General features: G+C 37.0%; 1 long non-coding RNA gene across 6 annotated transcripts; it reads right to left on the bottom strand.

Moving 5' to 3' along the window:
* Positions 1-16413: 16413 nt before the first annotated feature.
* LOC103350108 (uncharacterized) lies at positions 16414-47093 on the bottom strand. Of its 6 annotated transcripts, XR_011390137.1 has the most exons (6): positions 28378-47093; positions 27076-27144; positions 24729-24858; positions 24213-24420; positions 22324-22436; positions 16414-21230 (listed from the first exon to the last, which is right to left on the bottom strand). It is a non-coding gene; the product is annotated as an uncharacterized lncRNA (long non-coding RNA). The 6 variants fall into 6 exon arrangements; XR_011390134.1 differs by having other exon boundaries at positions 16414-20387; positions 21101-21230; positions 24729-47093; XR_011390136.1 differs by having other exon boundaries at positions 26207-47093.
* Between the last annotated feature and the right edge of the window lie 24996 nt (positions 47094-72089).

The raw sequence follows: 72089 nt of genomic DNA, 5'->3' as shown, positions 1-72089 counted from the left end.
CTTCCATTTGATGGCTCACTCCGTAAATGTCTCCAATAGCTGGAACTGAGCCAGGCCAAATCCAGGAGTAAATCTTACAGTAAAAAATAGTAAATAAACAGTATCAATATAAATATTAAGTATGATATTACATGAGTTGCACCAAGTATGTGGCCTGACATATAGTAAATGATAGATATTTTTTAAAGTAAGCATTTTTTATTATCCTTTTTAATATTACTATGACTACTTGATGTTGTCCTAATAAGTATATTTTATAAAAGTAATAAAACATTGCACTGTTTGAGTTTACTAATTGCACCATTGTGAAGTAATTAACATCCTATCAAGTCATTAATAAAAGCATATTGTGAAACTAGAATATAAACTGGCATACTTCTTTCTTAACTATTTGAAAGAATATATCAGGCTCTGGTGTTTTCTGTTTTGAAAGGTTACTATTTATTGACATAATTTGGTAGATACAAAGCTATTCATATTATGTATTTTTTCTTCATGAATTTCAGTAGATTGCAATTTTATCTGGGTTATCAAATTTATGTGCATAGATTGCTCAGGATTGTCCTTTATTATTATTTCAATTTCTTTTTGTCCTTTGAAATACTGTTGCACATGTGTGTATCAATGTCTATGGGATCCATAAATATATCAAATGTTTCACTTCTGATATAACTTGTCCCTCTGTTTTGCTTTCAACTTATTTTTTTAATTATACTAATATTTTTATTTTACAATTCTTAATACCTTGCTACATGCACTGTTACCGTAAACATTTTACACACACACACATACAGACATATACAATTTTTTCTTGAAAACAAAGCTATTGATATCACAGAATGACAGATTTATGACAATGACAATAACATGGAGAGAGAAGTATGTGCTATCATTTATACAGTTTGATTCAGTCAAGAAAATTTATAACTAAATACCCAATGTTATTATAGCTGCATAGTTTTTGTACTTTTTCTATATAGTAACTAAAAGAATTGGGTAAAAACGTGATATTTGTCTTTCTGGGTCTGGCTTATTTTACATGTGTGGGGAGCAACCCGGACTAGACTAAGTTACTGGAATTAAGACTTATTCTATGCATCTGCTCTCCCACAATATGGCGCTGGGAGAGGAGAAAACAGCTTCTACACAGCTGCCTCCAGTTCAGCCAATAAACTGTAGGACTTGCTCCTGATTGGAGGAGAGCAGCGTACTCGGCGTGTGGGCAGCTGAGTTGGGATTGGCAGAGGAGGACTATAAAGGAGGAGAGAGACGGCATGCACCAGGAACATCTAAGGGGAACATCTAAGGGGAACACCTGTGCAGCCCCCGAGAGAGCCGGCCAGCGGTGTGCCGCTCCCCTGCGGAAGTGGGGAATGTGGCCAGGGGGAACTGCCCTTCCACGGAGGTGGAAGGGACAGTAGCCAACCCGGGAAGAACCAGCAGCAAACCCGGGGAGGGCCGAGCAGACGAAAGAACAGCGCAGGGTCCTGTGTCGTTCCTCCACGAAGAGGGGGAGCGACAACATGCATACCATAAAGATCTGCAGCTTCATACAATTTTTTGCAGTGTCAACAATTCTTTCTTGTTTATGGCTGAGTAGCAGTCCACCACTCATGTGCATATACCATATTTTCATTATCCAGTTATCAGCAGATGAACATCTAGATTGAGTCCATATTTGAAAGTGTTGTGAATTTAGGTGCTATACCCATGAAGTGTCAACATTTCTTTCATATGCAAATTTCATTTTTATTTGGAATATTTCCAGGATTGGGATACCTGGGTTTTATGATAGATATCTTTTTAAGCTTTCTAAGGAAACTCTATATTGTTGTCCATAATAGTTGTTCCAATTTGCATTGCTTCCAACAGTATACTAAGGTACCTTTTTTCTTCTTTTTTAAAAGTTTTATTTAAGGTAAACAACTATCATGTATTTCATATATACAGATTTAGGAACATAGTGAACTTCCCACCCATGTCCCCACCTATCCTATTCCTTCGTCTCTTTCTCCCCTAATTTTTACAAGGATCTTCTTTCAGTTTACTTTATACTCATATGATTAACCCTACACTAAATACAGAATTCAACAAATAGTGAGAAGAAAAAACACTCTCCCTCAACAGAAGAGACAAGGGCTATAAGCAATCATCGAATCGCCAAATGTCAATTTCAATCCTAACCATTACCTTTTTGGTACTCTATTAGTTATCACAAATCAAGAAAAACATATGTTATTTATGTTCTTGGGACTGGCTTTTTTATTAAGTATATTGGTTTCCAGTTGCATCCATTTTGTTGCCATTGGGGGTGAACCAATGGAAAAAGGAAAACCTTTCTCTGTCTCTCTCTCACTGTCCACTCTGCCTGTCAAAAAAAAAAAAAAAAAAAGGAAATTGTTTTGCAGCCCTGGCATTGTCTGTGTATGCAATGACTACTGATTTTCTTGTGTCAATTTTATATCTTGCCAATTTACAAAACTCTCTCATGAATTTCAATCGTCTCTCAGTGGAGTTTTTTGGTTCCCCTATATATAGAATCATGTCATCTGCAAATTGGGATAGTTTGTCTTCCCTTTGCAATTTGGATCCATTTGATTTATTTTCTTGCCTCATGTCTTCCTGCTAAAACTTCTAAGACTGGATTGAACAGCAATTATGAAAGTGTGCATCCTTTCATGAAAGAATGTTGTATTTTATCAAATCTATTATCTATTGAGATAATCATTTGGTTTTTATTCTATAATTTGCTAATGTTATGTATCTTATTGATTGATTTGCAAATGTTGAGCCATCCTCACATACCAGAGATAGATTTTACTTGGTCAAGGTGAATGTTCATTCTGATATATTAGATACAAATGAACTGAAAATGAAGATATTCTATGTGAATGGAAAGCAAAAAGGAGCAGGTGTAGCCATCGTATTATCAAACAAAATAGACATTAACACAAAAACTGTTAAAAGATACATAGAAGGGCATTATGTAATGATTAAGGGATCAATTCAACAGGAAAAAATGGCTATAATAAATATGTATGCACCCCAATGCCAGGGCACGTGACTATTTGAAACAGAACTTAATGGACTTAAAGGGAGACATAAACTCTAACACTGTAATAGTGGGGAAACTCAACATCCCAATTTTATCAATATAGGGATCAACTAGACACAAAAACAACAAAGAAACAACAGAGCTAATGGACACGAGGAACCTAATGGACCTGATATCTACAGAACGTTTCGTCCCACAGATGAAAAACACACATTCTTTTCATCAGTGCATGATACACTCTCTAGGATAGAACACATATTTGCAGGCATCAGCAAATTAAAAAAAATATTGAAATCATATAATGCATTTTTTCCTGACAACCAATGGAATGAAGCTGGAAATTCACAATTTAAGAACTGCTAGAAAATTTGAAACACACAAAGACAAAAATATTCTGCTGAATGAACAGTAGGTCATGGCAGAAGACAAAAGGAAAATTGTAAAGAATTCTGAAAATTAGTAAGACCACCATGCAACATATAAAATCTTATGGAATACAGCAAAAGCAGTGTTAAGAGAAAAGTTTATAACAGTTAGCGCCTACATCAAGAAATTGAAAAGACATAAAATAAATGAGCTATTAATGCACCTAAAGGACCTAGAAAAACAAGAAACTAAACCCAAAATTGGTAGAAGGAAGATAGAATTAAATTAGAGAAGAAATAAACAAAATTAAAACAAAAAATACAAAGAACAGTGAAATGAAGAGTTGATTTTTGAAAAAATAAAAAAGAATCGGGCCTGGCACTGTGGCACAGCAGGTTAACACTATGGTCTGAAGTGCTGGCATCCCATATGGGCGCTGGTTCGAGATCCGGCTCCTCCACTTCCGATCCAGCCCTCTGCTATGGCCTGGGAAAGCAGTAGAAGATGGCCCAAGTCCTTGGGTCTCTGCACCCATGTGGGAGACCTGGAAGAAGCTCCTGGCTCCTGGCTTTGGGTCATTGCAGCTCCGGCCATTGCAGCCAATTGGGGAGTGAACCATCAGATGGAAGACCTCTCTCTCTTTCTCTCTCTCTCTCTCTCTCTCTGCTTCTCCTCTCTATGTAACTCTGACTTCAAATAAATAAATCAATATTTAGGAAAAAATAAACAAAATTGATATACCTTCAGCCCAACTAACCAACAAAAGAGGGAGCAAACCCAAATTAATAAAATCAGAGGTGAAAAATGAGATGTAACAGCAGATGCCACAGAAATAAAAATGAATCATCAGGAATTACTGCAAACAGCCATATGCCAACAAATTGGAAAGTCTAGAAGAAATGAAAAGATTACTAGACACATATAAGCTACCGAAGCTGAGTCATGAAGATATAGGAAAACTAAACAAACCAATAACCAAATAGAGATGGAAAAAGTAATAATGATCCTCCCTACAAAGAAAAGCCCAGGAATGCATGGTTTCACTGCTGAATTCTTCCAAACTTTTAAAGAGCTAATTCCAATTCTCAAGCTCTTCAAAACATTTGAAAGGGAAGGAATCCTCCATACCTCCTTCTATGAATCAGCATCATCTTAATTCCTAAATCAGAAAAAGATACAACAAAAAGTGAGCTGTAGATGCAAAAGTCCTCAACAAAATATTAGATCAAAGTGTTGTTGGCCAATTTATTAATAAATTTTTAATATTATTATTTGAAGGGTTCTTGCTGTCTACTCAGATAAGAATTTTTTTTTTTTTTTTTTGACAGGCAGAGTGGACAGTGAGAGAGAGAGACAGAGAGAAAGAGAGAAAGTTCTTCCTTTGCCGTTGGTTCACCCTCCAATGGCCGCCGCGGCCGGCGCGCTGCGGCCAGCGCACCGCGCTGATCCGATGGCAGGAGCCAGGAGCCAGGTGCTTTTCCTGGTCTCCCATGGGGTGCAGGGCCCAAGCACCTGGGCCATCCTCCACTGCACTCCCTGGCCACAGCAGAGAGCTGGCCTGGAAGAGGGGCAACCGGGACAGAATCCGGTGCCCCAACCGGGACTAGAACCCGGTGTGCCGGCGCCGCTAGGCGGAGGATTAGCCTAGTGAGCCGTGGCGCCGGCCTCAGATAAGAATTCTAAATATCAACTCGAATAAACCAGGCAACATGGTAAGTTTTAGCATTTATTCAGTGAAAGAGATACACAGGAAAGTGAAGACTTTATTTAGCAGAGAAAGAAGTCTGGAAGCATAAGCTGGGTCCATACCAGGCACAGAGCAGGCCGGGAACCATGAGGAGCAAAGCCACAGGTACCATAGTGCAGGCAGGAAAGCAGAGGAAGAGACATAGCCAAAGGCTGCCCACCTGAAGGTGCAGAACAATAAGGGAGGGGTCTACCATGCTCCAGGTCTGTTACTCACTTCTAAAGGAGAGTGGTTATGTAGTCTGATTGGCTGCTGGGTGTACAGGTGAGTCAGGTAGGGGCATGACATCAAGAAAGGGGTCAGGGCAAAGGCATGGTCTCCAGCTCACAAATCTAATCTATTTAATCCTATCTGCCTGCATATATCAAAAAGGTACCTTTTCCTTTACAATCTCACAAACATTTGTTATTTTTTGATTTTGGATAAAAGTCATTCTAGGCCGGCGCCGTGGCTCAATAGGCTAATCCTCCACCTTGCGGCACCGGCACACCGGGTTCTAGTCCCGGTTGGGGCGCCGGATTCTGTCCCAGTTGCCCCTCTTCCAGGCCAGCTCTCTGCTATGGCCAGGGAGTGCAGTGGAGGATGGCCCAGGTGCTTGGGCCCTGCACCCCATGGGAGACCAGGAAAAGCACCTGGCTCCTGGCTCCTGCCATCGGATCAGCGCGGTGCGCCGGCTGCAGCGGCGGCCATTGGAGGGTGAACCAACGGCAAAGGAAGACCTTTCTCTCTCTGTCTCTCTCTCACTGTCCACTCTGCCTGTCAAAAAAAAAAAAAAAAAAAAAAAAAAAAAAAAAAAGTCATTCTAACAGAAATGAGGTGGTACTATGGTTTTTATTTGCATTTCCCTGCTGGGTAGTGAAACTGAGCAGTTTTTCATGTGCCTGCTGGCCATTTGTAGCTCATCCTTTGAAAAATGCATGCTGGTATGTTATGCCCATTTCTTAAGTAAATTGTTTATTTTGTTGTGGTGGTGTTTCTTAAGCTCCTTATATATTCTGGATATTAGTGCTTTTTGATGTTTATAATTAGCAAACATTTTCTCTCATTCTTTCAGTTGCCTCGCCACTTTGTTAGTTACATCCTTTGTTGTGGAGAAGCTTCAGCATGATACAATCCCATTGGCTTGTGTTTGTTTTGATTCCTATGCTTCTGGGATCTTATCCAAAAGTTTTTGTTTACGGCAATATCTTGCAGTGTTTCCCCTACATTTTCCTTTGATAATTTGATGGCTTTAGGTCTTGGGTTAAATCCTCGATCCATTGTGACTTGATTTTTGTATAAGGTGTAAAGCAGGGGTCTTGTTACAAAAGTTGCTTTTTTTTTTTTTTTAAATTTTAACCTGGCTTGAGACTTAGAAGCTTTATTGATCTTTTCAAGGAATCAGCTATCTGCCTTTGATTTTACTGATTATTGATTCCTTATTTTCAATGTTCTTGATCTCTACCCTAATTGCATTTATTTATTCTTTTGTATATACTTTGGAATTAATTTTCTCCTACTTTTCTGATTTTCAGAGATGGATGGTTTGATAATTGACTTTGGGTCTTCGTAGCTTATAATGCTATAAATTTCTTTCTCCACATTGCTTTCACTGAGTTGCAAAACTATTGACAAGTTTTGTTTTGTTTTCATTTAGTTAAAAGTGTTTTATATTTTTTGAGACTTCATAGATTCATGTGTTAATTATAATTGTGCTTTTTAATTCCTAGCATTTCTGTGGTTTTCTAGTTATTTTCCTGTTAGTAATTTCAGATGCATTTTCATTCTGGTCTGGGAATAGGTACTGTATTATTTTTACTGTTTTGTTTTTGTTAAGATATGTTTAATGATCCAAAATGTAGTTTAACTTGGTGAATGTTCCATATATGTATGATTTTAATGGCTGCTCTTCTGTTTCCATAGGAAGTAGGTTATAGATGTCAGTTATATCCAGCTGACCTAAGAAGTTAAGTTCAGACATCTCCTTCCTGACTTTCTTTCTGCTGTTTCCATATCTTATAGGGAAGTATTGACATCTCCAATGCTCATTAGCATATTCATCTACGTTTCCTTACAATTCTGTCAGTTTTTGCTTCACATACTATTTTGTTAAGTATATACTTATTACAGATTGCTATTTCTAGGAGACTTGATCTTTTATTACTATAATGTATCTCTTTATGCCTGATAATTTTGTTCTAAAGTCTACTCTATATCTTTTTTTTAACCTATTTGCTTTTTTTTTTTATTTATTTTTTGACAGGCAGAGTGGACAGTGAGAGAGAGAGACCGAGAGAAAGGTCTTCCTTTGCTGTTGGTTCACCCTCCAATGGCCACCGCAGCCAGCGCGCTGAGGCCGGCGCACCACACTGATCCGAAGGCAGGAGCCAGGTGCTTTTCCTGGTCTCCCATGGGGTGCAGGGCCCAAGCACCTGGGCCATCCTCCACTGCACTCCCTGGCCACAGCAGAGAGCTGGCCTGGAAGAGGGGCAACCGGGACAGAATCCGGCGCCCCGACCGGGACTAGAACCAGGTGTGCCGGTGCCGCAAGGCGGAGGATTAGCCTAGTGAGCCGCGGCACCGGCTTTAAACTGCTTATTTCTTTAATTTTAATTTTTATTTAGTTTTAACAGATTCAAAGTGATTTGTAGATATAAATTCTAAGAACGTAACGATAACTACTTATTGATATGTTGGTTTAATAGCCTTCACATTTGTTAATAATTTTCACTTGATTCTCTTGTTCTTTGTATCTCTTTTTTCTTAAGCTTTTTCTGCCTTTTGTGGCATTAAGTGTTTTATATAATCCAATATCTGATCTTTTTAATCTATTAGATTTCCTTTTTTTAAACCTTTATTAGCCATGCCTCAAAGTTTGCAATATGCCTTTAAGATTAATTCATGTCAGCTTCAAATAGAAATGTAGTGTGAGTTGCTTTGGGTATCATTGATATAATTCTCTTTACATGTAAAGTTTCACAGTCATATATATGTATATAAGCATACATAATTGGATACATTAGTTTTGGTGAATGGTACATTTAGAGACTGGCGCTAAAACCACAATCAATTTAAAATTAGATATATACAACCTGATCAACAGAAAAAAGTTCTGTTTTGGGGAGGATCCTAATGAGAAGAAAAAATTACAAACTAGGCACTGGAAGATATGTTTTTTTTTCCTAACTTCAGATTCCAAAAAGTATTCACATCTGTAATATATAAAGAACAATCAAACCCCATCAGTAAAAAATAGAAGCAAAAAATCCAAATTGAAAATGTAAGCCAAGGATATGAAGAGGACTTTCAAGAAAGCAATATGGGTAGGAAATATGCAGTTGGAAAGCTGTTCAATATCATTAGTTATTAGGCAGTTGCAAGTGAAAAACATGAAGAAATTCTACTATACATTCATCAAAACAGTTACAATTAATAATGAGTTATATTGTCAAGCATTAACAAAGATGCCAAATAACTGAATCTCATAATTAATTGTTGAGATGTAAAATTAAACACTCTTGAGAATGGTTTGTCATAGTCACTTAAAAGACTAAGCACATACTTGCCTTACAACTCAGGGGTTGCATTCATGTGCATACATCACAAAAAACTGAAAAATTATGGTCACACAAAATCCTGCACAAAATTGTTTATAGCACTTTCATTTGTGATAGTGAAAAGTTGTGAATAATCAGAATATCCCTTAATAGGTGATTATTTTTTTTTGTGAAAAGCAGCTTTATTTTATTATTATTACTAAGTAATAGGTGATTATTTAATAAAATAGCAGTAATTTTCACTATGGGATATGCATATTCAACAGTGAAAAGTAGTGAAGAATTGCTACATGCAACTACTAGAATAAATCCCAAAACCAGATGGTTACTGAAAAAAGGTCCGTCTCAAAATGTCACAAACTAGTATCTCATTGATATGATATTCATAAAGTGATGATATTATAGGGATGGGAAACAGATTAGTGGCCCCCATAAGTCAAGAATTGTTAGTGTGTGGTTGCTACTAGTAAAATGGCAGCCCAGAGAATTCTTTATGATGATGAAATGGTTCTGCATCTTAATTTAAGTGGTGGTTATATGAATCTACAAAGATTTTATAAATTGGCCTAGAATAATACCTAGACATTGTGCCAATGCCTATCCTGTGGTTTTGATATTACACTATAATTATGAGATATATCCATTGTAGAAATTAGGTACAATATATTTAAGCCTTTCTGTACTTCCTCTGTAAATTTCTATGACTGTACATTTATTTCAAACTATTTTTCAGTAGCTAAAAATTATAAACATCTATCATTCATCAGCTCCTCAAAAAATCTCATCAAAATTCTCCTGAAGAAGCCTTTTATAAACAAATCAACAGGGCCAATATTCTGGCTCAGTGCATAACTGCACCTGATTGTCCAACACCAGCATCACATACCAGATCGCTGGTTTGAGACCTGGATTCTCTGCTTCCAATCCAGATTCCTGGTAATGTGTGCCGGCCTGCAGCACAAAGAACCGGGTTTCCTGAAACAGAGAGTGGGAATGCGGGGACACGGATGCAAAAAATGGAGCCAAGACAAATCCTGATCAAGGCTCCTTTGTTCAACAAATCCAGTAGCATTTAAACATGACCAGTTGTACACAAGAAGGCACACAAAATATTTACATATCCAAAAAGACTTTTGGGGTAACAAAGAGTGTCTGATAACGTTCTTCCACTTAACAGATAACAAAATGTTATCAATCATTGATTACAAGGGTATAATAAAACACATAGGTGATAAATGCAGGTTTCAGGTGTGACTGATTATCTACATCATCTCTTGTGAGAAGTCTAGCAGTGAGATAGGGTTATTCCTGCCTCTTCCTGGAATCTCCTTAGCCTATTGTCTGTGTCAGGATGTCTCCATCCATATGTTTAAGTGTAAACAAAAGGGGTGACTATCTATGGCTGCCCACAGTAATGTGTCTGGGAAATATTATATGTAGATAAGTATATATATATATATGTGTGTGTGTGTGTGTGTGTGTGTATGTGTGTAGGTATGTAGGATAGATAGATTCATTTATTTATTTGAAAGGCAGTCTGCCATAGAGAGGGAGAGACAAAGAGAGAAGTCTTCTATCCCCAAATGACGTAACTCACATGGGTTCAGGGGCTCAATCACTTGCACCGTCTTCTGCTGTGCTCCCAGACCCATCAGCATGGAGCTGGATTGGAAATAGAGCAGCCAGGACTAGAACCAGTACTCATATGGGATGCCAGCAACACATGCCAGCAACACACTGCTCCACAAACACTGGCCTTCATCTATCTCCAAGTTGGAAAACTTAACCAACTCCTCTCTCATCAGTTTTGTGCAAAATGTAGTTTGACTCCTGCTAGCTTTTCCATAATTTTAAGCAACGTAAGAACAGGGTTCTAGGTCCAGTTTTTTTCACTCTACTAGAGTCTATTGGTGTTCAGAATGCTATAATTAGACCTCAATAACAGCAGAATGCAACTTTGATGTAGCCAACTCCCTACAGAGAGGCAAAGAGTACACAGATGTCCTGGACCACAAGTTATTTCTTGTTCAGGTTAATGTCCAAGCAAATAACCTTGTCCAAATGGCCCAACATTTTCCTTAGAATGATAGTATTGTTTCTAAAGATTTATGCATTCCGTATTCAAAAAGATCTCCTTACTAAGTGGAGAAATCCGGGTGGGTCACTGATTAGATTCTTGCCCCACTCCCACGGCTCCATCAGCATTTCCCTGATATTTTAATGCCTCCTGCACTATCATTTTCTTCACTAGTCTAGACTGTGGCATGTTCTTACCTGACTGTAGATTTCAGTGGCATATTTAATTTCTTCCTTCTCTATTAAAGATCAATACATCTACACTTATTTTGGTTTCCATTTGTTCTCTTCTGAGAGTTTGATCCATCTGTTTCTTTAACTTCTCTCTCATACTCTGCACGATATATTTGCAAATCCATTTTACCTACCTTTCATTATATCTATATTAAAATTTTAAACTAATTTTGCAAATTCTTCTGACTAATTTACTGTAGTGCTTCTTGCCCATCAATCTTCAATCTCACCATGCTTCAACGGGGGGGGGAGTTTAAATTTTCTAAAAATTCTTCTCCATTTTCAACTCTGGATTTTCTTCATTCGTTTCTCCATATCTGCATTGAAATTCTCATTGCAAATGCCATTAATGATATTTGGATTACTGTATTTAATGAAAGCTTTAATTTACTTGCCTTTAGCCATAGGCAGTTGACTTCTAGAGTTCCACTTCTTTTTCCCTCTGAAACACCTTAGTATTGAGCTGCTTATTCTCTATCTTTACAGGTTTCCCATACTCTCAATTTTTAAACATTATTTTTTGTATGAGTCTCCTCTTCTGATTTTTTTTTAGTTTTTATGCAATAATCCCCTGAATGATCTCATATCTTTTCCATGGTTTGAACTACCACCTACATCCTGATGACTCAAGTATGAATTTTTTCCACTTAAAATTTTCTCTGAAATACGTTTAGTAAATTTACCAGAAATTGGACCTCCAGGAAGCATATTGCAGTGGATGAGACAATATAGTTCAGGAGCCAAATTGCCTGGGTTTAATTCCAGGCTTTGCCATTCACCATTGTGTGTGGTTGGGAAAGTCATTTATCTGTGTTTGTATTTCCTCACTGCTCAAATGTAAGTAAAAGCAATACCAAATTATTTTTTGAAAGAATATATGTATAGTAGTTCAAACCATGGAAAAGGTATGAGATCATCCAGGGGATTATTGCATAAAAACTAAAAATACATATTTATATATATATATATTTAAAATATCACCTTACATAATAGGTCTTACTAATACCTAACTGAGAAAGTAAAATAACTCTTCCATTTATAAGGCTATTTAATATCCATTTTTGATGCATGCATTAACAAAGGAATCAATGCATATAACCCTGAGAAAGGACTGATGGGAGAGTCTAGCAGGAGCCCACTTGCATTGACTCCCAGGACAACAACATCCTAATACATCACGAAATAACTGATCTGAGGCTGTCTCTGTGGCTATGAAAGAATTGAAGACATATAGAAGTCATGACTGCAGCCACCTCTTGATATCCAGAAAACCCGAAAAAGAGCACTCACAGCTTCAATCACATACTTGCAAAGGAATTAAACAGCATGCTGCTGCTGCACGTTGGTAATGGTAGGAAATTGGCTCTAAAAAACGATTTCAGAGAAACCTCACTCTTTCACGACTGACAGTCTGTAGAAACAGAGAAAGAAAAGTTTTTTTGATCTTATTCATGCCCTTTAAATCTCATATAAGTGCCTCTAATTGGTGAAGTCGAATTCCTGCCCCAATCCTTAACCCCAAAGAAGTGTTAAGAATGTACCATAAAGCTTTTTTAAAAAAAATTCTTTATTTTGTTCGACAGGCAGAGAGAGACACAGAGAGACAGAGAGAGTGACAGAGAGAGAGAAGGATATCCCATTCACTGTACAGTCCCCAAATGACAGCAAAGGCCAGCGTTAGGCCTGGTGGAACCTAGCAGCCAGGAACTCCATCCTGGTCTCCCACATGGGAGTAGCATGGCCCCAAGCATTTAGGTGCCATCAGCAGGTAGCTGGATCAGAGGTGGAACATCAGGACTCAAACCTGTGATCATGTGGGATGCTGGCATTACAGCCGGCAGATTAGCCTGCCGCACCAAAATGCCAGCCCCACCATATAGCTTTCCAGCTTATTCAATAAAAGAATGACAGAAACGAATGGACCAAGTAAAGAAAAGTATAACATCTCCAAAGTGTCTTAGTAAGCTCAGGTTGTCATACCAGAATGCTCTAGACCAGGAGGCTAAACAGCAGAAACATGTATCTCTTGTTTGGAAGCTGATAAGTCCAAGATGAATGTGGTGGCCAATTTAGTTCCCTGGTGTTCAATTCCTGGCTTGTAGATAGCTGTCTTCTCATCATGTGTTCAGATGGCAGCTCTTGGGTGTGTGTAGGTGGAAAAAGAATGAGGAGGTCAGATCTCTGGTGTATCTTCTTTTAAGGGCATTGATCTCATTTATGAGGAAACTACTCTCTTGATCTCCTTTAAACCCAATTGCCTTCCACAGGTTTCATCTCCAAATATCATCCACCAGAGAGTCAGGGCTCCAACATATGATTTGGGGGTGGGGATGAGGACCCAATTCAGCCATCACACAAGCACATGGTGCTGTGTTCACCCGGATGCTCTGAATATATCCCCAAAGTCAATTAGCCCACAACCAAACTCTTCCTCCTGCATGCAACAAATATTCTCTTTTTATTGAATTCATTGAGTTTTCATTGCCTAATTTCGTACAAGTCTTCCCCAACTGCTGATAAAGTTCAGTTGTGATTATAGTTTTAACTCTTTAGTCATGGAGTATAGACTCCATGTCATGGAGTATTTGAAATATTCTTGCCTCCCTTGCTCATCTCTCTTCTCAGATTTTTCCTGCCTTTAGGAAGTATCCTTGCTGATGGATAATTTATGCTGTCAAGATCAGATACCACCCCTGTGTCTGACTTCCATTTGCCATTTATTATATTGTACAAAATCATTTACCTTTCTTTTTCTCTCTACTAAACTGTGTGCTTGTTCACTTCCCTCTCATCTGCATTTCTAGTGCCTAACACAGAGCTCAGAATATAGGAAGTACTTAATGAATGCGTGTATAATAAAAGTTGCTGAAGTAAGTTTATATGTTTTCATACAAATTCATCCTCTACTTCTAAGTTTTCCTGTCTTTAAACCTAACCACAACACCAGAAAAATTCATCTGTGTAGAAGACTATTCCTTTGTATACTCTGTAAAACTGACAACTGTTTTTGACTCCTGGATAAAAGTTCATATTCTTTCTAAATGTTTCCTTATTCTCTGAACTGATCTTAACTTTTTAGAGTTTAATTCTTTAAAAGAAGACCAACAGTATTATTTATGTGTGTGCAAATGCATGATTCCACTGACTGGAGATAGAAAGCAGGCAAAAGTATTCTGAGCTATCAGACATCAAAACAGTGATTATTTAGGATCATATGATACAAAGTGAGCTCAAGGAGAACTTCCAGAGCCAGGAAAGGTTCATGATCAGGTCTTCAATTGCATGGATATATTCTCTTCGCAAAATTCAGGGTAGTTTAAAACTGCCTCAGCTTTATGAGAAAATGATTATTACTATTGCTGTGTGCAGATTGGGACTCAGGTCCTGAAAGGCTGGTGGCATGGTGGAGCACCTATGATCCTTAAGTCTCAGAGCTGGGGTTGTGTTCAAGGTTCTGCCTCCAGGGCCCAAGAGTGCAACCTGAAGACTAGGAAGCTTAGAGCCTCAGATTTGACACAGGAGGTTTATATCAGGCTTTTCAAATAACCTAAAACATTGTGTGCTGGGTTTCCTTGTGGCTGTTACATTTGTTTTATTCGAAATGCTTTATTTGAATCATTGTCGTGGAGCTTAATATATAAAAGTGATAAATCCGTCACACTAAAGACTATATGCTAAATAGCCAGTTTCACACAACACAGAAATTATATGTTTAAGACAGTATGACATTAATCTAAAATACATTAAAATGTAAAATGCGATTCAAATTATTAAAACAACTTAATTTGAATATTTTTCCCAACTACTTGCAAAATCTTGAAGTACATCAGTGATAAAAATTTTCAAAATATCAATACAATGTACATTTTTTTCCGAATACATTAAAAATATATCTTATGGAGCTAGTACTGTGGCATAGTGTGGCATGGTTAGAACTGCCAATTACACTTCCAGCATCTCATATAGGTGCTGCTTTGAGTCCCAGCTACCCTACTTTTGATCCAGCTCTCTGCTGTGGCCTGGGAAAACAGTAGATGATGGCCCAAGTCCTTGGGCCGCTGAATCCACGTGGTAGACCCAAAAGAAGTCCCTGGCTCCTGGCTTCAGATCAGCTCAGCTCCAACCATTGTGACCATTTGGGGAGTAGACCAGTGGATAGAAGACCTCTCTCTCTCTCTCTCCCCCTGCCTCTGCCTCTCTGTAACTCTGCCTTTCAAAAATAAATAAATTTTTAAAATATATATTTTTATGACTAGAGATGAATAGAGAAAGAATAGCTCTGATTTCTTTTGAAATCACAGTTTGCCATAAAGACCCAGTCAGATTATGCATTAATAACTTCAACTAGAAATGTCATTAAATGAGTTCAGCTTCTCATATGTATATATAGCATGTATCTATGAAGTCAGTTCCTTTGATTTCTTGAAAAGAAACCTTTGATGAAGTTTTACCTGACAGCATGATGAATAAGCTGAAAGCTTAAAAAAATCTGGGTATTGTATCCAAATCACAGAAACCAGCTAAAAGAGATAATGGAGATTACTTTCAAAGAGGTTTATGACCATAATCTTTGGTGGGTGTTAAGTGGGGTATTATAAAGTCACCATCCTGAACTCTATTACTTTAAAGACATAGAGACATATTCTTAAACAAAATTAACGAATCTGTTATTCATCACTATGGCATATTTATTAAGTCGTATATTTGTAATTGTGATATAATTTTGAATATTTTTTATGAAAATGTTTAATTATAAATTTTCTGTTTATTAAACTTCAGATCTGCATATGGACTTGATATCTCCACATATATGTGCATATTTAACTTATATATAAGATATTCAATGATTATTTATTGAATATTTATAACTTAGAAGACTGTACAAGTATCCTTGATTTGTAAGGTTTTAACATCCAGTAGGAAAATGTGTAAGTAAACTAAGAGTAGCTTGAATTAGCTAAAGTTTTATTTCTCTTGAATTTCATAAGAAGTATTAAAACACAAGACAACTAAAGAAAATATATTTGTTAAGTTATGGAAAAATTTCTAATAGACTGAAAGAGAATGTAGAAATATAAGGCTCACCTTTCCAAAAAAGGTAACACTGGTCCTAAATGACTGTAACTGTTGATAAAAATCATCCCAACAATGATCAAACAAATCTAGACTAAACTAAAACATATGTGAGTCTTTAAACAGTTTATGGAAAAATGAAATTAAAGGATGAATTTATTTCGGTAGAACATTTTTTAAACTTGTGGTTAGTATTTTCTTTTTTTTTAAACTTTTATTTAATGAATATAAATTTCCAAAGTACAGCTTATGGATTACAATGGCTTCCCCCCATAACGTCCCTCCCACCCTCAACCCTCCCCTTTCCCAATCACTCTCCCCTTCCATTCACATCAAGATTCATTTTTGATTCTCTTTATATACAGAAGATCAGTTTAGCATACATTAAGTAAAGATTTCAACAGTTTGCTCCCACACAGAAACATAAAGTGAACAATACTGTTTGAGTACTAGTTATAGCATTAAATCTCAATGTACAACACACTAAGGACAAAGATCCTACATGAGGAGTAAGTGCACAGTGACTCCTGTTGTTGACTTAACAAATGGACACTCTTGTTTATGGCCTCAGTAATCACCCTAGGCTCTTGTCATGAGCTGCCAAGGCTATGGAAGCCCCATAAGTTCACTGACTCTGATAATTTTTAGACAAGGCCATGGTCAAAGTGGAAGTTCTCTCCTCCTTTCAGAGAAAGGTACCTCCTTCTTTGATCCACGGGGATCTCACTCACAGAGATCTTTCATTTAGGTTTTTTTTTTTTTTTCTTTTTCTTTTTTCCCCAGAGTGTCTTGGCTTTCCATGCCTGAAATACTCTCATGGGCATTTCAGCCAGATCCCCATGCCTTAAGGGCTGATTCTGAGGCCAGAGTGCTATTTAGGACATCTGCCATTCTATGGGTCTGCTGTGTATATCACTTCCCATGTTGGATCATTCTCTCCCTTTTTGATTCTATCAGCTAGTATTTGCAGCCACTATTCTTGTTTATGTGATCCCTTTGGTTCTTAGTCCTATCCTTATGATCAATTGTGAACAGAAGTTGATCACTGGGACTAATGAGATGGCATTGGTACATGCCACCTTGATGGGATTGAATTCGAGTCCCCTGGTATGTTTCTAACTCTACCATTTGAGGTAAGTCAGCTTGAGCATGTCCCGAATTGCACATCTCTTCCCTCTCTTATTCCCACTCTTACATTTGACAGCGATCACTTTTCAGTTAAGTTTCAGCACTTAAGAAGAATTATGTATTTATTACAGTATTCAACCAAAAGTATTAAGTAGAACAAACAAAAAAAAATACTAAGAGAGATAACATATCAAGTTGCTCATCAACAGTTAGGGTGAGGGCTGATCAAGTCACCGTTTCTCATAGTGTTCATTTCACTTTAACAGGTTTCCTTTTTGGTGCTCAGTTAGTTGTCACCTATCAAGGAGAACAAGTGGTATTTGTCCCTTTGGGATTGGCTTATTTCACTCAGCATAATGTTTTCCAAATTCCTAACAGGGATCACTTTTCAGTTAAAATTTAAACACCTAAGAATAATTGTATATTAATTACAGAGTTCAACCAATGGGACTAGAACATAAAAAAAAATACTAAAATGGATAAAGTATTACATTGTACATCAACCATCAGGACAAGAGCTGATCAAGTCACTGTTTCTCATAGTGTCCACATTATCCATGAACTTTTTGAAGATACTCATACAATCTTGAAACATAAGGGACTACACTTGAACCTTGCAAACATTCTGCTCACATGGAACTGGTTTGGGAGTTGTGGGATAGTACAAAAATATGTCCCCAGGTGATTAAGCAGGAGGGGAATGTCGCTCCCCCTCTTCGTGGAGGAACGACACAGGACCCTGCGCTGTTCTTTCGTCTGCTCGGCCTTCCCCGGGTTTGCTGCTGGTTCTTCCCGGGTTGGCTACTATCCCTTCCACCTCCGTGGAAGGGCAGTTCCCCCTGGCCACATCCCCACTTCCGCAGGGGAGCGGCACACCGCCGGCCGGCTCTTCTTGGGGGCTGCACAGGTGTTCCTTCAGCTAGATGTTCCCCATAGATGTTCCTGGTGCATGCCGTCTCTCTCCTCCTTTATAGTCCTCCTCCGCCAATCCCAACTCGGCTGCCCACACGCCGAGCACGCTGCTCTCCTCCAATCAGTAGCAAGTCCTACAGTTTATTGGTTGAACTGGAGGCAGCTGTGCGGAAGCTGTTTACTTCTCTCCCAGCGCCATATTGTGGGAGAGCAGATGCATAGAATAAGTCTTAATTCCAGTAACTCAGTCCAGTCCGGGCTGCTCCCCACAGGGGAATGGAATGTTATGAGCACACATTCTGAAAGTGACTTGCTCACACCCTATTTTCTACATTCTCTGTCTACTCTGTCCTTGAGCAAGTAGATAATCAATATAGAACTTCTGCTTAAAGGTATAATTTAAGCAAAAAAAAAAAAAGAAATGAAAACATCATGGTAACCATGATTATATTTTAAAAATTGACTAAAGCTAAATGATAAAAGGTGGGAAAATATACATAAGATGAGTGATTATCTAACTATAACAAAAGATGAGATCTCAGATCTCCATAGCACCAACCAATTTTGAATATGCCATACTCAATAACACCAATAAATAATTTGAACACCTCTTATATATCAAGGAGTGTGATAGGCACCAATCACAGAACACAAAAAAGCATGTATATTTCCCTTGTGGAACCTATAGAAAAGTAGAAAATATAAAAAAAAGAAGGAATGAACATAATATTGATTGCTAGTAGTTATATACAGGCAATGCACTGCTTCCTTTACTCTGTATTTATCTAAGTTAACAATGTTTCCCATTTTATAGAATGAAGAAATTGAGGAACAGCTAACTACCATGACTATGATCACATGAGTAGTATGTGATGCACCTGAGGTTTAAGCAAAGCATTTGACTTCCCAGTCGTTGAGCCTACTTGTGTTTCAGTTCTAGCTTTTATAAATATTTTCAACATGTCAATGTGTCATTTCAAGGCAAATAATAGGCTACTATAAAATATTCTTAAGTAAAAATCACATATAAGTTTAGTAAAATTGAGCCATTATGGAAGCACTTGTTTGAGGAACTGACATTTAAACTGAGAATTAAAATAGAAATTGGCTGGTGAAAAATGACAGGCTTGTGGGGTATAAGAGATCCTGGTGGAGAGTGTGATTGAACCATGAATTCCATGGCAGATTCTAACAAAAGTATACCTGTTTTCCAAGGAGGCTGAAAGTGCATCCTAGGAAACTATTTGTGTTATTATATTGATATTGATATAATATATTGATATTTGGCTGTAAGATCCTCTGGCAGTGTTCTGGCTGATAGGGCTTTCTTGGGCTTTCCAATTTGAAAGTGTAAATGTGTGATCAAACCATTCTATTTCAAAGGCAGCTGAATTCTGTGGAGCTGACATTCTAAATTATTGACTTCCCCAAAGCCACTTCATGCTTGAGATGCCCATACCATTTTGCAGTGTTCCATGGAAATAGACACTTCAGGTAAGGAGCATCTATCTTGAAGAGGTGGATATTATGCCTCCCTGGCATTTTCCTATTAAGCTATCAAATGCTTTGATGCATCTCATGAAATTTTAGGAGAGAAATAGGGTTTAAATTAATTTAATTCAATATCATTTTGATAGGTCATACATTTTCCTAATCGATTTTAAGATTTTGCAACCCAAGAACAAGACAACTGGAAAATCACCTTCAAAGACTGAATTTGGACTTCTACATGATATCATCTGCAAAATTAATCCAAATAGATCATAGGCATAAAAGTAAAAACTACAACTATAAAACTCTTAGAAGAAAAAGATTGAGTATATCTTAGTGACATTTACTTAGACAATGGTTTCTTCAATAAGACTTTAAAAGCACAAATTTAAAAAGAAAAGGAATGTGAATTTGGCATCACAAAAATAAAACCTCTTATATTTCAATGCACATTGTGAATAATGGAAAAAACTAACTCACATGCTGAGACAAAATTCACATATCACATATCTGAGAAGGAACTATCATGCAGAATATGAAGCAGAATATGAAGACTCGCATAACTCAACAACTAATAACAAAGAAATCACCTTTGAAATGGAGGGGAGAGGCAAAATCATTTGAATAGATTTTTCTCTAAATTGGAGTTTTTTTTTTTTATTTTAAGGATTTATGTATTTATTTGAAAGTCAGAGATACAGAGAGAGGTGAGATATCTTCCATTTGCTGGTTCACTCCCCAAATGGTTGCCATGGCCAGATCTTAATCTCTGGGGAAAAAATTATAACATGATATGCCACAGAGAGATCCTTATCCATCTACAGTCACTACTCTCTATCTCACCTTCATCTATCCACACAGAATATTTACAACAGAAATCAGTGGGTATATATATAGTTCACCTGGTCAGACTGTGAGTGACCTGTGATAAAGGTCATATGAATTACCATTTAAACAAGACTGCTGTGTTAAAAACAGATATTCAAAGTAGGCTGTAGTTTTTCACACCTTTTCTCCCAAATGTTATGAAGTAAGGAGTTGCCACAAAACTGACTTATTTCAATGGATGTGATAAAGGCCATTTTAAAGTAGACAATATGCTGTAATAAAAATTATTCAGTTACAAGTAACATTGGAATGACCGAGAAAATCATTTAAAAGAAAAACATGTGATTAAATCACAGTCTCAGTTTTTGTGGTCTGTAGATTATATTCACATTTTCTGGTTATTATGAGAATTAAGTGAAGAATATGTTGTACATCACACTTTTAAATTATTGTTAAAGTGTAACATTGCTCCATGTGTCTTTTACATTGCTTACCTTTCAACTGAAAGTAATACATTACTTGCCTTACACATTCAAAATTCAAGAAGGAAGAAAGTTGAGCTCCAACAATATTCTAAATATGCAGAATAGTTACTCTACCAAGATATTATTTTAGGAGTATTTAAAATAGCATATGGGAGACCAGGAGAAGTACCTGGCTCCTGCCATCGGATCAGTGCGGTACGCCGGCCGCAGCGCGCTGGCCGCGGCGGCCATTGGAGGGTGAACCAACGGCAAAGGAAGACCTTTCTCTCTGTCTCTCTCTCTCTCACTGTCCACTCTGCCTGTCAAAAAAAAATAGCATATAAGTTAAAATGAAACTTGTTAATGGATACCATACATTTAACCAACAAATCAACTCTTTTTGGTGCTTATTAGGTACATACATTATCATGCATATATTAATGAGCTGAGAATAACTGTACAAAAGGGATAATGTTCCTTTACTTGTGCCCTGTTTTAGTTATTGTGTCTATAAACAAATAAACAGTATTGAAAACATGAGGTCTTGATAAATATGACAGAATAGTAAAAAATCTCTTCAATCCAGAATTATGGAAATTTTTCCTGATGTGGTGAAGAAATTTAATGTTTTACAGCAGTAACTTGTCTAAGTAAGTGAAATGAACAAATTTTCCAGGCAAAAGGGGCAGCCACCTCAAAGACTTGTGACAGAAGTGAGTATACATATTTAAAACAAATAGACAAGCAAACAAGAAAAGAAAATATATCAAGGATGTCAGTAAGTAAGCAATAATGCTAGAATAGGGGACAGATCCTGAAATCCCTTTTGCATACAATAATTATTTAAGATTTATTGTGAATATGACCACAAACTCAGTGTTTGGATTTAAATGTGGAGGTTGCATAATCCAATACACACTTTTCAAAAGATTTTCCTGGCTGCTTCCCATAGCCACTTTAATTGTCATTCAGAGAGGATTGGCTAGCATAACTCAGGTGTGAATACTCCCTTTGACTAACTGCAAGCTGGGAAAGTAATGACTGCAGTTGTACATGGAATATATTTTAATTTTATAGTCAATAGAATTTGAACATTCATTAGATATGTGATTTTGTTCTCAAGAAAATGAGTGAATATTAATATCATTTATCCTGGGAATAAGAGCAGATATTAGGTGGTAAAAATACAAAGTTAAAGTTTTGGTACTTTGAAATCAAAATAGTTAATTTCCAAGTGATTTTGTTATAATAAGTATTGTACATAGCAATCTTCAATTCAATGTAGAGATCTGGATACATAAATTTGGGATTCATTAGTTCTGATAGTATATTTATAAATCTGGCTTTTTGTTACTATAATAAAATATCTGAGGCATATTAATTTTATAAAGAAAATAGATATACTTAGCTTACAATTCTAGAGTTTCAAAGTCCAGAATCTTGTGGCCCCACAAGTTAGGTGAACATGGTGGACTTGTGCTTTCTTCTGCATACAGGAATAGGATGTTCAGAAGAGAGGTCACCACCTTGGCAGGAATGAATTATCTATCAGCAAAAGAACTGTGATGTGGCTACTTTTAAAAAAATAGAAGCAGGGTACCATATATTTGGAATTCAAGTGAACCTCTTGGACTTGCTCGGTACTCCTCTGTCCCATTGTAACTCAATGGACACATGCAGCAGACTCATAGTAAGAGAGATAATGTTATCACAGCTCAGAGAGCTTGAGAGTCAGTTTGGAGTCATGCTACCAGGAGAAAGATATGATGGTGAGGAGAACTGAGAATAGATATTAGAAGAGGAGAAGCAATGAACTCCAGTTACTGCCTCTGACCAACTGCAGCACCAAGGGCAGTGGGTGATCCTATTCATCAAATCCTTTTCCATTTCTATCAAGCAGAGAGCCTCATGGAAACCAGAGAGCAGGTCTTCACCAAATAAGCATGAGAAGTAGATTTGTGCAATAGGAGAGTTGGACTGTATTATCCATGATTGTGCACGACTCAGATCTTCCTGATGTGAGAAATCTAATTATTGGACACATTCCAGCTGCTTCACTTCAGAATCTATTGCACTGTCCCTGACAAGGGCACACTCTGGCTAGGCTGTCCCCCCAGTGCTGAGCACAAGAGGTTTATTTCTGCCTGACTTACAATTTGTCTGCTGGGCAATCTTTGTTTGACTTTTTGTGGGTCTAAAGTCTAAAGATTTTCCTACATAACTTTCCTTCTATTGATCACACCTTTCTCAGTTTTTGCATTTGAATTTTGGTCTGAAACCTCTACCTGCCTATCCTTGTTCTTCTCTTTTTTTGCATAAATTTTACTACAAAAATCTCTTTTACTTTGAAATTCAGAGTAATATATTAAAAGTCTCATTCAGTCAGTTTTATGCTTCTATTGGACTGTCACATAAAAGAACTAAATCATCTTTTTATTAAACAGTAGAATCAGTCTCCAAAAGACAGTACTTTTTGTGTTTCTTGACCATTTTCCAATATTTTCCTGAAGATGTTTATATCTCACATTGTTTACATACTGCTTAGCAATTTTTTTTTTATTTTTCTCTCAGCAATGATGGAAATAAACTGTACAGCTAGAAGTATTACAGTTGGTAGAGAGATAATTATATGTCCATAGGTGGGAAAAAAACAATGGAGAATGAAATGCTTTAAAACCACATTATCAGGGCTGGCGCTGTGGCTCGCTTGGTTAATCCTCTGCCTGCGGTGCCAGCATCCCGTGTGGGCGCCGGGTTCTAGTCCTGGTTGCTTCTCTTCCAGTCCAGCTCTCTGCTGTGGCCCGGGAAGGCAGTGGAGGATGGCCCAAGTGCTTGGGCCCTGCACCCGCATGGGAGACCAGGAGGAAGCACCTGGCTCCTGGCTTCGGATTGGCACAGCGCGCTGGCCGTAGCGGCCATTTGGGCAGTGAACCAATGGAAGGAAGACCTTTCTCTCTGTCTCTCTCTCTCTCACAGTCTATAACTCTACCCATCAAATAAAAATAAATAAATAAAAAGTGGCAACATCCTCCTTTAAAAAAAACCACATTACGTTGTTATTTAAATATGCTTTGTTTAATATTAACAAAAACATTCTGTAATTTTAAAAGAATAATGTCAAGTGGACTAGAATGTTGGTATATTTTCATTGCGTTGAACACTGCAATAGTATTACCCATTATAAGAAAACATTTTGTGAATGAGGCCACAGTCAGAATTTAATAGAGAAAACCTGCTAATTGTCCAGCACACAAGTAAAAAGTTGATAGAAACAGATGATGAGGAATAGAAAAAAAAAGTACCGAAGGATTCAAGGACAATCCCATGTTCAATTGCCTCTGTCATCTCTAAGCAATTACTCAAACAAAATCACATGCTTAAGTTTAAGAGGTGCTTCTTAGGAGTTTGGAGACATTTCCCGTTGAGAGTCAGACTGAAGAGCCTAGGTAGAGCATTGGTCAGCTTTCATACTCCAAAAATATTCAATAAGAATGTATGGATGGAATAGACCTAAAGAAAACACAATTTTAGAATGTCAAACATTTCAGAGCAGTAGATAACTGAAATATAATATGCTACTTTTATATCATAATTTCTGATAATATCTGAGTTATTCCACTTCCAGCAGTATGTGTCTCCATGCCACTACTAGCACAAATTAATTTTTTAAGCCAGAAATAACCTGAGACAAAACATGTATGTTGACACTTTTTAGAAAATGCCTTGCTGAAACAGCATGGCTTAGTCAGAAGCAGGGATAATTCTTTGATCTCATAGGACATGTCCATATGGTGATAGGGATTATTGTAAAAAAGTACCTCTGGGGAAGAGAAGGAAGACATGAAAGAGTATATTCTTCGACCTTATTCCAAGCCTGTTATTCCTTGTTCCATATGGTTCACAAAGGAGTTTTTGTATCTTGTTCTTTAGGGTTCCAGTATTGATTCTCTGCAAACAGCCACCAAAATGACACAAGCTTTCCATCAAGTACACAGAAACCACGGTCTCTCTTTAATGGATGGTAGTTGAAACATGAATGACAAGGAAGTAACTCAGTGACCCAATGACTACTTGATTTGGGTGACAAGGAAGGCAGGATCGCTAACCTGGCTTCTCAACCAAACCAGCAATGCAGCACCTAGGTCTCTCCTATGAAGTTAGTCTGTTAGCAAATATTTTTGTGACTCTACGTTAAGTTTAATATTTCTCTTTGATTTCCTCACTGGGTATTATGGGGTCATTTTTCTGCATAAATACAAGGCACTGGTCAAGGAACATGCCCCATTGAAGTTTTTAATCTCTATTCATGGAAAAGTGAATTCACATTTATGAGACTCTTTTCCTGTCTTTTTCATAGAACATAAATAACATGAGGTTCAAGGATCCCAATCACTTGAAGAGGGCATTTCCCTTTGTTCCTTGTTTTCTCACAACTGACTGGCTCATGTCAGATATCCAAATATCTTTCACCCTGCTTTTGGTTACATTTCCCTAGTGCTGTCAATGTATATTAGGAATGATTTTTCTCAGACCGCAGAGCTATAATCCAAGAACTTGACTGGTGTTTTGAAACTTTGCATAAGAGCAGCTGATATGACTTATATCAGTTTTAATATACTCAGATGCTTCTGTTAGGAAAAACAAGGCATTATACATGGTAAAACAGCTGTATTAACTATGTTTTTTTTTCCCTAAAATTTATACTGCTTTGACATCCTGGGGTCTTGCACACCAAGGAGAGTTTGTTCCAGAGCTAGCTAATTCTTGGAGATAGTTAAGTATTCTACTGCACATGTGCTGTTTTCCGTGCAGAACAATCAATACACAACCTCTGTCACCCCAGCAGTCCATTTTGTCTCCTTCACAGGGCACTTAAACTCTCTACTACTAATCCTCTCTCCTGATCACCCTAGTGCCAGGTCCGAGACAACTTAGGACAGCTCCCACAACCTGCAGCCAAAGAAATCACTCAAATCAGCCCATCCTAAACCAGTTTATCTGGGTTGCCCTGTCTCTATCTGACTGTTCTTTGGTACCAGAACCACAGAAAAAGCTCTCCTACAGTTTTTCCCTGTCTGTCTCCTGACTGACCCTGCGCTCTGAGAACTTCTGTGCAATGTGACCTGCTTCCAGGAAACTATGGCTAAAGGCTTCTTCCTTTGAGATCTCCAGCTCTGTATGTATAACTCCCCTAATGAAAACAAAACCCAGGGACATTTTCAAAAAAATGGTTCATTAGATTTATTTGTACAATGGTTAGATTTCAAGGTTCACAATAAATGCATTCTCGTGCTACCTGTTTTTCATTTTCACTTCTTTTAGATGCTATTTCATATTAATTGCTGTTCGAACAAATGTTTGTTTGCATTTTATATACCTATACATAGAAAAATACATAAAGAAGTAAATTTTGATGAGGTTTGGCAATTTTTTTGACATTTCTATTCTGTTTTTATTTTTAATCTTTCACTTATTTTTTATTTACATAACAGGAAAAAATTTTATGTATTTCGTATAAACAGTTTCAAGAACATAACAATACATATCAGCCTCCTTTCCTTCCCTCTGTTCTTCTACCTTCTATCCTCCTTCTTCTTTTTCTTTTAATTTTTGCAAAGACACAGGTTCAATTTACTTTATAATCAGAAGCTTAACCCTCCACTTAATAAAGGAATCAATAAGTAAAGGTAGGAAAACCACTGTTCCTTGGGAGCATAGAGAAGGACTAAAAACGATAATCAAATCTCAATATAAAACAAAATGTGACAAAGCTATTATATGATACACATATGATTTTTTAATTTTTTTTTAACTTTAGGTCTTACATATAAGGGAAAACATGCAATATTTGTCTTTCTGTCTCAGTTATTTCACTCGGCATGATGTCCTCCAGTGACATCCATTTTGTGGCAAATAGCAGAATGCCATTCACTTTTATAGCTGACTAATATTCCACTTCAGAAGTGATAGAGACATGTTATTCTCAAAATAAACAAAACCTGAGAGAATTCACTGCCACCAGACCACCTTTACAATCTTAAGGAAATCTAACATTAGAAGTAAAAATGAGGGTGGGAGGAGGGATCCAAGATGGCAGAATAGTGACAGGGAGATCTGAATCACGCAGGGCAAAATTAATATGTAAAAAAGGGAGAAAATACATGCCTTAGATAAAGCCATGGGGAATTCTTAGCAGGAAACCAGCAAGAACAGCAGAGATGGTCCAGGTCCATGCTAACAGCAAATAAGAAAAAATTAAAAAAAAAGAACAGCAGAGTCTTTTACCCAGGGAGCAGAGTGCTGGCCCCGACAGACCAGGTGAGAGGGGAGTCTTTGGGTCCACAGATCTGCCCTTTGAGAATCAATAACATTGAGTGACCCTTGTCTGGACTGTTGAGGAATAGTTCTCTTGGGTTTTTTATTACACACATTCTTTTTCTCTTTCTTTTTTTCTTTTATTTCTTGGACTGAGAAGGGGGAGGGTGTGGAGGAGAGCAGGTTCTGTGGGAGGAATTGCTGTGTTCCTAATGTTGTATTTATAATATACATATACATAAAAAAGAAGAAAGTATATGTGTGCACTTGAAATAAATGTTGAAATATGTAATTTCAAACTTGAATGCTATGTTTTTCATATCTTTACGTATATTTACAATATCTCTGTGGCCTTAATTATTTAATTATATCCATCCAGAGCACATGACAGATTTTTTTTAAAAAAAAAAGTAAGCATGAAAACACAAGACACTACCAAATTCACTAACAGAGCAAGTATAATCAGTAACCGATCAATAAAATGACAGGTGTTAATTGTTACCTATCAGTACCAACCTTGAATGGAAATGGTTTAAATTCTCCATTTTAAAAAATTAGGTTATTTGAATAGATAAATATCCAAGACCCCACTATATGCTGCCTACAAGAAACTCACTTCACAAATAAAGATATATACACACTGAAACTGAAAGGCTGGAAAAATGTATACCAGGTAAATGAAAATAAAAAATGAGCAGGATAGCTATACTCATCTCATATAAAACATTTAAAATCAGAAACTATAAAAAGACACAAAGAAAAGACATTATGTATTAAAAATCAATTTAGCATGAAGACATAGCAATCATAAATATATGCATCCAACACAAAATCACCCATACAAATATAGCAAATACTATTAGACCTTTAAAGGGAGAAATAAACTCCAATACAATAATAATGGGTACTTTCAATACCCCACTGTCATCAAAGGGAAGATCATCAAGACAGAATATCAATAAAGACATATCAGAATTGAAACATTGAAACATACTATTGAACAAATGAACATAATGGACATTTACAGGACATTTCATCCAACAGCTACAAAATACACATTCTTCTCATCAACACATGAAATGTTTTCTAGGATACACCATATATTAGGTTACAAATCAAGTTATACTACATTTTAAAAGATGGAAATCATACCTCCTCTGCACTCCCTGGACACAGCAGAGGGCTGGCCTGGAAGAGGAGCAACCGGGACAGAATCCGGCACCCCAACCGGGACTAGAACCCGGTGTGCCGGCACCACAGGTGGAGGATTAGCCTAGTGAGCTGCGGCGCTGGCCAATTTTCAAATTTCTTTTGATATTGCTACCTAAAGAAATTAAAAGCAGACTATACTTATAATTGTACAATGCTAATAGAGTTAAACTCTTATTCTAGAAAACAGAGTAAAAGAATATATTACTATCTATTGTCTAAATACACAACTATCCTAATGGAAAACAGAACAAATTGCAATGGCAATGTATCAGAAACAGTTAATGTGTTACCTAAACTGAAGTATGTGACCTTTTTAAATATGGCATCTATTAATGAAATGATGTATACCTCCCTAAATTCCCATGCGGAAGCCATAAATTCCAATGTGTTTATAGTAGCAGTTTCTAAGAAAGTAATTATCCTTAAATGAAGTTACAAGGTTAGAAGTTTGATCTGAAAAAAGCAGTTTCTGTTCAAAGAGGCAGTTGCAGAAACATATTCTCTTCATCAGTGCATAGAACTTTCTCTAGGATAAACCATATATTAGGCCGTAAAGCAAGTCTCAACAAATTCAGAAAAATTTAAAATCATATCATGTATATTTGCTGATTACAATTGAATTAAGCTGGAAACTAGCTAGTTAAAAAAGTCTAGAAAATAAGCAAACACATTAAAAGTGAACAACATGCTTCTGAATGAATAGTCGGTCATAGAAAAAATCAAAAGAGAAATTAAAAAAATCCTGGAAATGAATGAAGATGACAACACACATACCAAAACTTATAGGATACAGCAAAAGCAGAGCAAAGAGAGGATTTTATAACAAATAGTTCCTACATCAAGATATTGTAAAGACATCAAACAAATGATAAAAAAGGCATTTCAAGGACAAAACAAACCCAAAATGAGTAGGAGGAAACAATTAATTTAGAGACGAAATATACAAAACTGAAAATAAAACAAAAAGTGACACAAAAGATCAGTGAAATGAAAAGCTTATGAAAAGCTTTTTTTGGAAAAAAAAAAAAAAAACTGATGCACCATTGGCCCAACGAACCAAAGAAAAAAAAAAAGATCCTAATTAATAAAACCAGACATACAAAAGGAGATTTTACAATGAGTACACCAGAAATATAAAGGAATCATTACGCATCGCTATAAAGAGCTATATTCCAACAAATTGGAAAAGCTAGACGAAATGGAAGAATTTCTAGACATATACAACTTATCAAAATTGAGTCATGGAGACATAGAAAATGTAAATAGATCAATAACCAAGAGAGTGAATCATTAGTAAAGACCCTCCAAACAAAGAAAAGCCCAGGGCCAGATAGCTTCACTGCTAAATTCTACCAAGGTTTTAAAGAGAAAATAATTATAATTCTTCTCAAACTATTCAAAACAATTGAAAGGAGAGAATCCTACTAAATGCCTCCTATGAGGCCAGTACCACCTTAATTCCAAAACCAGAAAAAGTTACACTAAGAGAACAAATTTCATTTAATTTATATGTGCAGATCCAGGAGGCCCAGTACTACATCAAGACTAATGATTTCTCCAGTAGGTATGGCTAAATCTGAAAAGTGCTGGCTTCAGCAAATCCCAAATGTAGTCCTCAATACATTCAGCATCATCTATTAGAACTCTATATGTGTAGCAAAAGAAAATTTAATTTTTTGAAAGAGGATTTTGACCAGCAATTGAAGACATCTTCCAGTATATCAACCAGCTCTGGAAATAAACTTATAAGGCATGAAAAAAGTGATTAAACAGGCCGGCACCGCGGCTCAATAGGCTAATCCTCCACCTGCTGCGCCGGCACACTGGGTTCTAGTCCCGGTTGCCCCTCTTCCAGGCCAGCTCTCTGCTATGGCCTGGGAGTGCAGTGGAGCATGGCCCAAGTATTTGGGCCCTGCACCCCATGGGAGACCAGAAGAAGCACCTGACTCCTGGCTTCAGATCAGCACAGTGCACCGGCTGCAGCGCGCAGGCTGCGGTGGTCATTGGGGGGTGAACCAACGGAAAAGGAAGACCTTTCTCTCTGTCTCTCTCTCTCACTGTCCACTCTGCCTGTCTCAAAAAAAAGGTGATTAAACATAAAAAGGGAAAGAAACACATTGGCACAGATACAGAGTTGTCAAATATTAGGATTATTATGTTCAAACATTTATATCTGAAAATCTATAGAATGCTGATTTAAAACTATAAACAATATTTTAGAATTAAATGAGATCATATTTAAAATAAAAAATGCATTGGACTCACTACAGAGCAGAAAATTGGTAACTGATTAATTAAATGGAGGTACACAGACAACGTTTAATTTTATGTAGTGAGAACATAAAAAACAGAAAGTAATAGTAGATGGGGCTGGTGCTGTAGCACGGTGGGTTAAGTCGCAGTCTGCAGTGCTGGCATTCCATATAGGTACCGGTTCAAATCCCAGCTCCTCCAATTCCGATTCAGCTGCCTGATAACATGCCTGGGAATGCAGCAGAGGATGGCCTAAAATGCTTGGGCCACTACATCCACATGGAAGTACTAGATAAAACTCCTAGCTCCTGGCTTCCACCTGGCCCAGCCCTGGTCATTGTGGCCATTTGGGGAGTGAACCAGCAGATGGAGGGTCTCTCTCCTCTTTCTGTTTCTCCCCATCTTGCTGTAACTCTGACTTCCAAATAAATAAATAAATCTAAAAAAAGAAAATAATAGAGGATGAAATTTTAAAATTTAATATATTTGCAGTTCGAATTCAAATGAGAAAGACAAAAATTTGGCAGAATAGCAGAAAAAAAAATCATTAAATGAAACATTTCCAAAATTGATACATAACACTACCAACAGATTCATGGAGTATACTAAGCACAAAGAGAATTAAATTTAAGGAAAATTATACCTTTATACACTACACTCATATTATGACTAACACAAAGAATCTGAGTATTTAAAGTTGACAAAGTATTTCAAAGGAAAATAATAGATCAATGGTTTAAAATTATCACTTTAATATTAATAATGAAAATTTATACTAAAGGCAACATTGGTACTTTGATGAAAGGATATCATTGTCGAGGTCCTTTTTTTTTGTAAATAGAGAGAACATGTTTATATGATATACCATTACAAAATTCCAGAGAAGATTGTTGAAACAAAAGGTTTGAAAAGGTCTACCTAGGACTCAAAAAAGTGATAAAATTAATTAAATTTTCTCAAAAGATAAAGACCTAGGATTCACTACCAAGTTTTAAAAAAGGGAGGTGGAAAACATTACTGGATAGAAAAAGAGAAGCAGGGAATCAGATATAGAGAGACAAGATACATAAACTCTAGATAAAATAAATGTGGATTGAATCCAGAGTGAAAGTGAAGAGGTTAGATTTCAATCCCAGCAGGAATTTTTGATTGACATCTGTTTTTACCATGAAGGTTGAGAAAAGCTAATCAGTTAAGAGATTTGCTCCAGCTGCAATCAACTGCTTGGGTGGAGGCATGAAATAGACAGATAATTGGGTATAACCTGAGTTGGAATTGTGCTAGATAAGTGTGACAGAGGGAGAGATATTAGATCTGTACCATAAAAACTCAACTTTCAAACAGAGGGAAAAGGATACAAATGAAGGAAAAAGTGGCTAGAATTCTATTTTTTAACTAACATGTTACGCATACTACATTATAATAAGTAGAAACATTTTTTACATACACTTAGTAGTTTTATGTTCTGGAAAGCCCATTACTGTCTTAAACTATATAAACATTTTGGGATTTACACTGGTCTTGAAGATTTTTGACATTCCATAAATGTTAAAGTAGCATTAAAAATGCCTAAAGTAATATTATCTTACATCCTCCCACATAAATATTAACTATTTCAATTTGCTAACACAAGGGGCTTATTTAAGCTTTGTAAGTCTTTCTTTTGAAATCATTAAAAGTTGTGATATTATTTTAAACATTTTTCCTTATAATTTTATTTCTCTTTCCAATGTTATCTTTGTACAAAAGCTAAGATGTAACTATTGTATATGAGGGTAGACATTATTAAAGCCTGAAACATAAGAAAGAAAAAAAGAATCTCATGTCCTTTGTTGATTTGAACATGCTGTGTACTATCTCCCTTCAAACCACAGAGCATTTCTAATCCAGTAATAAAATACTTAATTAGCAAGTAACGCTTTTGTAATTAGGGATCACTTGTAAAAATAAGAAAAAAAAGTTAAATTCTTTTTTTTTTCATCAAGTGCGGTTTTAGATTTGATAGTCAATAAACAGGTATTTGACATTTTATTCTTTATGTTTATTGTATAATGTGGGAGAAGGACTAAATTAGCTTGAGAAATGATCCCACATTTTACAACACAGTGAAAAACAAACTGGAGTGTGATCAGTGTAACAGTGCTCGTGAATGCAATATCACACTCTGGGTTATACCTAGGCTTCAGCACATGCTACTTGAGTTAATTTGTTGATTTATATAATTTCTATGAACCATAATTTGCTAAACTCTGAATTAGTAGTGATAATATACAACTCCCATAATTGTTCTGACAATTAAATAAAATATTCCATGAAACTGTTTAAATGCGACACCTGATTCCTTGTGAGAAATGCAGTAATTCTAATCTATTTTTGCTATCACTATATTAAGATTAAATGAATAAAGTTAATTTCTGGGTCTAAGGCATGATAATGACACAAAACACAAAAAAACAAGACATATAATGGCAATTTTTTTTTCAGAATCTGTGCTCAATTAACCTGCAAGATATTAGTTCAGTGCATATTATTCTAAATTTTGGGAGAATCGCTAAATTGAATAAATTAAAATAGCATATAAACACATTAATTGGTTTTAAAATAGAATAAGTCATTGCAAGCTATCAGATTAATGTAACATGTAAATTAAAAAAATGCATTTTACCAAAGCTGGCACTGTGGAATAGTAAGCAAAGCCTCCGCCTGTGGTGCCTGGGCACCAGTTTATGCTCTGGCTATTCTTCTTCCAATCCAGTTCTCTGCTTATGGCCTGGGAAAGAAGTGAAAGTTGGCCTAAGTGGTTGGGCTCCTTTGCCTTCATGAGAGACCTGGAAGAAGTTCCTGGCTCCTGGCTTTGGATCATTCCAGCTCCAGCCATTGTGGGATTTGGGAAGTGAACCAGCAGATGGAAAATTTTTCTGTCTGTAACTTTGCCTCTCAAATAGGTAGATAAATAATGTTTAAAAAATAATAATAATGAAAAATTAATTTACCTTGTAATCCATATACATTAAACACAAAAATGCATCTTTGTTATTACAGTTTAAATATAACTGAACCTAATTGAGTATATGCTATGCTGAATATTTAAAAAACAAATACAGTCATATGATTATCATCACAGTAAATATATTCACATATACCAACTTCAGCACTCCAAAAAGTTCCCTTTTCTCTTTTGAACTCAATCCTCTTCTCCCAGAATGAGGCTCTGGCAATAGCAATGAGTTATGTTTTTCTTTAACTTTTCAATTTTAAGACTTTTTGGAAATACACAGTGTTCCAACAATAACACAGAATTCTTGCACTGTCCTCAACCATCCTTTCCTGTATCAATATCTCAAAAAATCCTAGAACAGTTACTAAACAAGGAGATCAACCTCTGTATGATATGATTGGGTAAACAGCAGAATTCTTTGGAACTTCATCAGTTTTGCATTAGTGTCCTCTCTCTATACCAAGAGCTAGTCTTCAATCCCACTTTGCATCTAGAAATCATCCCACTTGGTGAAGGTCCTTGAGAAAAAAACATTTTTCTGCTTAAACATTTGTACAAGTTTAGCAACTGTTTGTAGATCTACCTCATGGAAATCTTTACTGTGCTCTAGTGATGGTCTTCTATTTCTTTGTTCTTTCCTTGTACTGTTTCATAGAGAATAATGTATACTTCTGTTTCATTAGCTTTATCAATCTAAGAAACATTTTATTTTATTCACTCACATAATTTTCCATGTAATGTCTAATAATGTGGATTATTAGTGCATAAAGCTCCAAAGAGTTTAAACTCTGTCTTCAGATCAGCTCAGCCTTTACCAAACAGATGACTAGAGCAAACCGCCATGTTGTTGTCTATATGGTCAATCTTGCATGTTACGGATGTACATGGGGATTGAAATTTCTCAAGATGTAAGTCGTGCTAATTATTAAAAAAAGATATTGCCAATTCATTCAAAGCATACTAAAGGTCTCATATTTCAAGGGCTTTAAGCACTTTTTGCTCATTTGATTCTCATATGAAACAATTTTTGGATGAAAAATTATGAGGCTTACAAGTATATAAGGACTGGAATATGGACTAGAAGCCCTATATTTCTGCTAAAATTTAGTAATTATGAAAATTCTGAAACAAACTTCCTGGATTCAGGACAGACTGCATAAATGAAGGCACATTCCCGAATATATGGTCCGCAATTCAGATGCCAAACATAAATTTGAGGGTTTCCAAGCCATCCATACTGTGATCAACTGGCTACACATTCAGGAATTTCCACACACCCATCAATGATTTACAAACATACCTCACAGAATTCAGAAAGGCAATATACGTGTATATGCATGATTGGAGATTTGTTTTAAAAATAATAAAAGATGGATACATAATGAAATCTAGAAGAATATTGGAAAAAGAAATAGCCACCATGAAACAGAATAAGGTAGCGAAATCTCTGACTCTTGATTATGGCATAACAGAACAGTTTAGAATCAGTTCAGACCAGACCTTCCTATTAGCCCTTTTCCACAGCCCTCCAGGTTTTGCTTGAACACATCATGGTCAACATTGGACACCAGCCAGAGTCATCCTAGGAGGTACACAAGCACAAAAACATCCCTGTCTCTGCAGGAGGGATACAAGCAAGAGGTCTTTATTCCCAAGAAGGAAAAAAGAAGACTCTACATGCAACTTATCAGCAAAGTTGGTAAACAGATAATACTTATTTTCAATTATTGAGCACTTATGCAATGCCAGTTATAATCTACTGGAATTTTTACACAGATTATTCCAAACCATACAAGAACATGAAGTAGACAGTATTCCATTTTATTAACTAGTAGGCTAAAGATCAGAAAGGGTAAGTAGTTTATGATGGCTTAATTTTAAAAAGGGGCAAGCCTGGATATCTATATTCAAAGTTCATGCTTGTTTTTTAATTATTAGTTGTATTCGCCAACCCTCATGAGCAATGTACAGGGCTTTGGGGCAGTCTCAAATATGGTAAAGCTGAGTGTGTTTTGGGAATCTGGGAAACATCAAATGGAGAAATTGGAAAATAAAAAAGAAATATTAAACAAGATAATCAGAGTGATGTAAATCATTAAGAGTTTTTTTTTTTAAATGTCAATGTATCAAAGGTTAGGAACTATTGTTTGAAATGATTAGAGTATGATATCTGAGATGCAAAATAAAAAGTCATTCATTTTGGGCATTTTTTATGTTCACTTTGAAATGACATAGGAAATGGTATAAAAATTAGAGATGGATAATTGAATAGAAAACCTTAGAAAAATAATAAATGTAGCTCCGTTTGCTGATGGCTATGGTAGAAGAATTTATGAAATATATAGAAAAGAAATGGCATGTGGCCTTGAGCACCGTACACAAATCATTCATTCTAAATGACACAAAAATCTAGTTCTTATTAATCAACTCACCATTTAATAAATCCTAAAGTTTAATGTTTAATGTTATTACTTTTATGATACCTAACATAGTATTCAATTTCTTCAGATAATAACATGTTCCCCATGTGATACATAAAAGCTTCTTTCAAGCAATTTACCAAAATCAATTTTTGTCCACAGTTAAAAATAAGTAAGCCTAAATTATGCAAGTTTAGGAAATTAAAGGCAAATTTGAGAAATAAAACAAAATGATTCTTACCCACCAACAGACCCACAATTATTTCTCTACTCTTATCCCATGGCAAAGCCAGAAACAAACCTTTCTCTTTTCATCTTCCCATCCATTTGAGTCTCTCTTTTATTGAAATATTCTGCATGTTGCTTTGAAATTCATTCTTACCTTCAGATTTCATTGGTGACTTCTCCACCTGATGATAACAGAGGTACTTGGCTCTTATTGCAAAGAGAGAACTTTCTATCTAAAGAGTTCAGATAAGATTCATTAACTGAATCTCACCTAATGTGTAGTGGTGAATTAAATTGGATTCAAATCATCATATAGCTCAGATTGATTTGTCCAAATAAAGTGAATAAGTTCAACTTGGAAAATCTAATGGAATTTTGATTCTGTTAATTTAATACCTGTTTATCATATACATGGCTTTGCATTGTGAGGAAATGATTATTTATAAGCTACATTATATAAAATTATACTGCCTGTTAAATTTGATTATTTCCTGAAACATAGCTAAAAATAAAACTTTCTAACTGAAACTTATTTGGAAGTGAAAAATATTCTTTTAAAAAAAAATTCTTTTTTTTTTTTTTTTTATTTGACAGGTAGAGTTACAGACATCGAGAGAGACAGAGAAAGGTCTTCCTTCTGTTGGTTGACTCCCCAAATGGCCACCATGGCCAGCGCTGTGCAGATCCAAAGCCAGGAGCTGGGTGCTTCCTCTCAGTCTCCCAGGCAGTTGCAGGGACCCAAGCACTTAGGCCATCCTCCACTGCCTTCCAGGGGGCCACAGTAGAGAGCTGGACTGGAAGAGGAGCAACCGGGACTAGTACTTGGCACCCCAACCAGGACTAGAGCCCGGGGTGCTAGGGCCAAAGGCAGAAGATTAGCCTGGTTAGCCATGGTGTCGGCTGGAAGTGAAAAGTATTCTAAAATGAAACTTTAAAAATTTAAAACCAATAAAATACTTTATTTCAAGCATTCTTATAAAGGCTAGAGATCAGATTAAAACTTGGAATAAGCGGAAGACTAAAGATTCATTTCCAGGACCAGCACTGTGGCATAGCTGATAAAGCTGTCACCTGAAGTGCCGGCATCCCATAGGGGTGCCAGTTGGGATTCTGGCTGCTCCACTTCCAATCCAGCTCTCTGCTATATGACCTGGGAAAGTAGCAGAAGATGGCCCAAGTCCTTGGGTTCGTGTACCCACGTGGGAGACCTAGAAGAAGCTCCTGGCTCCTGGCTCAGATGGGCACAGCTCGCACAGTTGAGGTCATCTAGAGAGTGAACCAGTGGATGGAAGACCTCTCTTTCTGCCTCTGCCTCTCTGTAACTGCCTTTCAAATAAATATATCCTAAAAAAAAAAGGGGGGGGTGGATTCACTTCCAGGTGAACTCTTCTTTCTTTCCATCAACTCCTTGTACTCGCAATAAAGTATTTCTGAAAAAAATATTGCCAGGATATTAAGCATAATTTCATGTAAATAAGAAAATCCTATAGTTTGGCCTAAGATATAAATGACAGGTAAAATAAAACTCAGCAAAAAAGTACTCATTGAGTAAGCAAATTTCCTTATATTTTTTGATTTTAGTTTAAATTCTCCTATATCACAGTTTTATTTAACTTTCCCTGTTGCTTTTTTCAAATGCTATGAATCAATCTCTTAACCTTCTTTTTAAATTAATGTTGTTTTGGAGATAATTAATGATTTGTAATATATAGAAGAACAGAAAAGTTCAGGGAACTTTATATTCCAAAAGGAAAGATATGGTGACACACTGAGCCAGAAGAAAAAATTAACAAGAGTACAAATTGACAGTGAATTTCTCATGGTCTATTTTTAGACTGTACAGTCACTAATGTAGCTAACTAGTTGAATTTATGGTGAATGACAATTATTTAGTTCACTGGAGTCTACTCATCCATTCTTTTGATACATGTTCTCTATTTCAGGGAAGATCCATTTTCACTCATTCCTTTTTTTTTTTTTTTTTTTGACAGAGTGGACAGTGAGAGAGAGAGCAACAGAGAGAAAGGTCTTCCTTTTTGCCGCTGGTTCACCCTCCAATGGCCGCTGCGGCCAGCGCACCACACTGATCCGATGGCAGGAGCCAGGTACTTATCCTGGTCTCCCATGCGGGTGCAGGGCCCAAGCACTTGGACCATCCTCCACTGCATTCCCTGGCCACAGCAGAGAGCTGGCCTGGAAGAGGGGCAACCGGGACAGAATCTGGCGCCCCGACCGGGACTAGAACCCGGGGTGCGGGTGCCAGCGCCGCAAGGTGGAGGATTAGCCTAGTGAGCCGCGGCACTGGCCTCACTCATTCCTTTTCTAAAGCTGTGTGATTCCTTATGAAATTTAACAATCATAGTATCTTTGTTCCTAAAGACAGAGCAAAAGAATTAGTAAATACATAAGCAAATACAAAATGGTACTGACTGTGTTAAGACTAAAATAGTGATTAGATTTAGTTTTGAAAGTATTAACTTAGAAATATTTAAAATCCTTAAATATAACCGTAACCATATTTAACCATACATGTAATGCAAAGAAAAGAAAAATTAAAGGTAATTTGGCATTACTGTCAAATTCTGCCCAACATTTAGGGGAGAAGTAATATTAATAATATTCATACTCATATTAATCCTAAAACATTCTTTCAATAAATAAAAAAATTCCCCAACTAATTTTTAAAGTCATAATGACCTTGAATCAAAATTTGACATGGTTATTCTAGGAAAAGAAAACTATATGCTAACACTCCACAGTAATATAAATGCAAAATCTCTATAAAGAAATTTGCAGGCAATAGAGTTCAGTAACAAATGAAAAAGACAACCTATTATTGCAAATGTCGTCCGTCCATGAAATGCAAGATTGGTTCAACATCTAAAAGTCAGTCAAAGATGAGTGAGAAGTTAGTGTTGCAGTTAAACTGCTACTTGTAATGAAGACATCCCATACCCAGGTGCCTAGGCTCTAATTCCAGTTCTACTCCCAATTACAACTTATTGCTAATGCAGACCTTGGAAAGTAGCAGGTATGGCTCAAATAATTGGGTGCCATCCTTCTATGTTGGGTTGAGTCCTGCCTCCAGTTTTGATCTGGTCCTGCCCTGCTGCTGGGGGCATTTGGGGCAAGAATCAGCTGACGGGAGAGTACTTTATTTGTCTCTGGTCTCTCATTTTGTCTCTGTGTCCCAAAAACAAATTAAATATTAAAAAAAAATTAGTCAACTGGGTTACTTGGGTTGAATTCCCAGCTCCAGCTTCCGGATATTGCAGAGCCTGAGAGATGCAGTGATGACTCTACTAAATGGGTTCTTGCCATCCACATGGGAGATTTGGTTTGTGTTCCCAGCTCCCAACCTCAGCTTCCCCTTGCAAGCCTTTGGGGAATAAACCAATGGATGGGAGCGTACTCCATCTCTCTCCCTCTCTACTTCTCTGCTTTTCAAATAGGAAAACTTAAATAAATGAAACAATAAAAATAGTAAATGCTCAAGAATGGTTAAGTATCTAAATGAAGTCTATCTAATTATATTTATATAGTTTTTTTCATTTTCATTTTAATAATATGTAAATTATATTTTGTTTATAAGACAGTTTTTGTCAGGCTCTCCCCCTCCGGGAACTGGCCAGGTTGCCACAGAGGAAGAGTTGAGGAGACTGAGGAAGATCAAGCTAAACACACTTTATTGGTACTCTGGGTGACTAGGAGGAGAGATGGCTCAAGCCTACTCCTGCGGGCATTAGGCACTACGGACCAGGAGCTTCTCCCCGCCAGCGCTAGGTAATATGGACCAGGGAGAGAGGCTGGGCAACCTCTGGTTTACAGCATCTGAGGGTCCCCTTATATAGTTTCTAGAGGCTAGCTCCGCCCACATTCCGACCTCCCAGGGTCCTGTAGTCATGGCAATGACAGTTTGTGGTTTGTGGCTAGGCTGTCTAGTTAGGCCATCCCTTTTCAAATCTTACCAGCTAGAGCAGCTACTTTTCTACTTTTCTTTCAAGCTGTGCTACTGTGCGGTTACTTTCTTTCAAACTGCGCTACAGTTATTTTCTTTCAAATGGCACTACAGTTACTTTCTCCATGAATGGTTCTCTAACAGTCCTCCCTTTTCTTTTCTTTAAATGCGCTTGTAGTCCTGAAAAGCCCATTGAGCAGATGGGCCAAGGGGATGAACATTCTTGAGCATATCCCAAATTGATTTCCATATTCGGGATCTTCTTCTTCTCCTCCTCCTTCTCCTTCTCCTTCTCCTTCTCCTCCTTCTCCTTATTCTTACTGTTACTCTTACCCTTACTCTTACTCTTATTCTTATTCTTATTCTTATTCTTATTCTTATTCTTATTCTTATCCTTATCCTTATTCTTATTCTTATTCTTATTCTTATTCTTAATTTCGGGTAGGCCGGGTTCCTTTAGGAGGGCTAGGTATCCCTTCGCAAAATTCCGTCCAATTGAGAAGAGGTGCTGTAAGATAGGCAAGCATACAAGAGCCATACAAAATATTGCTCCTATTTTAAACCATTTCCAGGATGGGAGCCAAGAGGAAACTGTGTCAGTCAAAGTATTTATTGTCTGTTCCACGGTTTTGACTTAACCTATCTTAAATGCCACTGTATTTTGAAGCTGTATTATCTGTAGAGCTCTCTTAGTAATGTTAGCCTCAAGTTGAGCGGTTGTATTTACCCACTCTAGCCAGGTAGATTGATTGTGTTTGAACACATCAGCTAGTTGCGTTGCATTAGGAATGGATAGATTGTTCCACGGAATGGTGGTAACTCAAACTCTTCCAATTGCTTCATACTTGAGTTCTCTTTCCAAAGCTAGTATTTTAATTATCTGTTCTATTTGTACCGTGCCTGCTTTGAGCATCTGGAGCCCCATAGCATATGTCTTAAGCAGTGCTGACTGGTCACCTCACTGAGCTCACTGCTCCTGAATTACCTTCAGGAGGGACTCCAAAGCATCTCCCTGTATTTGTGTAGTGTTTACAGCCAGTGCTCCAGTCAGCGCCAGCTACCATGGCTGCTGACACCGCTATAGCGACAATAGCTGCTGTTACTCCAAAGTCTCTTTTTTTGCGCATCGGTTTTACTGGTATAGTCAAATCAGACATACTTACTGGTACATATTTGAAGGGAGTTGCCTTTACCACCATATATGGAGCCAAGAATGTTATCATTCTCTCTTCCCGTTCCAAGTCCCTTATATAGCAACCGAGCTCCTTTTTAGAATCTAATGGTTGTGTGCATCTAGCATACAATACCTCCCCTTCTATCCTGCATGTCCTACTTCCTGGGTCTTCCCTTACTGGAGGTTTTACAAAATGTTTTTGAAACATTTCATATCCTGCCTGCCAAAAACAATGTGTTGACTATTACTTGGAGGTCTGCATCTGATATATCTAAGCTCTGAGCCATTTTTACAAAAAAAAAAAAAAAAAAAGAGAGACAGAAAACTCATCTTGAATTGTTGACCATTGTATTTTATACTAAGCCTAACACTTGTTCTTCTGTTTTTGCCCTTGGTAATATAATTAAGGTGATAATTGTCATTATCAATCCATAAGCTCTGAGTATAGGTAGTTGAATCTTTCCCACAATCTCAAGTTGCCTAATATTTTTAATTGTTTAAGTATTTGCTTACCTTCAATTAACTTACCTTTATCTGGGTCCCATCTCCGTTTGCTGCTGCTTTTTCCATTTCTGGAGTTCTTTAGTCTTAGCTCTGGAATATGAAATCCCTAATTCTTTTTGTAAAAAGCACCTTACAAACACATTAGTTCTTTTGACAGGATAATTGCAATTGATATTCCATTAGTGCCTAATTGGAAATTCCCAAGTCCTGAGGTCCTGGGGCTGGAACCATCCTAACATGTCTTTAGGGCAAGGTAATAATCCCCTATGCAGGGGATTATTCAAAGGATGGTAGTGGGCCCTTTCCAGTCTTTACTGTTTGGTAATCTATAAAAGCAAAAGAGTTTTTTGTCTTTAAATTTCTGGAGTTGGAGTGTTTGCTTTAGTTCTTGCCATCTCTGATGCATGTATCTTTCAGGAGTATAGCCCCCTCTTCCTCCCCTTTACTTTTGATTAAGGGCAATAAGAACCAATTGTAGCCGTGCTTCAATCATTTGAACCACATCAGCAAATTTATCCATTTCCTGTTTTAAGGATTGATTAGCTCTCTCAACCATTCCCTGCGACTGTGGATTATAGGGTATGCCTGTGGTATGATCAATATTTAAATATCAGCACAGCCCCATGACCCTTTCTGCTGTGAAGTTAGGGCCATTATCTGGTTGGAGTGCTTGGATATGAAATAGGTTCTGTAGTTCTAATATTCCCCATACTGTTTCCTGAGCAGTTTCCTCAGGAATTAGCTTAGCCCATAGAAGGCCAGTAGATGTCTCAATGGCTACTGGAATTAACTGGGCCTCATAGTGGGTCACATCCATTTGCCACAGTCCTGGCCCTGATCTACTAATATGAGGAGTAGTTCCTCCTTTATGCACACACTTGGGGCAGTTCTTTGTTATTTGTTCTGCTACAATTCTTGGTAAACTGAATTGTTGTCTCAAGTATGACACACCACTATGCCATTTAGCATGATCATCTGTGGCTGTCTCAATATGTTCTAGAAAAAAGATGTTTGGTGCCTTACTTATGTTATGGAGGACAGGCATTAAAATCAACTGAATTATTAGTTGTCCTGTTTTTACATATACTATTTTTTGGGATAGGTTGACCAATCTTATCTTTAAAGGATTTTGATCTCCTGGGCTGATGAAATCTCCAACTACCCTTACTTTGGCCTCAATCATCTCTGATGTTTCTGTTATCCACCCCCACTGTCCTGGGATTATGGTAATTTGTGTTTGTAGGTTAAGGGTCTCTGTTACCTTTGGCACAAGTACCAGATCTTTTGGGGCACTTATGGAGTATCCAATCTGTTCTGGTTCTTTTTCCTTAATGTGACCACCTTGTACTACCAGGTTATTTGAGTTGTATTTATTTGTGAAACTAATTTGTCAATATTTTCATTGCCTGGGATTCCCTTATGTCCAGGCACCCATTGGATGTAAATTTCTTCTTTACTTTCTATAGCTTCTAATATGATTCTAAGCAAGGGTTCTTCAATATTTAAAGGTAGGGATCTGGCCTCAATTAATGTATATACATATTGGGAATCCATAACTATATTCATTATCGGGGCTCCTTCCTGAAGGGCTAGTAGCATGGCTCTTTTTTCTAATTCTTGATTACTTCCCTTACTCTCTTTAACTAGTTTAACTCCATCTGATCTCCAAAAACCATATTTTCCTTGCCCATGTTTGCTTCCTCCATCAACATAGTAAGTAGGTCCTGGCATGGGATGACCTTGAAGACTGCTTAGCGCCCTTCTAAGCATTAAAGGCACATGGATACATTCAATCCGTGGTACCCAATGCAAGTAGGGGTCTTCCTGAATCATAATATCTAAATCCTCTTTTTTTTGTAGGTAACCTATATATAAGTTCTTGCCCTATTCGTATAATACATTCTTGTCTGATTTTATGTAGACATTTTAGGGCTCTAGTTAGAGGAGATGCTGCTAATACCTTTGGAAATTCCTGTCTACCTACCCAAAGGATATCAGCTCCTTGGTGCACTTTATAATTTTTGGTGTTACCTCCCATCATAACTGATCAGTAAACTTCCTTGCTGGGGTCCCAGTAGCTTAAAGGTTTGTGTTCTTGTAATAGCCTCCTTACAGTCCGTAACTCCTGTCTTGCTTCGGAGGTCCATTCCCTGATACTATCTAACTCTTGGTTTCCCTTCATCATGAGAGTAAAAGGTTTTGTCTTAATTCCAGGAACAGCTTGGGTCATCCGATTAAGGAGTCCTACTAACTTTTGTAATTCATTTAGGGTGGGTTTCTCTGGAAGTTCTGGCAACTCTAGTCTTTGCAATGTCCATTTATTCGGGTGTAACAAGTACCCCATCCATGAAAAGGGATATTGTTCTTGTAATTCCTCATTTGGGGTCTCAAATCCCTTTTCTAGAAGCATTTTTCTAAGTTTTTCTATGACCAGTTTGTGTTGTTTTGGAGAATGATCAGACCCAATATATATATCATCCATATATTGATAAAGATCTACTTCTGGGTGTTGTTGTCTCCAGGGCTTTAGTATGTCCCTTAGTGTACTTTGATAAATCAAGGGACTGAATACAAAACCTTGTGGGAGACAATTCCAAACATACCTAAGGCCTGGACCTTGATTATTAACCTCTGGGATGGTAAAAGCAGTGTACTGCCTGAAGTCCTTATCCAGAGGGGTGGTAAAATAAGCATCCCCTATATCCAGATCAGTAACCTGATTTCTTCTTTGTAATCCTCCAGGGTGTGGAATACCTAATTGAACTTCTCTTCCCTTATCTACTAATTTATTAAGTTCTCTAAAATCTATTAGCATTCACCATTTACCTGAGTTTTTCCTTATCACAAATGTTGGAGTGTTCCATGGATTATCTGGGCTTGCTGGAGATATCTTCCCTTCCTCTAGTAGTCTTTTTGTTATTTCCTTAATTCCGTCTGATTTTTCTTTGGTTAAAGGCCATTGGGGAATCAAGGGACCTTTATTAGGATCTTTCATTTTTATCTTTATTGGGTTAATTTGGGTAGAGAGTTGCACCATAATTAGGGCTACCCCTAACTTTGTTAAGATATCCCTTCCGAATATATCGATGGGAATATCTGGGGATATTAGTATCGATGTCTTCGTCTTCCTTCCTTTTTTGTCTTTCAGTGTAACTTGTGATATCTTTTGTAATTTAGAGCACCCTCCCACCCCCTTTATATTTTGCCATCCTTCTGTTATCCCTTCTTTTATTCCTTCAGCCTCTTGTTCCCTTATTATGGTTAAATCGGCTCCTGTGTCTAACAGCCCTATTATATCTTTTCCCCCTAGGCTTACCTTTAAGGTAGGTCTTTGTTTTAATTCCATTTTGGTAATTTTGGGTAGATTCCTGTTCCAGGGGCTTCCGTCTGTGTTTCCCCCAGGGGTGGGGCAGACAGTGGGATAGATGACTGGATATTCTGGGCAGATGCCATCATGGTCTGGGGGGCATTGCCCCCCACTTTCCCATTTTTTGGCTGTCTACATACTTTTGCCATATGTCTGGTTCTCTCACAATTATAGCATTTTAGTGGAGTTTTTTCTCCACTCCTACAATTTCTTGCCATATGCCCCTTTTTTCCACACCTGTAACAATTTCCCTGAAAACTTCTTGACCCTTGCTGTCTATCTCCAGCCTTTAAGGCCTCTGCCAGCATGGCCATCTTATAGGAGGTGGATCCAAATTCTCTACAGGGATACATTTTTTCTTCTAATGAATCTCCTGGTCTTAAATTTCTAAACAACTTTTTACATTCTTCATTAGCATTTTGAATGCTCATGGTGTCCTTTAAATATGTTCTCAAATCCTCTCTAGATGTTTCCATATCAATCTGAGTAAATAATCAATTAATAAACTCAGGGTAGGGTTCTTTGGGCCCTTGTCTGATGCTGACTGCTTTAGGAACCCCACTGAGAGTTCTCTGGCATTTTTGAAGTGCCTCAAGAACCCATGTTCTATAGAAGGCTCTGGCATCAGCGAATCTAGGGCCAGCTGCTGCTTCTGGTGCTAATCCAATTCCCCTAATATGAACCGATGTTAGCGGCATTGGTCCAGCTGCATCGTCTGGGGGAGGAGGATGCATCTCATGCCATGCTCTCGCCTTCTCTTTTATCTTGTCTGTGACTAGTTGTTTCTCTGCTGCAAAGCCAGGAGTTACATTTAGTAGCATATTGATGTCTACTGATGTAAAGTTTATTGAAATTACCCCCAAAGAAAGTGATGGTAGCTGGGTGCATGAGACCATGTTCCTGAAATTGTTTAAGCCAACCGGCTATTAGTCCAGGTCCCACAGGCTCATTCTCGTCTACCACCTCTTAACATTATCGGGTAAGCTGACTGTTATTTTGCTTTTTCTTCCTTACTTAACTCCCTGGGAAGAACCTGAGGTTTTTGCCTACATTTTGTTATGGCATCATAGAGCTTACAGGCATCTCCTGTATTTTTTGGATTTAATCCCTTGCCACAACAAATTAACACCTTAAGGGTGTCTACTGCACATTTATAATGTTTCCCTGTTGTGGCACCTTCTCCTCTTTGTAGAAATTCCTCCAGGAAGTTTTCTACTTCTTCCAAGGTCTGCAGATCTTGGAGGTCCTGTCCTGTACAAGCTGCTGCCAGCTTACAAGCCCATGTTACATTTCCTCGTGAATAGCACTTCACTTTCTTACCTCTTGGTGCCCGGCTTGGAAGGACCTTCACCTTCTCTATACTCACTATTGCCTGCCTATATTTTTTTGACTGGGACATCCCACCCATTGTGGTCTCTTTCAACCACTGCTACTCACCCTTTCAAGGATTCCTCAAAGGCTCGTCTCCTTACCAGTAGATTTCAGGTCCCTGTTCTGTTCGGGTGCCAGCTGTCAGGATCTCCCCCTCCGGGAACTGGCCAGGTTGCCACAAAGGAAGAGTCCAGGAGACTGAGGAAGATCAAGCTAAACACACTTTATTGGTACTCTAGGTGACTAGGAGGAGAGATCGCTCAAGCCTACTCCTGTGGGCACTAGGCACTACGGACCAGGAGCTTCTCCCCGCCAGCGCTAGGTAATATGGACCAGGGAGAGAGGCTGAGCAACCTCTGGTTTACAGCATCTGAGGGTCCCCTTATATACAATTTCTAGAGGCTAGCCCCGCCCACATTGTGACCTCCTAGGGTCCCATAGTCATGGCAATGGCAGTTTGTCTAGTTAGGCCACCCCTTTTCAAATCTTACCAGCTAGAGAAGCTACTTTTCTACTTTTTTTCAAGCTGTGCTACAGTTACTTTCTTTCAAATGGTGCTACACTTTCTCCATGAATGGTTCCCTAACAGTTTTCTTTCTTCAGTGTCTTGTTTTCTGCCCAAATGCCAATGGAAGATATTAAGATATTATGTAGTTTAACTGTTTGATGTTTTGATTTTATATTGTGTGAGTGTTTACCACAGATCTTAGCTCTACAATTCTATTTTTTTTTTTGTGATTTAATGAGTCTCTAACCTTTGCTAGAGTTGTGTATTATATGCAGTTAATGTATACCACCTCATCTGCTCACTACAATGAATAAATGAGGGTGCTTCACAAAGTTTGTGAAAGGATAAAATTAAAAGATAACTTTATTTGAGTGCAAAAATATTTGAAATCCATACATGTTTTTCACAATATGCCTTTTCAAGAAATGTTTGAAGGCCATTTAAATTAGTATATTATCTGAGATGCAGTAGATAATGACTAGGCATCTTTAGTACTCTTTTTATAAAACTTCCGAAATACACGGAAATAATGATATTTGAAAATGATAGGTGAATCAATGAATCACTCATATGAACAAAAATAATACTTTTCAATATTATTTAAATCTCATGCTATTTATATATCTGTTCTCTAACTTGATGACAATAATGAATGTTAGGTATATCATTATTTTTGAGTTAAAATGAATCTGAGGTTCATAGAAGTGGTTATTCCTCCACAGCAAATATAGTAAGAGATAATCAGATATAGGGATTAAATGTGTCCTGTTTTTAAGATCAAGCAATCTGTATTTCACTCCATTCTTCTTTTGTTATATAGATAAAATAATTTTACAAAATATAAGGGAGTGATAAATTATGGTCATCATAATTGATATTTAAATTTTCTAGTAATGTTTTCCAGAATAAGTCATATTTTTGTTTCAAATTTTCCATGAAACTTGTTACGTTTCTGTTCTTTATTACCTTCATGTATTTAATAAACCGAATTTCTCCAAATGTGAAGTGACAGACAATATATGGCAAATCATCTTTTCCTGCACAGTAGTTGAATATATTAGATTCAGTGTCTCAAGTGGTATATTTTCTGTCTCTCATCTCTAAAAACTGTGTATTCAATCTGCACTGTGAGCCTAATGACATAGTAACAATCCAGATTTTAGGAGAAAGGAGTCCTAAATGTGCTGAAACAGATACTTCATTATGTTATCACAGCTTCTTATATCTATGATCATAAGGAATGTTTTTAGGCTCCTAACATTCTTATTATAAATAAATAATTATGAAGAAAAGAAAAAGTAATGTGAAAATATTACACTTGTGGTTGGGGATTAGTAGTAACTATAGCATACTCTTTGTATGTTTTTAAAATAGGTCAGATATGCAGCATACTGTTAAGTAAATTTTTAGTTATAAATTTTCCTATCATATATTACAGAGCATTAAAAGCTACATTTCTATTAGAAAAATTTTCTGAAATAACACATACAATAGAATTTTAATAAAAGAGGTTCGTCATAAATAACAAAATTTGAAACCTGATACTAAATATTCTTATTTGATGGTATCTAAAAAGAAACATAAAGATTAAAGAACAATTCATTAGACCAATTAGAACAATTATTATTTTGTAAAATGCATTTGAGTTGGAGGAGAGAAATATTTTCTTTAAAAAATAAAGCAAATAAAACCAGTAATTTGCATGCTGTATTGACAATAGTCTTTTATGTACTAAATTTTTTTTTGTTTATAAGGATAAATGAATTACCAAAAATCCATTATCTTATATCATTAAAACTATATAAATGTATATCTAAATGCATGAAGTCCTTTCCCAAGAAATTTATTATAAAGCATGATTGTAAACGCAGCTGTGCTTTATTTCTCTAATTAACATAAGAAAAGCAGTAAATTTTGGTATTCATAAGAAACATTTGATTTTTCCTCATCTTTAAAAATTAACACTGATTACTGCTACTTAAATTTATGATACAAGGCACTGCAATTTCTTTGGAAATGCATTTCCCCATTTAGTTAGTTCATTTCTTCTAAAGTTCTCTTTTCCTCCAGGTTATAGAACATTTGGTTCCTTTTGCACAACATTTCATCATATGGCATTCTCAATGTACCATTTTCAGTGAATGAATATTGAACAGCAGTTGCAAAGCTATTTTGATGGAGTTCTGGTTTTCAACAGATAATAGAATCCCTAGAAAAATGAGCTATAGCTATCTCAGCTTGAATTGAAATGTGAATATCTTCCACATTTATATGTATTTAGACAATCTTTATAATGTCATATTACTTGGGGAGAACTAGTTGAAATGAGAAACGATTGTAAAGCCAAAAAGTTAGGAGATGACAGAAAGTCTTTGGCATACATAAGAGAAATCTGTTTGTTTAGAAATAAGTACAGAAATCACTTAAAATTTTATTTGCATTCTATCATGGTGAACAGTTTTAAATTATTTTAATGAGCTTTATATAATGATGGACTGTCTGTTGCTTGTGCATAAAGGTGTAGACAGAAAAAAAATGATTAAAAATATATAGTTTTGACAATGATTATATGTGTTCATATACAAATATCTTGTATTTGTGCTTCCAATTATATTATCATTTATTACTTTATTCCTATAGGTAAATTCCAAAGTGGGATGCAAGGATATGTTTTTTATTTCTATTAATATGTGTAAAGTTGTGATTTTAGACACTATATTTACCAAATCTGATTATCAATTTGTTACATGGATTTGTGGAAGTTATCTGGAAGAAAGCAGCATTGAAATAACAATAATAACATGTAAGCAAGCAATGTTTATAAAGTGCCCAATATGGTCAAGTTAACTAGGTTAAATAATACAGCAATGCACTTGTTTTGTTCTTGTCTAATTCATAACTCTCACATTACACAAAAAGGGAAGGCATTCCTCAAAAGTTTTGTAAGACAAACAATAAATAATCTGAAGTCATATAGGGTGAAAAATAATAGTTGAAGTAAATATACAGTTTTGCAATCCTGAGAGAAGAACCACAGAAGTTTCTTTGGGAATTTAGAGATTGTGTTGAATATTAGTTAACAGGGCTTCTTAGCACCACACCAAGTTTCTGGTGTGGTGGATTATCTAAGTGTTCAAGGAAAATCTGTTTCCAAGTCTCTACAGGAATTGTCCAGAGATTGAAGGGCAATCAAGAGACTGTACACTCAGATGTAATCTGCTATAGCCCAGAGCAGAATTTATTCTACTTTTAATTAACCACATTACAGCATGACCAGTGGGTAATAGATGCAGCTTTGGGCAGTCAGCCCACCTCAGTAAAGAACATACCATAACCCATCTCAGCAACAGCATAGATTGCTTAAACTTTTGAGGAGGATAGCTACAAATGATACCAGATTACTAAAATGCATCTTTAATGTGCTATGCCACTATACTCCAACAAGCATAAGAAACTTCCAGTGAGCCATGACCTGAACTAAATAGCAAAATAAGGAGCCTAAACCCCCAAAAACTAGGAATTGAAATTTCAAAATGCTCAAAAGAATAGATGTTTTAAGGAAACTAAATGAAATTCAAGAGAACAAAGAGAAAGAATTCAATATTCTAATGTAGATTTGATAGAGAAATAGATGTAACTAAACAAATCAAGCAGAAATTCTTCTATTTAAAAATCCACTAAATGAAACTAAAAACACAATAAAAAGTTTCAATAGCATACTAGAACAAACAGAAGAAAGAATAATGAGCTCAAAGACAGGGTATCTGAAAATACACAATTGGAGGGAAAAAAAGAGAATCAAGAAAAATGAACAAAGCATACAAATAATAATAGCATGGAAACGGCAAATGTTTGTGTTACTGATTTCAAGAGGGACTTGAACATTCCAAAGGGGTAGAAAGAACTTTCAAAGTCATAATGACAGAAAACGTTCCAAACCTATGAAAAGATACACTATCTTGGTACAAAAAGATCAAAGGTTACCAGTCAGATTCAATCCAGTCAAATCTACCCCAAGGCATATTATAACATCTCCATTGTCAAAGTTAAAGAAAGGATGCTTGACGCAGGGGCTGTGGTACAGCGGGTTAAAGCCTTGGGCTGCAGTGCCAGCATCCCTTATGGGTGCTGGTTCCATGAGTCTCAGGTGCTCTGCTTCCCATCCAGCTCCCTGCTAATGCACCTGGGAAAGCAGCGAAGGATGGCCCAAGTCCTTGGGCCCTGCATCCACCTGGGAAACCTGGAAGGAGCTCCTGGCTCCTGGTTTCAGATCGGCTGAGCTCCGGGCATTGCAGTCCTTCCAGTTGATGGGAGATTTTGTCTCTCTTTCTCTCTCTCTCTCTCTCTCTCTCTCTCTCTCTCTCTCTAACTCTACTTTTCAAATAAAAGAATGCTTGAGATGAGGATCATACCACTAGAGTAGTAGCTTATGCTGCTGGACTTGGCGTACAGAATTAGAAAAGAATTAATGAAAATAATAGAAGTTGGGTCAATGATCCAGGAACTGTTAACTCAAATCTGAAGTTGAAGACTAACATTACTAAAACCTTTGCTATGTGAAATGGCATTTTTACAGTGACGAATAAAGGAAGAAAGAAAAAGAACATTGTCAACCAAGATTCCATATCTGACAAATCTATTTTCAACAGGTCAAAATTAAGATATTCCATAATAAACATAAATGGAAAGAATTTGTCTCTGGTAAATTTGAAATATAAAAAAATGTTAAAGGAAATCCTGAAATGTTAAAGTAAAATACAATTGACAATGACACAAATAGTATATGAAATAACAAAATTCTGGGAAAGGTAACAACATGGGTAATGATGAAAGACAATGTTGCTATATTTTTATTTTTAACTCCTCTATTTATTTGCAATGTACTTTAACAGATAATTACATAAAACCATAAAGCTAAACTAATTTGCACATAAAATGTATAAAATACACAAAATGTGCCAATAAAAATATAAACAAGTGAGACAGATGGATGTAAGCATAGTTTTAATGTGCTATTGTGTTGAATTTAATATTAACAGGAACCACATTTTTATAAATTTAGGATGTTAACTGTGATCCTTATGGTAACCATTACAAAAATATTTCGAATATATACTGGAAAAAAATCAAAATGGTTTGCTACAGAAATTTTTGAAGACAAGAAGGAACAAGAATGGCATAAACCTATGAAAAACAAATAGAATTCAATAGCACATTAAAAGGAGTATGCAACTTAACTGAGATTTCTCCCAAACATGGGTTGACAACAAAATCAACTGATGTGATATATGTGTACAACATTAATAGAAAGAAGGAAAACAAAGACACATGATGATATCAGTTGCTTTGGAAAAAGTATTTATAAATATGAGAAAACCTCTTCATAATAAAGTCAATATAAAACTAAGAATGAAAGAAAACTTTCTTAATGTAATAATGGTCAAGTACCAAAACCAACAGATGACACCATATTCAGCATTTAAGGACTTAAATATTTCCTCTTAAGATTAGAACAGCCTAATAACTGCTCTCACCACTGCTGTTCAACATTGTCCTGTAGGTCCTAAGCATAGCAAGAAAGAGGTCTAACATTATTTCTAGAAATAAACTGTCCAAATAAAAACTGATTAATCACTTATATATTGGACTTAAACTAGTTAGAAACAAAACTGTAAGAAGCTCAGGAAAAAAGAATAAACATCACATTTGGTGTTTCAGCTATTGTGAAAAATATTTTTAAAGATATAATAGCACTAAAAAGTTAATAATAAAAAGATGGAAAGATTCATACAACTACCGCCTATTGAAATCTGGTGATGCTACATGAATATGTGAAAGGATACATACTAAAGCAAGAAATACTACAAAAGATAGATAAACACATATCAATACAATAAGTGTATAAATTCAGCAAGAAGGTAACACTAAATTTATACAAAGGCTCAAAATGTCTAAATAAAACATTAGCAGTGTTAATAAAGACAGAGGCATAGTAAACAATCATAATAATAAATTCTTCAAGTAGAATTATCTGAGTGAGTTATTGAACAGGCCATAGTCATTCACATGAGTTTAATATAGCCAAACAACCTGGGGATGCACAAATTTTCAGGTTTACATGAATCATGCACAAAATACTGAAACATAAATGCTGGATTATGTAACAGATTAATCCATTTTTAAATATGGAAATATAGAGTAGGTTCACTAACCACATAACTAAATCTAGAAGTTACTAATAGAATGATAACTTGAAATTCTGTAGATGAGGAAATTAAGCAACAAATTTGTGTATACTCCATGGATCAAATAATAAATCAAAAGTCAAAGTAGAATCAATGATGGTAACATTTTGGTGCTTCAAAAACTTTCATCCGCAGCAAACCTGGCATTCAGAAGGTAATTTATATTTCTAAATATATGTGATAAAATTATTAAAGTTTGATTAAAAACATATTATTCCCCAATTCAAGAAAACAAAAAACAGACCAATGAAATTCAAAGAAAATAGAAATCAGGAAATAATAATAACAGAAATATGTATTTGAGGCCAATCCTCAGCCTTGTGGCGCCTGTACACAGGGTTCTAGTCCCAGACGGGGAGCCGGGTTCTGTCCCAGTTGCTCCTCTTCCAGGCCAGCTCTCTGCTGTGGCACGGGAGTACAGTGGAGGATGGCCCAAATTCTTGGGCCGTACACCCGCATGGGAGACCAGGAGAAGCACCTGGCTCCTGGCTTCGGATCAGCGTGGTGCGCAGGCCACAGTGGCCATTGTAGGGTGAACCAACGGAAAAGGAAGACCTTTCTGTCTCTCCCTCTCACTGTCCACTTTGCCTGTCAAAATATACATATATATATATATATATATATGAGAAACTGAGCTGATCTAAAAACAGGCTCTTTATAATAATTATTAATATATTTTGACTTACAACTAAAAAATTTCACCAGAAAAAAAAACATATTATGAGTTATAATATTACCACAGTTACTTGAATATATTAAAATAAGATTTGAGTATAATGACCAATTTTATAATAAATATTGGTCAAATTATAGTAAGAATATAATTTTTGGGCCAGCATAATGGCATCTCATGTGGGCACCAATTCAAGTCCTGTCTGCTCCACTTCTGATCCAACTCCTTGCAAATGCACTTGAAGACTCAGCAGAGGATGTCCCACATAGGAGACCCAAATGAAGCTCCTGGAACCTGGTTTCAGCCTGGCGTAGCCCTGGCAGTTGTGGCCGTGTGGGGAGTGAACCAGTGGATGGAAAACCTCTCTCTCTTTTTCTATCTCTTCCTCTCTCTCTCTCTCTGTAATTCTGCTTCAAATAGATAAAATATATCTTTAAAATGAATATAGTTTTTAAAAAGGTACACAAAACACTATGCATAAATTGAATGGCATTAAAATTAAAAACCTCTACACATAAGAAGACAACAGAGAGATTAAAGGTTAACGAGAGAATAGCATAGCCACAAACTTTAGAACTGGCCAATTCTTTTGTTTTTCTTTTTTCTAAATATGTCTTTGTCTGTGAGAGTATTTTTTTTCATATCCCTCACCTCATTTCCACTATTACCATCCCATATTAGTAGCTACCTGACAATTAATAAGCTACACCCAACTTCCCTGGTTTGTTGATGTTGCTTTGTTTCTTTTATTTGTTTTTGTTTTTATTCAAAACACTTTTATCCCTCCAATGCAGTTCTAGGAATGAGCAAAATGTTTGCTATGAACATCACAAAGAAGATGAAAGAATGGCCAGTAAATACATGTAAAAGGATTCAATGTTGATAATTAAAAATGAAGTGGAGGATGGCCCAAATCCTAGGGCCCTGCACCCGCATGGGAGACCAGGAGAAGCACCTGGCTCCTGGCTTTGGATCAGCATGGTACACCAGCCACAGCGCTCCGGCCACAGAGGCCATTGAGGAGTGAACCAACAGAAAAGGAAGACCTTTCTCTCTGTCTCTCTCTCACTGTCCACTCTGCCTGTCAAAAAAAAAAAATGAAAGCAAATTGGAATCTCACCTCTAGAAGAGCAGTAGTTGCCACTGGGGTTGGCAGTAACTGCAGAGAGACACATGTGAGTAGTATGCTGGGAGTCTGGTAATATTTCCACATGTGGGTGAATTTACTTTATAAAAATTCATTGAGCTGTATAATTATGATTTGTGTATTTTCCTGTAGTATGTTGTACTTAAATAATTTACACCATGTACAAAAGGAAATTCATAAAGGAAATGAACTGGAGAGTTAAGCTGACATTTTCTTTCCTATAGTGAGTTTTTAGACTGATGTCATTTTGCCTCAACACATTTATTCCACTTACAACACATCACTTTTTCAGTGGTGTTATAAAAATATTTCTTCTTTTTATGGCTCAATAAGATGGCAATTTTATTAAGGTTGACAGCTGGGTTAAAGCAAAAAAACAAAAATAGGAAAAAAAGTCATAATTTAAATTATATATCATTTCTATATCAAATGAATGAGTATACTAAATCTAGCTTTTGCACAGAGATTCATAAGAGGAAATGTCCTAAGAATTTTATTCTTTTGTTTTTGATAAATTGTTGATACTTTTCACCAATAGTATTTTTTGATACTTTTTTATTTTTAGCGCCTGTGGAAACATTTGTGTAGCTTAAAAAACATATACTCATGTTTTGTAATGTTCATTGAAGACCAAGGAGAAAAGTATTCAAATGATGATAATTTGTTTTCCTCATATCAAGCATGACTGTATTATTTCTCTTCCATTATCTACATGGCTTCACTTGGGTCACCATAGTTTATAGTTAATGGTATTTAATATTTTCACAAATAGTTACAAATAAAGGAGATGTACTGATAAAAAGATAAAAAACAAGTTACTGATTGAAAGAATTGCAAAATCCTATATATCCATTATTGGTTGTAAGAAGTTTAAATATATAGCCAACAAATAAATACTAAAAATTTGATCTTTTGCACAATTAAAAAGTGCAAATGTCATATCATTAAATTATATATTTACATGGACAAATAATAGTAAAACTCTATTAGGAAGATCTAGAGGCAAAAGTTAAACACTCAAAACTTTGTTTCAAAACATTAAAGGAACCTCTGTGTCTCAGCAAGGTGGTGTAACAAGATCCAGATTTTACTTTTCTACAAGAAACAACTAAAGAAAAGACAATATATTAAGTGTAATGGTTTTTCAGACAATGGATATTAAGCAAGAAAAAGTAGTTATCCCTGAAGGGGTGGAAATAAATTGAGTTTTTGATTATCCTATTCACTGCCTGAAGGAAGTTCTCATGCTGAAGCTTGTCAAATGCATCCTACATCTCCACATTTCTTCTACTATACCATGTTTATTGGCTGGAAACAAGTCGTGGGTCTTGGGCTCGTAAGGTAAAGAAATTAAATAATGCAAGAAAACCAGGAGATGAGATAGGAGGCAACCCAAGTGTCTGTCGCACTTATGAACAAATGCATGCCTAAAATTCAACAATTTAGATGAAATGGAAAAATCCCTAAGCAGAAAAACTTTTTCCAAGTGTTTAAAGCAGTTTTACTTATAATATTCAAATATAATATTGGGAAAAGTCCAAACATCCATCAACAGGTAGATGGTTAAATAAAGTGGCATATCCACACAAGGGGATGCCACTACACAATGGGAAAAAGAACTAATAATAACATACCCTTAAAGGAAGCCTGAATTCATTTTTCATTTTCTAGCTGTTGATAGAATTATTAGTCTGACATAAGCAAAATTGTCACTGAAGCAGAAGACCTGCAACTCTGAAGTTGGAACTTCAAAGTAAAGCACAGTATCAAGATTTGTAAGCAGAAATGCCACCTAACTTGTATATAAGCAAGGATAAATGAAATATCCTTTTTTGTTACTGTCTATTAATACATATAAAATCAGTAAAAGTGAGATGATCGTGTTGTTTCTAGTTTTGAAACATGGTAAATAATTGTTGAGTGAGTGTAACATACTGATACCATAACCCCTTTTGATTATTTCTGCAAAAAAGTACTTAGTTTACCTGTCTTTAATATTTCACACAAGTATGGCTTTTTAGAAAAATCTATCTAATCATAATTGTTTTCATTAGAATTATTAGTAAACTTTACCTCACTAGGTAACATTAAAATTATTGTCGCTCCCCCTCTTCGTGGAGGAACGACACAGGACCCTGCGCTGTTCTTTTGTCTGCTCGGCCCTCCCCGGGTTTGCTGCTGGTTCTTCCCGGGTTGGCTACCGTCCCTCCACCTCTGTGGAAGGGCGGTTCCCCCTGCCACTTTCCCCACTTCCGCGGGGGAGCGGCACACCGCCGGCCGGCTCTCTCGGGGGCTGCACAGGTGTTCCTCTTAGATGTTCCTCTTAGATGTTCCTGGTGCATGTTGTCTCTCTCCTCCTTTATAGTGCTTCCACCAATCCCAACTCTGCTACCCACACGCCGAGTATGCTGCTCTCCTCCAATCAGGAGCAGGTCCCACAGTTTATTGGTTGAACTGGAGGCAGCTGTGTAGAAGCTGTTTCCCTTCTCAGCGCCATATTGTGGGAAAGCAGATGCATAGAATAAGTCTTAATTCCAGTAACTTAGTCTAGTCCGAGTTGCTCCCAGTTGCTCCCCACAATTATGATCATGTATTTGAAAGAAAAATTATTTTAATCAGAGAACATGAGTTATATCATTGTAATCATATCATTTCTTTCAATTGATTAAATTGATCCAACCATAATAAAGGGATAAAGATATAAGAAATCAGCAAGAGGGGACTGGCGCTGTGGTGCAGAAGGTTAATGCCCTGGCCTGAAGAGCCAGCTTCCCATATGGGCACCCGTGTGAACACTGGCTGCTCCAATTCCAATCCAGCTCACTGCTATGGCCTGGGAAAGCAGTAGAAGATGGCCCCCCCCGGACCCACGTGGGAGACCCAGAATTAGCTCTTGGCTCCTGGCTTCAGTTCAGTGCAGCTCCGCCCATTGTGGCCAACTGGGGAGTGAACCAGCAGATGGAAGACCTCTCTCTCTCCCTCTCTGCCTCTCCTCTGTCTGTGTAACTCTGACTTTCAAATAAATAAATAAATCTTTTTTTTTTTTAAAAAGAAATCAATAAGAGGAAAGCAGAACACAGACCAAATTATTAGCAATGACTTGTTCTGAAATTCGTGATTTTAATTACTCATATAATGTAACCCATATAGTAGATACAAATGTTAATTGTTGCTAGCATAGATTTATAAATAAGGAAGAAATCTCAGCAATAGATAAAATATGGCAGAAATACTTCCCAAAAACTATGCTGTTTTGACATCAAAATTTGCTCCTGGAGCCAATGCTGACACGTAGCTGGTAAAGCTGCTGCCTGTAGTGCCAGCACCCCATATGGGCAACGTTCAAGTTCTGGCTGCTCCACTTCCAACCCATCTCTCTGCTATGGCCTGGGAAAAATGTAGACAATAACTCAAATCCTTGGGTCCCTGGATCTGCATGGGAGCCAAGAGGAAACTCCTGGCTCCTGGCTTTAGATCAGTGCAGCTCCAGCCATTATGGCCATCTGAGGACTGAACCAGCAGATGAAGGATCTCTCTCTCTCTCTCTCTCTCTCTCTCTCTCTCCCTCTGCCTCTCTGTAACTGTGCCTTTCAAATAAATAAATAAATCTTAAAATATATGTGTATGTGTGTGTGTGTGTGTGTGTGCTCTTAAGCATTAAATTGAACAACTCAGATATGGAAACTGATAAATAATGACTTTTGGATTTAGTATAGTGGTAAAATTTATGTGACGATATACAACAGCTGAATTATTTCTCTATATTTTCTTAATAAGAATAAGCATAATATTATTGATAATTAAAATGATAGAGTAGAAAAAATAGTATGAAACAATGTGCATAAGATTATGTTACCTAGTAAAGTTGTGTTTATGTATGCTTGTTAACTATATTTCATTTTTTTAACTTTTATTTAATGAATATAAATTTCCAAAGTACAGCTTATGGATTACAATGGCTTCCCCCCCATAACATCCCTCCCACCTGCAACCCTCCCCTTTCCCACTCACATCTCACATCAAGATTCATTTTTGATTCTCTTTATATACAGAAGATCAGTTTAGCATACATTAAGTAAAGATTTCAACAGTTTGCTCCCACACAGAAACATAAAGTGAAAAATACTGTTTGAGTACTAGTTATAGCATTAAATCTCAATGTACAGCACACTAAGGACAAAGATCCTACATGAGGAGTAAGTGCACAGTGACTCCTGTTGTTGACTTAACAAATTGACACTCTTGTTTATGGCATCAGTGATCACCCTAGGCTCTTGTCATGAGCTGCCAAGGCTATGGAAGCCCCCTGAGTTCACCGACTCTGATCATATTTAGACAAGGCCAAGGTCAAAGTGCAGTTCTCTCCTCCCTTCAGAGAAAGGTACCTCCTTCTTTGATGACACATTCTTTCCACTGGGATCTCACTCAAGGAGATCTTTCATTTAGGTTTTTTTTTTTTTTTTTTTCTTTTCCAGAGTGTCTTGGCTTTCCATGCCTGAAATACTCTCATGGGCATTTCAGCAGGATCCGCATGCTTTAAGGGTTGATTCTGAGGCCAGAGTGCTGTTTAGGACATCTGCCATTCTATGGGTCTGCTGTGTATCTCACTTCCCATGTTGGATCATTCTCTCCCTTTTTGATTCTATCAGCTAGTATTTGCAGACACTATTCTTGTTTATGTGATCCCTTTGGTTCTTAGTCCTATCATTCTGATCAATTGTTAACAGAAATTGGTCACTGGGACTGGTGAGATGGCATTGGTACATGTCACCTTGATGGGATTGATAGTATTTTTGTTGTTGTTGTTCTAGTACCATTGGTTGAACTCTGTAATTAACACACAATTATTCTTAGGTGTTTAAATTTTAACTGAAAAGTGATCCCTGTTAGGAATTTGGAAAACATTATGCTGAGTGAAATAATCCAATCACAAAGGGACAAATACCACTTGTTCTCCTTGATAGGTGACAACTAACTGAGTACCAAAAAGGAAACCTGTTAAAGTGAAATGAACACTATGAGAAACCGTGACTTGATCAGCCCTCACCCTGACTGTTGATGAGCAACTTAATATGTTACCCCTCTTAGTATTTTTTTTGTTTGTTCTACTTAATACTTTTGGTTGAATACTGTAATCAATACACAATTCTTCTTAAGTACTGAAACTTAACTGAAAAGTGATCACTGTTAAATATAAGAGTGGGAATAAGAGAGGGAAGTGATGTGCAATTCGGGACATGCTCAAGCTGACTTACCTGAAACGGTAGAGTTAGCAACATACCAGGGGAATCCAATTCAATATATTTCATTTTAAATTTAATTTTAATTAATTTTTAACAAATTCAATATGATTTATAGATACAAGTCTAAGAACATAGTGATATTCTCTTCTTTTCTTCCTCCCTCCCTCCCACCCTTTTTCCTTCTGTTTTTCTGTCTTTTTTTCATTCTTTGAGATAACATATTTTAAAATTTATATTGCATTTATAAAGCATAATGGTTCATCTAACAAGAAATTTAAGAAGTAAAATGGAAAAAGACTCATTTACTGGGAACATAGACAATGGCTATAAGCAATAATTGAATAGAAAATCATCATTTCATCTATATATATGTTATTTTGTTAATTAGTCATTCATAATTTCTTTCAATAAAATTGAACCAACGATAATGTCATGTTTAAATATTTTCTCTGTGATTACAAGATAATGATTAAGTTCATTTCAACTTTAATGCATTTCCTCTCAACAATTTATGCACAGGAATAATTTTATGCAGATTGCAATGCAAATAATATTTTTTATTTGACAAGTAGAGTCATAGATGATGAGAGAGAGAGAGACAGAGATAAAGGTCTTCCTTCCATTGGTTCACTCTCCATATGGCCACCACAGCTGGCACTGCACCAATCTGAAGCCAGGAGCCAGGCGCTTCCTCCTGGTCTCCCATGCGTGTGCAGGGGCCCAAGCACCTGAACCATCCTGCACTGCCCTCCCCAGAGCCACAGCAGAGAGCTGGACTGGAAAAGGAACAACCAGGACTAGAACTCGGAGCCCATATGGGTTGCTGGTGCCACAGGTGGAGGATTAACCAAGTGAGCCATGGCGCTGGCCCCAATGCAAATAATTTTACGTTAATATTTTTACTCTACTAGGTACCACAGATCTGGAAAGACATATGGCATTTCTGTTCTGGGGACTAGCTTATCTCATAAAGTATAGTGGTTTCCAGTTGCATCCTTTTGATCCATAGGGTTGATTAACTCTATTGTTTCTTTGTTGATTTTCTGTCTAGTGGATCTGTCCATTGGTAAATGTGAGGTATCGAAGCCCCCCATTACTATTGTTTTGGAGTCTATCTCTCTTTAGATCCACTGACATTTGTTTTAAATATCAGGTGTCCTGGCATTGGGTGCATGTATATTTAATATAATCATATCCTCCTGTAGAATTAATCCTCCAATCATTATATAATGTTCTTCTTTAACTCTGTTAACAGTTTTTATGTTGAAGTCTATTTCATTTGATATTAGGATGGCTAATCTGTTCATTTTTGCTTTCCATTAGCCTGGAATATCTTTGTTTATCCTTTCACTTTGAGTTTGTGTGTATCTTTGTTGGTGAGGTATGTTTCTTGCAGGCAGCAAATAGATGGATCTTGATTTTAATCCATGTGGCCAGTCTACATCTTTTGATTGGAAAATTTGAGCCATTTACATGCAAGGTTACTATTGATAAATGATGACTTGCCCTGCCATTCTTCCATAAGTATTCCTATTTTTTGCTTTAGATTTCCTTTGTGTTTTTATTAGGAGATTTTCTGTTTTCACATTATTTCACAGTGATGACTATCTTTTTTTTTTGTGTGTGTGTGTGTTTCAGATTCTTAAGCATCATTTTTAAGGATGGAGAAATGGTGGCAAATTCTTTAAATTTCTATTATGGGAGATCTTCATATCATCTTCATTCATAAATCAGAGAATTGTAGGGTATAATATTCTGCACTGACAATATTTTTTTCTTGGACGATTTGAACTGTTTCTCCATTCACTCCTAGCTTGTAGGATTTCTGATGATAAATCAGCTGTCAGTCTAATTGGAGATCCTCTGAAGGTAAACTAGCATTTCTCTGGCTCACATTTTAGAATCTTTTTGCTGTTTTACTGTTGAAAGTTTGACTGCAATGTGTTGTGTGAAGATATATTCTGCTCATGTCTAATTGTTTTATGTGCTTCCTATATTTGGATGTCCCTTTCTTCTTCCAGATTATGAAAGTTTTCTGTTCTTATTTCACTGAATAGGCCTTCTAATACAGTCTCTCTTTCCACATTTTCAGGATCTCCTAAGAGCCATATGATGGGTCATTCAAGAGAATCCTATCAATCTGGAACACTGTTTTTAATTTTTCTAAATATTTTTTGTCTGAGAAATTCCAGAGATTTGTCTTCTACTTCAGATATTCTTTCTTCTTATTCATAAAGTCTGTTGTTAAAGCTTCCCACTGTATTTTTGTTTGACATATTGAATTGTTCATTTCTAATATTTCAGTTTGACTTCTCTTCAAAATCTGTTTCATGGGAAAATTTTTCATTCATGTTATGTAAGGCTTTCTTTAACTCATTAATTTGTTTTTCATTGCTTCTGAGTAATGCTATGAACACTCTTTTAAATTCTTTTTCATTTATTTCATCAATCTCTTCATCTTCACATTCTAATATTGCAGGGTTGTGCTTTTTGGGAGGAGTCATGTTCTCTTCCTTGTTCTTGTTTCTTGATTTTTGCATTTGTTTTTAGGCATTTGTGGAAACATTTGTTTGTTTTCTTCTTTGTTGGGTTTTGTCTTTGAACTCTGCCTATGTGGCTCAGTGGAGTCTGTTCCTTCAGTGAATACCCAGAGGCATGTTTTGGGTGGAATCAGGGAGCTCTGGTCCTTGCTCAAGGGTAGGGGAGAATCCAGGGTGACACCCAAGTTGGGAATGGTATATCTATTGTATTGTCAGAAGGTGGGAGGTGTGATCCCACCTGTCGGCATAATCTCAACCCCAACCCTTCTCTTCCAAGGTGACCAATGCCCAGGTTTAGTCCACAGTGGATACAACCCTTACCCATGCTGGTGCATGAACCACGTAAAGGATCTTGCAGTTCCCAAAGTGAGCACAGAAACCTCTGCAATGACCACCCCACACAGTCAGGGAGCTCTGGGCTTCTGAGGTGAGACAGAGTGATTGCCCAGAGACCCAGCTACAATCCATGCCCTAACATGCAGTCACATGATTCCAATACAATCACAAACAGAAGTCCCCCACAGGCACAGTGCATAGAGTATCCCATCTCTGCCCTGCTAGCACACCCCAACCATGAAGAGAGGGGAGTCTTTTCCAGAGCCAGCTGCCAGCAGGTGCTCCACCTTGGCAGTTTGAGCCACATAGCTTGTGTTAGTTTGTGAGACTTGGAGGCATCTCACAATTCTAATTCTGCTCAGCCCCCTGTCAACCCTCCCAGCCATACTCAAAGTCAGTGAGAAATGTAGATTTTTCCCTTTGGCAAATGTAAGGCTGCCACAAAACACACCAAACACTGGAGTAAGGGAAAGAATTTATTGGGGAAAACTCAACAGACCGGAGAAAGGGGTGAAGAAGGAAAAGAGGGAGAAGGAGAGCATGAGAGACAGAGGCCAGGAGATGGAGAGGAAGAAAGAGAGAGATCAAGAAACAGCGAGAGATTGAGAGAGAGACAGAGAGAGAGAGAGAGAGAGAGAGAAGGAGAGAGAGAGAAAGAGAGCCATGTGCTCAGGAACAGGTCTTATTAAAACTTTCAGGGGGCGGGGAGGGAAGTAAGAGTAATGAATCCCATTAGGATGAGGGTGGAGCTGACACCAGTGGTTGGGCCACGTGGCTACCTGGTTTCCAGCAACGGCAGTGGGGGCTAGAGCCTAGGATGCTGTTGCAGTGTAGATCGTGCTATAGATAAGACTGAGCCATTTTACTAACAGTAAAATGCCCTGGTTGCCCCCAAGAGCCACTGTAGTCTATGCTGCTGTCAAGATGGTGCCTTCTCCCATCTAGTTGCTTGGTGCCCCTGTAGGGGATTAGGGAGAAAGAAATGTGCTTTTCCTTCCTTGGATTAGGTGGGTACCCTGTCTCCTACCAGGGCTGCAGGCCAGACTCAAAATCAGGGTGGTCTGCAAGATTCTCCTTCATGCAATGTCACCAGTGGCCAGCATTTTCAGTTTGCTCTCAATTCACTCTCCAAATCTAGCATCTCCTCCAGTCCTTAGCTGCAGGATTTGTGTGTGATGTCCTGCACATTGCTGTGGATCCGCATTTTCCATGCGGCTCCATGTCACTCTGCTTCTTTCTTTCCACTGCTAATGTCTCTCCAACTCTCCCCTGGGAATACACTTACTCGACTCTTTTCCTGCTATCCTCCTGTGTTCAGAATCATCATGTCTTTTCTCTATTCAGGCGTATTGGAATCTATTGCTTGTAAACTTTTCATATGAATGCTTTACACATGGAATAAGAAGGCAAAATGTACTATTTCTTATGTTACTCAAAAAGATTGAAAGGCACCATTCAGCTAAAGAACCTGTAGAATATTTACCTAAAGCAAGAGTCTGCAAAACTTAACATTCATGTAGGCTAGTTTACATTACAGATTCTTTTGAAAGTCAGTACCTCTCGCCGGTGCCGTGGCTCACTAGGCTAATCCTCCGCCTTGTGGCGCCAGCACACCAGGTTCTAGTCCCGGTCGGGGCACCGGATTCTGTCCTGGTTGCCCCTCTTTCAGGCCAGCTCTCTGCTGTGGCCCGGGAGTGCAGTGGAGGATGGCCCAAGTCCTTGGGCCCTGCACCCGCATGGGAGACCAGAAAAAAGCACCTGGCTCCTGGCTTCGGATCAGTGCGGTGCACCAGCCGCAGTGCTCTGGCTGCAGCGGCCATTGGAGGGTGAACCAACGGCAAAAGGAAGACCTTTCTCTCTGTCTCTCTCTCTCACTGTCCACTCTGCCTGTAGGGGGAAAAAAAAAAAAAAAAAAAAAAAAAAAAAAAAAAAAAAAAAAAAAAAAAAAAGTACCTCTATCTGCTCAGCCAATGTCCTGACATTATTAAACTTTCCTTGTTGGGGCCAATGTTTTCTCATAGCAGGTTGAGCTGCCTGTCACCTGTGATACCTGCACTCCATATGGTCAATGGTTTGAGTCCCAATTGCTCCAATTATGATCCAGCTCCCCGTCAATGAGCCTAGGAAAGCATCTGAAGATGGCCCAAGTGCTTGGGCACCTGCACTGACTTGGGAGACCTGGAAGAAGCTCCTGGCTACTGGCTTCAGTCTATCCCAGCATCAGCCTTTCCGGTCATCTGGGCAGTGAACCAGCAGATGGAAGATCTCTCTCTCTCTCTCTCTCTCTCTATATATATATATATATATCCCTCCCCCACCATGTAACTGCCTTTCAAATAAGCAAATCTTTTAAAAAATTGCCCTGTTTTATTCTTAATAATGTTTACTAAGATTTTTTCACCTACTTTAATGAAAATCACATCAAAAATAGAGTGGGCCTTTGATAAGGCAATTAAGACACAGTTTGAGATACCTGCATCTCCTGTCAGAGTATGTGAGTTTGAGTTTGGTCTCCCCTTCAGATTCCAGCTTCCTGGTGATGTGTACCCTGGAAGTAGCAAATGATAGCCCAAGTAGTTGAGTCTGCCACTCACAGGAGAGACCAGGATTAAATTCCAGGCTTCATGTTTCAGTCTGGCAAAACTGTTGCAGCCATTTTGGAAATAAACCAGCTGGTGGGTTCTCTCTCTCCCTCTCCCCCCTTCTTTTTCTCTGCTTTTCAAATTAAATTTAAAAAATTAAAGTAATTAAGATTTCAATAAAATACTCTATTGCTTTATCTTGATTTTAAAGTTATTAAAGCAATATTTGTATTATTTGGAAATGATCCTTCATAGCTTATATATTTCTGCTTGCGGTCTCCTTTTTTAGAACTGTAGGAAATTTGACTTTAGAATTCATGGCTTAAAAGTAAATCAAATTGTTATCATCTGTTTTTTAAATCCTGTATTTTCTAGCATGCATTGCCACCCCAAGTCTTCTAAAAAGCTTAGAAGTTGTAAAGAATGTAAAGAATGAACTTTTCTGCAATAAACACAGGTGCTCTATCAAAAAATGTACATATATATATATCCACTGCTAAAGCCATATTTTAGATGTGTAACTGCTAGCAAAGGGTCCTTCCCTTACCCTCCACCTCCAACATTGCAGTGACAAAGTCCAGTACTATGGCATCTGCCTCCAAAAGGAGGGATAGCAAGGATCACTCCCTGAAGATAGTTCTTTCTACCAAAAAGAGCATTTATATAGGGATTAGTTTACTACACACTCTTTAAAATGGGCTTAGGATTCATTTGTCTTCAGTATACAAACATATTAGCTAAAATGTCTGTCTAGAACAGTGAGCAGACAACCTGAACAATCTAACAAGAATGTAACCCTTCCCTGCATTCTTCCTCTGGCTTGCCCATCCGTCAGTGACATGAGCATTCTCTCCAAGACATCAAGTCTAATGTTACTACTCTTAGGAAGTTGCAAAATTGATATGCATGAGTGTTACTTTTAAGCATCAGTTTCCCGATGTCCATGCAGTAACCCCTAAAAGACTCACACATGTAACTAAGGTTCCAATGTGAAAGTGTCTTCCCAACAAGAACATCCTGGCCTGGAAACATTTCCCTCCCCATCTCTACGAATCCAATGGACAGGTATAAGCGCCTGTAATGCTTGGGGGGAATTTTAACAATTTCACTTACATAAGTGGTTTTAAGGACAGTCTTTCTATGCATTTCAACACAAAGTATGTATAATCAATGTATTCATTTACTAACTTCACCATTGTCATACAGCAGCAATCTCTTGAGCATCTAGGAAGACTGGATGTTGTGAATTATTATTCATCATTTACTACTTCTACTTTTGACATACTTTATGCACTTCTAAACGTCTACAAAGACTAGATGAAATCTGTCCACTATACACCTGGTAGTGATGAACAGATTATAGGCATGTAACTGGTTATTTCTGAAAGTGTCTTCTAAATAGAAATGCTCGTGAAGGCATAGAGGATTCTTCATATTTTCTAACTCCTCTGACCACAATCGACAGGCAGACACGTCACTCAGACACGATGTTATAATTTCGCTTCAAAAAGTCCTTTTCAGAAGACAGTCTTTCCGTGAATTTTAACACAAACTATACAAAATGTGTCAGCCAATTTGTATGCAATTTTTTGTTATAATTGATAGAAGAGATGCATGTTGACGTTGGAATTTAGTAACCACCTCTGAGCTATGTGTATCGGAACTTCCTCACTGGGCAGAAGACAGTGTAAAAGAGGGAAGCAGGCAGATGAGTCGCATTTACATTTTGGTGATAGCCATTGCAGGATGTGCGTTTCTTTTGGCTGAGCAATAGTAGTACTTTAAGTGATTGAATGGAAACCTATCTTCTTGCTAATATTTCAGTAATACCAGTCAGATGATGAATTCTCTCAGATATAATACACTTAGTATGCACCACTGCAAAGTGTGTCAGTTTAAATCAGACAGTAGGAGTGCAGTGTCTTAATTGTAACACATCCAAAACTTGTATTTAGAGGCCTGATGCTATTTTTGTCTTTTACAAAATTTTGGGCCCCAGGAATACCAGAATTACATTTTTTTTGCAAACAGATTGAGTTAGGAATAACAGTATATTCTTGGTTATCAAAATACTCACAGCTCTGAGATTTTGAATCAGTAAATGTTCATGAAACGTGAAAAAACATGATCCATACATTCTGTGCTCTTTCAGTCACATAAGCTGATATGTGTGGGCAGGACCCAAAAGGACATGTTGAACTTCACTGCCTGTGATTGTGGATGACTTTGTTCTTTCCTTCTTGTGTATTTCAGTTTCCTGTAATGCACTTTTTAGCTTTTAAAAAAATAATAAGCCAGTCCCCAAAAAGACAAATATCATATGTTTTCTGATACATCATAATTAATACAGAATACAAAAAAGTATAAGAATGAAACTGACATGATTTGATTATTGTTATATTCCTTGTCTATATTCTTGTTCAGCATTAGTTTTCTACTTTTTATTTGTTAACATGGTTAGTGGTGCATTAAGCCTGTGATTACAAAGTAAATTGAAATTATGTTATTGCAAGCATCAAAAGAAAAAAAAAAGAAAGGAAGGAAGAAGGGATTGAGGGAGGAAAGGGGATTATAATATGGTTATCTTCTTAGAACTGTATCTGTGGCCAGCGCCGCAGCTCAATAGGCTAATCCTCCACCTAGCGGCGCCGGCACACCAGGTTCTAGTCCCGGTCGGAGCGCCAGATTCTTTCCCGGTTGCCCCTCTTCCAGGCCAGCTCTCTGCTGTGGCCAGGGAGTGCAGTGGAGGATGGCCCAAGTGTTTGGGCCCTGCACCCCATGGGAGACCAGGAGAAGCACCTGGCTCCTGCCTTAGGATTAACGCAGGGCGCCAGCCGCAGAGTGCCAGCCGTGGCAGCCATGACCATTGGAGGTTGAACCAATGGCAAAAAGGAAGATCTTTCTCTCTGTCTCTCTCTCTCACTATCCACTCTGCCTGTCAAAAAAAACAAAACAAAACAAAACAAAACAAAAAAAAACTGTATCTGTTACATACATGAAATCTGTTCTATTTATACTAATAAATAAATAAAATTGAAAAAGAAAAGATTTTTTTTAAAAAATCCTATATTTTTCTTAAAAAGAAACCAATGAAAGAAAAATTTTTTCAGACTCCAAACATCCAACTGTCTCTCTCCACTTTTTTTTCATACTTGTGATTTAGGGTATTTGAGATTTGAGTCAGTTCTGATTGAATTTCTTCTACTGATCAGGTTTGATCTTTAAACTCTCAAGTTTTCAAATTTCTTTACAAACTTAGAGCATTTCTCTAAGGAGTCTTAGAGCAATAACATTCATTTAGACTGCTACTCACATAATGAAGATTACTTATTACTTGCTCTTCATGATGCTGTCACTTCTTTCCTTTTAAGGAGAAAGTACTTGTCTGCAGCAGTACTCTGCAGAAGCATTGCTGCCATTTAGAATATACTGGCTACATCGTTTACATTACTTCATTACTTATAAAATATTCAAACATTAAAAATCTATCTTACATCATAAATAATAAAATTTATGACATTCAAGGGAAACTTTTAGTAAGATAAATTACAATACAACATAGTCCTGTTCTTAGATTCATTAAAACAGAGGAATGAAAATGGAACAGGCTGATTTATGGTCCAAACTGGAACTGCTGAAAGTAATATTTCATATAAAAGACTTCACGTTAAAAATGGTAAAATATGTTTTGGCATAGAAATGTCATGAAAAAATTATAGAGACTTTAAGGTACCATGGATGGGAAAAGTTTGGAAATTTCTGGAATAATACATATAGTAGTGTAGTTAGAAGATAAGTTTTGATTGGCTAACTAGGGAAAATGCTCAAATTCTGAAATGTCGACAAAAATTAATGTTGACTAGTAAGCCTCATTGACTTCATTTGCAATTAAATATATTTGTATTGTTTTCACATTGTGTTTGCTACACTTTACTCTCATTAATTGAGCAGTAATTTCAACATAACTCTTCTACTCAAACTGACCCAAATTTGTGACTGAAATTTTATTCCTCTTTACTAAATAATTTTAATAGATTATTTAAAGAGTACTTTTAAGTAAAGCAATGATAATCCCAATATACATGATTGTTTCCTCTCAATTTCCTGTTTTAATTATTGTAATTAATAGTTCTGTCATGCTTATTCAATGTTACACAGCTGAAACAACTTTTAGCTGTTTTGATTATCTCTATAAAATTTTAATAATTGGTCCTAATCTCCTGTTAATTCGCCCCGCCCAGAGTCAGGTTTTTCTACTAGGCTCAGGGCTGGTGCAGACCTGAGGTCGCTCTGCTTATGACGTATGTCCAAGATGGCGCCTGCTCTTTGTCTTGCTCGCCCTTGAGAGGTGAGTGGAGAGAGAGAAACCCGTGTCCATACCAGTCACCTTTTTTTTTTTCTCTCTCTCTCTCTTCCAGTTAGCCTGGTGAACTCCCCCCCCCCAGGGGGGTCGTTCCCTCTAGTCTCCTCTCTCCGCTTGCCTGCCGGTGTCTCGGGCTATTGAGGTTCGGCTCACCTCACATTCCAGCGCTGGTGTGTTGAGTCTGCCGCTGGTGTCCCGAACTGTGGGCTCCCACGCTCTCCACGCAGGTCCGCTGTGAATCACGCTTTCTGGAAGAGTTTCTTCTGCTGTTTCCTCCCCTACTCTTCCTTGAATCTGCAGTATCTCCACTTTTATTAAACTATCTCTCCCCGGACTATCAGTGTGCTCCCTTCCTATTCCGCCATCTTGCCTCCTCCCGCATCCAAGAATCAAATAATTGAAAGTTCTTCTGATGGTTTGTTTCAAATTTCTGAGCATTCAGATTGCATGGATTAATAATTGCAGCATTTTTAAATCTATCTGAGATTATGATCATTAAAACCATAACTACGAAAATATTATTTTATGTCCACTGCACAACGTCACTGTGATATTTTTTCTTTTCCTTACAAGCAAAGAAGTAGCACAGTTCTATATAAGATAAGGAAAGAGCAAGGATATGAGGGAACATCAAAAATTCATGGAAAAATAGAATTAAAAGATTATTTTGGTGCAGACATTTTTGAAATACATGCATAGTTTTGATAAGCAGCATGTCCATGGTCACAATATTTTGGGTTGTTGAATAGATGACCAAAGAGATGATGGAAATTTGCTGTCATGAGAAACATTTCAGCCATAGTGATTCATAACCTCAAAAAACATGTAATAGGAAAAAAAATAGAGAGAGACCATCTATCTGCTCTGTTTCTGAATTTTCTGTACTCAATTTTACATGATTTCAATACACTCATATCACAAATTAAATTATGTTTCTTTCCTACAGTATAACTCAGTTTAACAAATGCAAAGAAAACAACTGAAAAATTGGTAAGGTAGGAAACAGTGAGTTGTGTTATATTTTATTCATAATCTTCAAAGCTGTAAATAAATATACTCCCATACACTGGTCTTAAAAATTAAAACTCTTAGTAAGTCTTTGTGCTTGGACATTTAGTGATATATCCTAAAGTAAAATCAAATCAATTTACTGAAATATAGAATATATTAATGTATTGCATTTAAACTGACTGCTTGTTAATAATATACCTAAGGAAAAATGAAAGGTTGATTAGATACTGAAATATCTAAGTATTTATTTTAAATCTGTAGCTTTCCACAAAGAACTTCATGGAATTCACAATAATGTTTCACTGTGGATTTAAGTAACTACTGTAATATTTTGTATTTATGATCATATTTAAATATTTAAGACCATATTTAAGACCATAATTATAAGAAAGCTATTTTATTTGCTTCAGAATTCTGATTAGAAATTTGACTATCGCTCTGACTTTTTTTTATTTTCAATATTTATATTCACTAAATAATTTGAGAAATTATGATGTAATAAACATACTATGCATTCTTCCTTTGGAATTAAAGATGTCTGAATCAATAGCCAAAACCTTAGTCAAAACATAGCTTTAGGGCCGGCGCCGTGGCTCACTAGGCTAATCCTCCGCCTAGCGGCGCCGGCACACCGGGTTCTAGTCCCGGTTGGGGCACCGGATTCTGTCCCAGTTGCCCCTCTTCCAGGCCAGCTCTCTGCTGTGGCCAGGGAGTGCAGTGGAGGATGGCCC

This window comes from Oryctolagus cuniculus, chromosome 7 (genome assembly GCF_964237555.1).
Source record: "Oryctolagus cuniculus chromosome 7, mOryCun1.1, whole genome shotgun sequence".
Lineage (NCBI taxonomy): Eukaryota > Metazoa > Chordata > Mammalia > Lagomorpha > Leporidae > Oryctolagus > Oryctolagus cuniculus.
Note: the sequence above shows the minus strand (reverse complement) of the source record. Positions and strands in the feature narration are given on the sequence as shown.